Genomic DNA, 72,089 nt, shown 5'->3' with positions numbered 1-72,089 from the left:
CCATGTCCTTCTTTTTCGGAGGCATTTATGCATTTTGTAAAAATTGCTCAGGATAATTTATAGACCGTAAAGTTTGTGAACGAAAATACCATACCGCTCGACCAGATGATCTATAATCCCATTGTCCGTGCAATTATCCTATCACACCGATTTGCACTGACGCACACATCCGAGCTACGAGATAACTGTTCACAAAATCCCACGTTTTCACCTGCTGATGAATATCCACGAAAATATGTGAAACGCCTGAAAAGACGCACAAAAGTGATAAAAACGCTAATTTCTAATTTTTTGAATACCTTAAGAATCACATAACTCCACTGGAATGATTTAGTCCTATCACTGAACGGTTTATTCTATTGAAACTCCTTTTCTAAATGTCCCAAAATTATAAAACTTTTAGAGCTTAAATTTACACGTCTGCACTGTGCCAAAAGTATCAATACAATCACCAACTGAATGTTTATCACAAATCGTTGCAAATGCCATCGAATCAGTTGACACGCACTCCTTTTTATTTTTCATAAAAAAAAATAAGACTATTGTCACTTGGTCCATGACATAATAGTATGGCCCAAAAGTCATATGGGAAGTTTCCGTTGAATGTCAAGATTTAAAAAGGTCTTGCCTCGAAAAAAGCTTTATAGAGAGCTTAAATTTTGTTGTCTAAAACATCGATTCGGGTTAAACTCGGATTGACATTAAAATTAACACACTAAATAACATGCAACTCGCATTGCGCCTCCTAACTTACTAAATATGGTCATAATCTGTGTGAAAATGAAGCCAAGTATGGTGGGGAGGGGAGAGGGGTGCTAAAACTACACCGATCCTTGTACTTAAGCTTTGTAAGTGGCTGTATTGATATTAAAGCTTTGGTACTTGGATCGGTTTTCTTTTTTAATTAATTGTATTTTGTGTGGAATGTTCCAAACTGCGTTTCGATCATAAGTGTACAACTTAAATCTTCCAAAAACCCTCTTTAACTAAACAATTGGTTTTAAAATAGTAACACATTTACTTGGAAAATAATTACATGATGGTATTGTTAAGTTGAGTATGTGCTTCAAAATCATTTACATGCACTAGACTTAAGATTATGAATAGGAAAACCGCCTAAAATCTTCCTTTTTAACGAGAACACTAGCAGCTCTCCTCGATTGCTGAGACATTTCCCTGAATTGACACATTTGATCTACAAATCGCCCTTCACAAATATAAGGAGGGTTTTCCAAATGTTATTTGTTTAAAGTGATATTTAAAAAAAGACCTACATAATATATGCAGCTAAATGTATTGTTTATTTTACAATGTTTAGCTTTATGATTGTATTTAACTACATTTTCTTCTTACTGAAAGTTTTGAAACCTGCAAACACATGGTACCGTATTTGAATATTAATGTTTTATGAAGTGAATGAAAGCTGACAAAATACTCAATGGTACAATGGCCGTCAGTCGGCCATTTAGAATTTGTCAAAAACACATGTATTTAAAATACAAGTATCACTTATAAGTGTTTTAAAGTCCATGTAAGTCTTGACTCAACACATTTAACAATTCTAACATAACCACTAGGACAGTCACACAATTTGATATGGAAACATGATTTTATTAGAAATCGTTATCTTCAAAACGGTTTAAGAAGCTAAATAATTGAGTGCATTGTGTAATCTGCGAGACGACCCGGCTAACGAACGGTAGAACATCACCGCCAAAAGTCAGGCGCACAAAATATTGATGACTAAATTTAAAATCAGATAAAGCGATGATGGATGGAGCATTGCATTTGAACGTTTTTATCAAAATTTCTTCTCAACCATTGGAAACAATTTTTTAAGTGGCCCAGACACAGTAGCTGTACAATTTTTAAGCAGTGATCCATTCAATTGATCTAAACATTCTTTGAATTATGTGCTTCTCAAAACTTTGGAGGGAGAATGTTAACGTTTTAATTGTAAGCATTTACATGAGGAAATGGCGCAGTTTCGCTTGATAGCTTTACGGACCTTACCAACCTGGCAATATATGCCAATGACTCCATAGTTTTGAGGCAGCATGCAAATACCATTTAAAATAACACATATAATGCTACAACACACTGTACAAGTCTTAATAGATAATAATCGATCGCTCCTTTATAATTTATTGACAAATGCGTATATGTTAACAAAGAAATATGTAGATCATAGATTGTTTAGCATACAAAAACATGCAAATGGTATGTTGATGATGACGAGGATGATACGGATGCTAATGCGGAATTTGCTACTTATGATGACGGTTTATAAATACCCGTTTGATTACTACCCGCACACGAGTTTCTTTTGATTAAAATGTAATCGACAAGGACACAGATAGAAACCAAAAATAAATACACAATATAAATGCAAATATATGTTTATATTTTCTATTTTACAAGCTCTTTCTTGTTTAAATAAACAAGTTACAATCGAGTATGCGTTTGAAGCAATTACTTTCGTAAGAAACAATCAATAGATACGGACCAACTGCAAGTTGAGTTTATTGATGGGTAACTTTAAAAGCCCTTTTCTGAACAAAGTTATTCCCCAGTAACGCCCTCATGCAAATTGACCAACCATCGCCTGCGTGTGGAGGTAACATAGTTTCGGGCTAAGATTAAAATAAGTTCGGGGATTCAAGGATTGAACATATATTTCGAGTGAATTTGTATGTATTTTAATGGTAAATTTGAAAAAAAGCCATTCTTTCCAGGGTAGATACCCAATTCATGCTAACCACCCGACGCCTGTTTTTGGACTGAAAAAAGTTTCGAACAAAGGTTTTAATAAAAGTGTTGAGTAAGATTGGGTTAACTTCCAACCTGGTGCATTATTTCCGATGAATGGAAGGGGCATTATCAAATGCAAATATCAATATAAACTTCAATAATACTTGTTTTCGATTATAAATTTAATTTCTTATACGTAATTAACCGAAATAAATAAACGTAGACAGTTATAATCTGTGTATGTATTGATAAGTTGAATGAATTCAAACATACTCGACCCATTAAAATAATATATTTTAATCTTTAAATTACCAGATTCGGAAAATTTATACGTAGGAAAGGCAAGAAAAATGCTTTAAAAGTAGACTGTGTTATAATGGGACCCGATAGGAATTGGAAGTATCGCGATCGTGTGGGATAATTAATGTACAACGCGTTGTGTGATCAGGTTCTTCCTTTTATTTCAGATTCAAATATAAACAATGACGTATATTTACAACAACAAATATAACGTGACGTCAAGGACGTAACTCACAAAAGCACGGCGCTGTAAATAACGTTACGTTACATTCACAACAATAAGAATCTGTTCTCACGGAGGTCTATCAGAACCTTAGCGAGCCGACTATATCCTTAAAGGGGCCTTTTCACTGATTTTGGCATGTATTGAAGTTTGTCATTAAATGCTTTATATTTATAACTGTAACACATTTTATTTAAAAGCACCATTAAAAAAACAAGAATAAAATTAATGAAAGAAAAATAATTAACCCTCAACTGGGCTCAAACTACTGACCCTGTTGTAAAAGTCTATCGTTTTGACCACTCGGCCATCCGTGCTCACACAATAAGGCATGCATTTTATACTTTATATACGCAATCCTCGTAGTATCACGAAAGAAAACGACATAAACAGAACTCTCCAAATTATCGTTTCGCGTTGCAACGCTTTATAATTTTCAGGTTTTTAAATCTGAAAAAGATGCATATACTGGATACTTTAAAGCATGGTAAATGTTAAGTATTACTGTTTCCTCACAAATGTCATAAATACAGCGAAAATTTGAGAATCTGAAACAAGCTGTTTAAATTTTGTCAATTAACTGTAATGTGAAAAGGCTCCTTTAAACCATGCGATGATAATCGAAGGCGAAACAATGCGTGGCGGTAAGTGTTATTAAGTAGTTTATCGAGATAAAGTTCTGGTTTAAACGAATCAGTTAAATGTATGTATAGATGGTTTAGTAAAGCAATTTAGTTGGTGTCGGCTCTAAGTTGCTGTAAGAGCTCAGATGCTCGACTTGGGCACTACGTTTTAACCGACTGTCAACCCGACATATTTCGTAGTCACAATTTATATACAGTTATAATCCGCATCAACACGAAAGTATAAATAAAAAATATATTAAATTATATAATAACATATTGTTCTGAAGTAACTTTTAAAACATGGAATTTTCAAGAACTGTACACATTTACCTTTAGAAGGAACGTGAAGGATAATATATTAATCTTTAATATGTTTAGCAAAGAATTAAAACATTAAATACATATGTACATAATCACGCTCTTTTGAAGAATGGTATTACGAATGACTGCCTTTGAATGATGTTTAGTGCGTATCCAACTAATTTGATAAACTAACAAACGTTAACTTTTAACTAAAAAATTCTAAAATGTATATGCTTGCATACGTATTCTGAAGTAGAAACTACATGACAACGTAAACATACGAATGTTAATGCAAATTCTAGTACATGTATACAATCAGTATATATCAGAGTTTCTATTGTTTGAGTTAATTCAATGTAAACGTTATCACTGTAAAACATATCTTTAAAAACACGTAAGAATGTATGCTTGTTCAGTAACAAATTCATTCTTCAGCGGACTATATCACAGTGTATGCAGATTGAGAAGTGTGCATTCGCATCCGTAATTCGTGGAACGACTTAACTACTCTATTGAACAATATAAGTTATTCGTGGTAATGACATAGTACATCCAGTACAATTCATGCTGTTCAACGCATTTTTCAAAATTGCAGCTACAAGAAAGGCTAGGATAATTTTGGATGAAATACATCGAACAGATTGGCGCTTTAAAAAGATTTTAAATTGTGTGCATTCTGATTGCTTGATTATGCCATTACAAAGAGCTAGTAATATCGTTCCGACTTAAATATTAGTTTCAATCAATTAGCTTTGTCATTTCTACGAGTAACTAGTCGTTCTCAAGTGTGACCTATGTCTTTACAACGACGTTCTAAGTCGTTCCCACGACTTACTAACACGTTCCAATGACTTACTTATTCGTTTGCACGTAGGTTAGGGTTGCGCGGGGAATCAAAACCACGATCCCTGAGTGCTGGTTCGAGAGCGTTGCCAGTAGACCAACGACCAGCTCACTACCAGGCTGTAGTAATTTTAAAAAGCCAACTACTGAGGTCATCGGTCACCAGGTATGGGGATAAGCTTCTGGTGCCCTAAACGACAAGACGTTGTGCAATGGTATTATTTAAAAAGGAAACTTCAGCGCATCAAAACCGAGGTTGTTTTTATTAGCTCTACTGGCCGAAGGCCTGAAGAACTTTTGTCATAGGGTGGTTTCCGTCCGTCCGTGCGTTAGACTTTTTCTTGTTTACGCGATTAAGTCCACAGTTTTCATCCGATTCTTTTCAAACTTATTCAGTGTCTTTATATTAATGAGGACTCGAACCCTATTGAAAATGGGTTACATCGGAGCAAACAGTCCAGAATTATCTCCCCTTGAATTTGAGAAAATTGTGAAATAAGGCTTGTTTACGCAATAAAGTCCACAATTTTCATCCAATTATTTTCCAACTTGCAGTGTCTTTATCTGAATGATGAGTCAACCCCTATAGAAAATGAGCAATATCGGTGTTATAAGTCCAGAATGATCTCCCCTTGAATTTTATAATAAAATGAAAATTCAGTTTTTGTATGTGATAAAGTGCATAATTTTCATCTAATTCTTGGCAAACTTGCACAGTGTCTTTGTACCAATGAGGACTCCTTTTTTATGCCCCCCTTCGAAGAAAAGGGGGTATATTGTTTTGCATTTGTCGGTCCGTCCGTCTGTCCACCAGATGGTTTCCGGATGATAACTCAAGAACGCTAAGGCATAGGATCATGAAACTTCATAGGTATATTGATCATGACTGGCAGATGACCCCTATTTATTTTCAGGTCACTAGGTCAAAGGTCAAGGTCACAGTGACTCGAAATATTAAAATAGTTTCCGGATGATAACTAAAGAATGCTTACGCCTAGGATCACGAAACTTCGTAGGAACATTGATCATGAATGGCAGATGACCCCTATTGATTTTCAAGTCAAAGGTCAAGGTCAAAGTGATTCATTAATTGTTTGTCCCAAAACTTTAACCTTGGTTAAAGTATTGCAATATTGTTTGCATTATTGAAGATAGCAACTTGATATTTGGCATGCATGTGTATCTCATCGAGCTGCTTTTTATGCCCCCATTCGAAGAAGAGGGGGTATATTGTTTGCACATGTCGGTCCGTACGTCCGTCGGTCCGTCCTCCAGATGGTTTCTTGATGATAACTAAAGAACGCTTAGGCCTAGGATCATGAAACTTCATAGGTACATTTATCATGACTGGCAAATGACGCCTATTGATTTTCAGGTCACTAGGTCAAGGTAGCAGTGACTGGAAATCGTAAAATGATTTCCGGATGATAACTCATGAATGCTTACTTCTAGGATCATTTATCTCCACAGGATCATTGATCATGACTGGCAGATGACCCCTATTGATTTTCAGGTCTCTAGGTCCAAGGTCAAGGTCACAGTGACTCGAAACAGTAAAATTGTTTCCGGATGATAACTCAAGCATGCTTACGCCTAGGATCATGAAACTTCATAGGTACATTGATCATGACTGGCAGATGACCCCTATTGATTTTCAGGTCAATAGATCAAAGGTCAATGTCACAGAGACTCGAAGCAGTAAAATGGTTTCCGGATGTTAACTCATGAATGTTTACGCCTAGGATCATGGAACTTCATAGGACCATTTATCATGACTGGCAGATGACCCCTATTAATTTTCAGGTCACTAGGTCAAATGTCACAGTGACTTGAAACAGTAAAATGGTTTCAGGATGATAACTAAAGAATGATTGCCCCTAGGATCATAAAACTTCATAGGTACATTGATAATGACTGGCAGATGACCCCTATTGATTTTCAGATCACTAGGTCAAAGGTCAAATTCACAGTGACTTGAAATAGTAAAATGGTTTCCGGATGATAACTCAAGAATGCTTAGGCCTAAGATCATGAAACTTCATAGGTACATTGAACATGACTGGAAGATGAACCCTATCGATTTTCAAGTCACTAGGTCAAAGATCAAGGTCACAGTGACTCGAAAAAGTAAATGGTTTTCGGATGATAACTCAAGTATGCTTATGCCTGGGATCATGAAACTACATAGGTACATTGATCATGATTGAAAGATGACCCCTATTGATTTTCAGGTCACTAGGTCAAAGGTCAAGGTCAAAGTGACACGAAACAGTAAAATGGTTTCCGGATGATAACTCAAGTATGCTTACGCCTAGGATCATGAAACTTCATAGGTACATTGATCATGACTGGCAGATTACACCTATTTATTTTCAGGTCACTAGGTCAAAGGTCAAGGTCACAGTGACTCGAAACAGTAAAATCGTTTCCGAATGATAACTCAAGAATAATAAGGCCTAGGATCATGAAACTTCATAGGTACATTGATCATTACTGGCAGATGACCCCTATTGATTTTCAGGTCACTAGGTCAAAGGTCAAGGTCACAGTGACAAAAAACCTATTCGCACAATGGCTGCCACTACAACTGACAGCCCATATGGGGGGAATGCATGTTTTACAAACAGCCCATGTTTAAAAAAAGCAATATCGAAGCAATAAGTCCAGACTGACTTCCCCTTGAATATGAGAAAATTTAGAAATCCCGCTTGTTTACGCAATTTATTCTACAGTTTTCATCCAATTATTTCCAATTTTGCACAGCATCTTTATATCAATGAGGACATAAACTCTATTGAATATGAGCAGTATCGGAGAAATAAGTACACAATAATCTCCCTTTGAATTTGAGAATATTCTCCTTGTTTGCGCGATTAAGTACACAGTTTCCATCTTATTCTTTCCAAACTTGCACAGTGTTTATACATGTAGCAGTAGAGCGATTCAGGCCATCCTGGGCCTCTTGTTATAAAGTCTTTTCACATAAGGTATCTTTATAATCCGTACAGTAGTGTTTGCGTATTGATATAAATGGATTTCTTACATACTGTCGTTGCTTACACTGCAGTTCAAACAACGGACTGGTTTCCTAAAGTAGTGTGCAGATTACGATTTCCATAAATTCATGCGTATTACCGAAGTAAGTATATCGTGTATGGAAAAAAGAGTCTGTAGTTTTGGTGAAAATCTATTCCTGAGATCTGGTAACTTAGAAAATAGATATATTGAGCAAAAACAACAACCTGCTAATATCGTAAGCAATGTCCATTTGTCGTATTTGATTTGCATTTAAGCATTTAGAGTCAACAGATAAACGATTCGCAAGTAGAAAGCGGTTTCCTTATAAAATAAACGGGTATGTGGTTAACTGAAGCAACTAAAATAACAGTTTAAATTTTAAGTATTTGTTATTGTTGGCGTCAAAGAAATCACTTTCAATGGCCTAAAATAGCTTTCTATTACATATTTTACAGATCAGGAAAACACTCATACTTCCTTTGTAATGTGTTTACAAAAGAAAATCCACTTAAGCCCAAGTCACATTTGCCGATAGAGCTCCGGTCCATCCCGGTTTGCTTACGCCGGTCGAGAGGCGAGGACCGAGATGATTCGTACAATTTTTTTAACGCAGTCACACTATTTTCCGTTGCCGCCCCCGGTTGAAGCAGGTAAACAACCCGGCAGAGTCCCGGTCAACCCGGACTGGCTACAGTTAAGCCCCGGCAGAGCCCGGTTGTCGCCGGTAGTGCCCCGGTGAAAGTCGACAGCGTCCCGGAATAGCCCCGGTTGTCGCCGGTAGTGCCCCGGTTGAGTCCCGGTGAAAGCCGACAGCGTCCCGGCAGAGCCCCGGTATACCGAAACTCCGCCGGCACACACCGTGTCTATAAACGGCATCAGACCCCGGCAGAGCTACGGCAACGCCCCGGTTTCACTCCGGTCGTCGCCGGCAATTCCCCGGCGGATCCCCGATGAATGCCGTTGGCGTTCCGGCAGAGCGCCGATTTTCTTATATACCGTAGCTATACGGGTACTCTAACGGCATTCACCGGGGCGTTGACGTAGCTCTGCCGGGGTATGTATGGCCTGGTGGAGCTTCGGTGACGTAACGGTTGTTCCCGGTGTCGTCCCGGTTGTTCCCGGTGCCGCGCCGGTCGTTGCCGGTCCTTCCCGGTGACTCCCGGAGCCTCGGTTTTCCCCTATGCATCCCGGTCGTCCCCGATGGAGCCCATGTTAATCCCGGTAAAGTCCCGGTTCATTCCGGTAGATCCCGGATCACCAAAACCTACAACAGGCCAATAGACGATTAACATCGGTACTATTTGATGGTAAATATGAACAAGTACCTAGTGATTTCAGAGGATTAAATTATTCTGCTGATAAAAGTATATATTAATAATCATCATGTTTTAAAAACTATAAGCTTAACAAGAGGCAGATTTTGTTTCTATTTTTAAAATAAGAATGATACGCATCACACGTGCCAATCTGAATACATAAAGGAACAACACATCAAGTTTGGAAGTTGTAGTTTAAAAGGTGTAGGAGAAATTTATTGAATCTTTGAGTCTACAGTCAAACTACCAAAGATGTCCAAAGTGAATACAGTTTTACTCCCATCTACTTTTATGCCGGGGTATAACTATAAGAAGCACTCATTGGCAGTGATTTTCATTCAATATAAAATCCATGGAGGAATAACTATACCATAAGAAGCATTCACCAGCAGTGATTTTTTTCCATATGGACTCAATGGCGATATAACTATACCATAAGAAGCACTCACCAGCAGTGATTTTCTCGATATGAACTCCATGGAGGTATAACTCTACCACAAGAAGCACTAACTAGCAGTGATTTTCTCCGATATGGACTCCATGGAGGTATAACTATACCACAAGAAGCACTAACCAGCAGTGATTTTCTCCCATATGGACTCCATGGCGATGTAACTATACCACAAGAAGCACTCACCAGCAGTGATTTTCTCTGATATGAACTCCATGGAGGTATAACTCTACCACAAGAAGCACTAACCAGAAGTGATTTTCATCAATAAGAACTCCATGGGGGTATAATTAGAGCTGCACCGATTCGATCCGATTCATCGAAAATCAATTCGAAATGCTTCGATTCGATTACGATACCAAACCTACCAAATTCGATTCGATTCTTTAACATAAATACATATACATAGATACGTAAAGCGCGCTGTATTCTGACTATTGATACATGAAGGTGTAGGTTTTATCTTTACTTGTAATTACGACGCGCGCGATTGGTTGCTTATTACTTTAGTCATCCAATCAATAAGCCCGTTACGGTCTACTTTCGGAAAAATGGCTGAACAAGTTGTTGCCGACAAATTGAAATTATCAGATGCGCCTAAGAAGCTAAAATCAAAAGTGTGGCAGTATTTCGGGTTTCGGGATGGTAGCCCTACCGATAAAGCAAAGTGTAAACTGTGCTTCACGGATGTGGCGTACGCTAAGTCCGGCTCAACCACTAATCTAATGCAATATGTCAAACGCAAACATAACGTTGATATAGCAAGACTAAGAGGTCGCACAAGTGCAACTACTCAAGTCGCCAGCAAGAAAAGTAGTTCTATTTCTGTTGGAGTTTTGTTAAGTTTATTAGAGAATGTGATTTGTCCTACTGGTAACAGGTGATGCTGTCATTGCACAATGGTAGACATGCTTATGCGGTTTTTGGGTAAAAGTTTAATAGTGATAATACTACCATTCAACTAATTCCAGATACGTTCTTATGATTATTTATTTATTTTTTATAGTGTTGTGTAATCAACACAATCTTCTAGTCAGAAGTTTTTATATTAAAATTGAGTCCTAATTTGCTATTCTTTTTTATGTGTTATATTGAAATCACATTTGAACAGAAATGTTAATTTTGAGGCATAAGAGTGAATATGATAAAACTAGGTTTGAAGATGAATCGAATCGAAAAAATCGGTATCGGAGTGTCTGAAATCGAAATCGAATCGAGCTGTTGGTGAATCGTTGCAGCTCTACGTATAATTATACCAATTATTCACAAGAATCACTCACCAGCAGTGATTTTCTCTGATATAGACTCCATGGTCAGCTTCTTATCTGTCATTCTCTTCCTGTCCAGCTCTATACGGAGCAACCAGGCGGAGATCTTGGTCACATCAAAGTCTGGCATCGCGTAAAACACGTTCACCCACTCCTGGTCCTCTGCAATCACTGTGTTGGTGGGGTCTGGGTCGTAGTAGATGGCCGTGTTAGCCGTCACCTTGCGAAGGGTCGTGTGCTCCAGGCAGCATAGCACGTCCTGGGAAATTGGAAGGGAAATGTAAAAGCAAATTAACACTGAATTCTTAGCAAAACAAAAATCGTTGAAAACGATGGATGCTCCCCTTATGTTCGCTATGAGAAACTGTAACCAAAGTGTGACCTTGAGAAAGTCTATTATTAGCCTCCCAAACCTTGAACTTGACCCCAGTGACCTCAAACCTCATCAAAAGGTAGAGGTTCATGTAAGGGACCTACATGCCAAATATGTAAGAAATCGGTAAAATATTAAAGGCGCAATGAGAAACTGTAACAAAAGTGTAATTGAAAAGCGTGGAAGGAAGGACAAACTGGCAACTAAATGCTCCATCAAATTTTTTTCGAGAGCATAAAAAGTACATCATTGTTTTGCTGAGTGGTCTTATAAATAAATTGATTTACCAAACAACCACACATCACATACCTTGGCCTTTTTAGCATCCCTGGATGCCTGACCAGTGAGGAACACTGTCAGTGAGGGGGTCTTGGGCTTCTTGGAGATGTAAATCATCTCCTTGCGCCTGGGCACACCCATGGTGACGTTCTTGGCAGACACACCAGCTTAGTGGAACGTGTTCAAGGTCATCTGGATGGCAGGCTCTCCCAGGGACTGGGCAGCAAGGGCTCCCACAATCTCACCCGGGTGGACCTGCAAATAGGTCACTCGATATAGGGGCAATGTGTGTAAAGGGTGAACATGGATACATGGACCTGCAAATAGGTCACTGGATATTGCAGCAATGTGTGTATAGGGTGCACATGGCTACATGTACAGAATCATTGTAGGTGAGCGTATGTAGTCAGAAAAGGGAACGCATTATTTCTTACATCAGATGTAAAACATACCCTGTTTCTAAAGAAGCAACTTACTAAGTCTGTAATAATCTAGATCAATTCTAGAAGAAAAAGTTGCAATTAAAAAATACTGGTAACTACCCGCTTGTTACACTCCTTTTTAAGCAATAATTCTCGATAAAATGTTTCACTTGATCCAGATCTGAGATGAGGGAAGCAGTTAATTTATATGGGAATGTGAATCAAACAAGCAAATTCATTGAAATAATATCCCCCGCCAATATGCTTCTGGACACAAAAGTGTTATATTTGACACTCAAAAAAGCATTTTTTCAAGATACAAAGGGCAATAACTCCGTTATTAACAGATGGTGTACAATGCAATTTGGCGTGCATCATCCTCTTCTCCATATATACACGTATACTCATTCCAAGTTTCAATGAAATCCGCCAAAGCACTTCCAAGATATTGCTCTTGACACAAAAGTGCCGGACAGACGGCAAGACGGACGAAAAGACGGACGGATGGACGGACAACGCCAAAACAATATCCCTCCGCCTATGGCGGGGGATAACAAACATTCTGAGCCAACAGCCAATTAACTCCTTTTTACCTGGGCATGTTGGAACTTAGTCTCGATCTCTCCAATCAGCCAATCAAAAGCCTCGTTGGACAGCCTGAACTCCTCAATGACGCGCTTGGAGCAGAACATAGACCGGATTAGCACCTTCATCAGGATGGTGGCGTTCTCGTTGGCCTGGATAGAAAGGTGATCGTTTCCAGGCACGACAGTCAGTCTCATGCACAGCTGCCTCACGTCTGTGGATGGTAAAAAAGACCTATTGGGTGAGGAAAACACTCTTTGGTTTAGGTAAACATACCTATAGGGTCACGTAAACATGCCTTTTGGGTCAGGTAAACAAACATATTGGGTCAAGTTAACAGGCCTTTTCGGTCAGGTAAACAAACCAATTGGGTCAGCTAAACCTTTTAGGTAAGTTAAACAGGCCTTTTCGGTCAAGTAAACAGACCTATTGAGTAAGGTAAACAGAACAATTTGGTCAGGTGAACAGACGTTTTTGGTCACATAAACAGAACTAATTGGTCAGGTGAACAGACCTTTTAGGTGAGGTAAACAGACCTATTGGGTAATGAAAACAGACCTTATTGGTCAGGTGACAGACCTTTTTTGGTTAGGTAAAAATAAACATTTGGTCAGGTTAACAAACAAATTCGGTCAGGTAAACCAATTTCCAATGCCAAACAAGATATGTGTTGTCGGAAACACTATGTCCCCTTCTGCTCCGCTTTGAAGCTATATATAAGACCTTTGATCTTAAAGGATGACATTGACCTTGACCTTTCACCACTCAAAATGTGCAGCTGCATGAGATACACATGCATGCCTAATATGAAGTGATATCTTCAATATTGCCAAAGTTATAGCAAAATGTTAAAGTTGGGGTAAACAAACACACCAACAGACAGGGCAAAATCAATATGTCCCCCACTATAGTGGGTGGGGGACATAACAATGATTAATTTTCCAATATATATGTAATGGGAAAATACACCATACCCAATTCTGACTTACACAATTTCTTACTTAAAAATAAGTTGGAAAATTGCTAACAAAGTGTACAAAATGAATAAAGGTATGTATCTGTAAATATGCAGATGTTTAAATCTAAATTATCATACCAAATCTAACCAATAATACACTAGTTTACGCTGCTCATTTATCTAATCTGGGCTATAAAAACATTGTAATTATAGGAATTCATAACAATATCAACATCAAATTAGTTAACATGAAAACAAAAGTTATCAGAATCAACATACAGAAATATTGCTTTAAATTTACAGCAATTTTTCTTCCCCATTTGAGAAAAGTACCCGTACCATACCAATTGGGAAAAATTAGCGTAAAAAATCCTAAAATTGGGAAAATTCGTGTTGTGAAATCTTCCCATTGGAAATTATGTTTGTTTTTTAATTGCTTGGTATCAATAGCACAAATCAAATCAAATATTGATTTACATTCATTTCGGTTTGAAATATTCAGTGTCAGTGCTCATTTTATTTGTTAACTTGCAGATAATGCACTTTGGGAAAAAAATGGACGAAATTTTCTTCCCTTTGGGAATTTTTCTGACCGCAATTGGGAATTTTGTAGTTTTTCTTCAATTGGGAAAGTACCTTTTACAGGTACTTTATAAAGAAGGGAAAAAATCGCTGATTAAGAGCAAACAATGAGGCTTTCATACAGAATTATGACATAAAATTATAAAATCAATTATAAAAGCAAAATAATAAGACTTTTGTTGCAATTTAGTATCAAAATATGCAAAGACTACTGTCGAATAGTCAATATACTGTCAAATTGTCAACATTAATATAATAATTATAAAATAATCTTGAAGATTTTGTGAGTGTTCCAGATCATCCGCTGCAGGTTACACTACAACACAACCTTGCTAAGTTCCTGTCTCGGATGGGAAGATCTGACGGACCGCGTTACGATCCTCCACAAGCTGCTCCCATTCTTGCTCAATCTCAGACAGACAGTTGACATCCGAGAGGAGGTCACGATCCACATCCTCTGTCAAACTCTTCTTCAACTGTCTGTTACAAGTTCACGAAAAAATGTGATGTAACACCAGGAAGTAAATTAGGTATTGGTTCCCATAAACTCGTTCACAATTGCTTACAAATCATTCTTCCAAGGAGTTTACCAAAGCTAAAACCTGGATGCATGTCTTTAACCATCAAATGGTGGCTACCACAGTCTTTTTGCATGTGTTCATTGTTGTTTGTCTTCATGATATGTGATTATTGGTAAAAAGTCACAAAATGTATAAATGCCTTTGGGCAGCCGATTTCTTGTAGCAGACAGAGTATCACTTTAATTATATTCACAGAGGTATGTAAATTGAAACTCCATCTCACTACTAGGAACTTTTAACTTTTTAGACCAAAGACATTACATACAGAAGTTGACCTTCATCTTGAATAATAAGAACCCATGACAAGAAAATACCTTTTGTTGGTACCATCAAACTTGTAATTCTTCTCGAAGGCCCTATCAGAAGAATTGAGTGTGGGCAGTGCCTTGAACTCGACCCTCGTGGCATCCAGCCCGTCTTCTCCATACCGCAGCTGGATCAGCTGCTCAACTTGAATGATTCATGGTAACTGCAGTAAAATAAGAGTCATTGATTCCTTGAGCCTACAGTGAAATATGTCATTGTTTCATTGAACCTTCGCTGAAATAAAAGTAATTGATTCATTGAAACTGCAGTGAAATAATAGTCATTGATTGATGGAACTGTTAGTGGATTAACAGTCGAAACCTGTGTAAGAAAGTGGCATGGTGGCACAGGAATAAAGTCATGCGCTCAGAGCGGTATATGACATGGTGTTAAACAAATTAAGTCATGCGGTAGATAGTCATGTTAGAGAGTGGCATGGTGTGACACGAATTAAGTTATGCAGTAGAGTGACAAGGTGTTATACATATTAAGTCATGCGGTAGATAGTTGAATAGTGTTACACAAACTAAGTCATGCGGTACAGAGTGGCATGGTGTTACACAAATTTAGTGATGTGGTAGAAAGTGGCATGATGTTACACGAATGAAGTCATGAGGTAAAGAGTGGCATGATGTTACACAAATAAAGTCATGTGTTAGCAAGTGGCATGATGTTACACAAATTAAGTCATGTGTTAGAGAGTGGCATGATGTTACACGAATTAAGTCATGTGGCAGAGAGTAGAATGGTGTTACACGAATTAAGTCATGAGGTAGAGAGTGGCATGGTGTTACACAAATAAAGTCATGTGGTAGAGAGTGACATGATGTTACACGAATTAAGTCATGTGGCAGAGAGTAGCATGGCGTTACACGAAATAAGTCATGTTGTAGAGAGTGGCATGGTGTTACACAAATAAAGTCATGTGGTAGAGTGGCATGGTGTTACACAAAAAAGTTATGCCGTAGAGTGGCATGGTGTTACACAAATTAAGTCATGCCGTAGAGTGGCATGGTGTTCCACAAATTAAGTCATTTTGTACATTGGCATGGTGTTACACGAATAGTCATGCCGTAGATTGGCATGGTGTAACACACAAAAAAGTCATGCCATAGAGCGGCATGGTGTTACACGAATAAAGTCATTTTGTAGACTGGCATTGTGTTACACTAATAAAGTCATGAGGTAGAGTGACAAGGTGTTATACAAATTAAGTCATGCGGTAGATAGTGGCATAGTGTTACACGAACTTAGTCATGTGGTAGAGAGTGGCATGGTGTTATACAAATTAAGTCATGAGGTAGAGAGTGGCATGGTGTTACACGAATAAAGTCATGTAGCAAAGAGTGGCATGGTGTTACACAAATTGAGTCATGTGGTAGAGAGTGCATGGCATGATGTTACACGAATAAAGTCATATAGTTGAGAGTTGCATGGTGTTACACAAATTAAGTCATTTTGTAGAGTGGCATGGTGTTACACGAATAAAGTCATGCGATAGAGTGGCATGGTGTTACAAGAATTAAGTAATTCCGTAGAGTGGCATGGTGTTACACAAATAAATTCATGCCATAGAGTGGCATTGTGTTACACGAATAAAGTCATGCCGTAGAGTGGCATGGTGTTACACAAATAATAATGCCTTAGGGTGTCATGGTTTTACTTGAATATTCATGCCGTAGAGTGGCATGGTGTTACACAAATAGTCATACCGTAGAGTGGCATGGTGTTACACGAATAGTCATGATGTAGAGTGGCATGGTGTTACACGAATAAAATCATGCCATAATGTGGCTTGGTGTTACACGAATAGTCATGCCGTAGAGTGGCATTGTGTTACAAGAATAAAGTCATGCCGTATAGTGGCAAGGTGTAACACTAATAAAGTCATGTGATAGAGAGTGGCATGGTGTAACACAAATAAAGTCATACCGTAGAGTGGCATGGTGTTACACGAATAGTCATGTGGTAGATGGTGTTACACAAATAAAGTCAAGCCGTAGAGCGGCATGATGTTACAGTACGTATAATGGTCACCATCCACACCATGAGATAGGTATGTTGTTTATGTATGAAATCTAAAATCTATTATTATAACAAGGGCTGTTTGTAAAACATGCATGCCCCCCACATGGGCTGTCAGTTGTAGTGGCACCAATTGTGTGAATACGTTTTTTGGCACTGTGACCTTGACCTTTGACCTGAAAATCAATAGGGGTCATCTGCGAGTCATGGTCAATGTACCTATGAAGTTTCATGATCCTAGGCGTAAGCTTTCTTGAGTTATCATCCGGAAACCATTTTACTGCGTCAAGTCACCGTGACCTTTGACCTAGCGACCTGAAAGTCAATAGGGGTCATCTGCGAGTCATGATCAATGTACCTATGAAGTTTCATGATCCTAGGCGTAAGCTTTCTTGAGTTATCATCCGGAAACCATTTTACTGCGTCAAGTCACCGTGACCTTTGACCTAGCGACCTGAAAGTCAATAGGGGTCATCTGCGAGTCATGATCAATGCACCTATGAAGTTTCATTATCCTAGGTGTAAGCGTACTTGAGTTATCATCCGGAAACCATTTTTCTAAGTTGAGTCACCGTGACCTTGACCTTTGACCTAGTGACCTGAAAATCAATAGGGGTCATCTGCGAGTCATGATCAATGTACCTACGAAAATTCATGATCCTAAGCATAAGTGTTCTTGAGTTATCATCCAGAAACCATTATACTATTTCGGGTCACTGTGACCTTGACCTTTGACCTAGTGACCTGAAAATCAATAGGGGTCATCTGCGAGTCATGATCAATGTACCTATGAAGTTTCATGATCCTAGGCATAAGCGTTCTTGAGTTATCATCCGGAAACCATTTTACTATTTCGGGTCACCGTGACCTTTGACCTAGAGACCTCAAAATCAATAGGGGTCATCTACGAGTCATAATCAATGTACCTATGAAGTTTTATGATCCTAGGCATAAGTGTTCTTGAGTTATCATCCGGAAACCATTTTACTATTTCCGGTCACTGTGACCTTGACTTTTGACCTAAAAATCAATAGGGGTCATCTGCAAGTCATGATCAATGTACCTATGAAGTTTCATGATCCTAGGCCTATGCGTTCTTGAGTTATCATCCGGAAACCATCTGGTGGACGGACGGACGGACATACAGACGGACATACGGACGGACCGACATGTGCAAAACAATATACCCCCTCTTCTTCGAAGTGGGGCATAAAAATTAGGGATGCAAGAGGTTACAAAAATCATTAACCGGTTTACCTTTATCCATAACCGGATATTAACCGGTTAACCGTAACGCCTTATGTGTAGTTAAAATGATTAAAGAGTACGTCAAAAATGTCATACCGCTCGCACCGCTCGGTAGAAACAAAAGTAATTTTTAATCGCTTGCGTTGATAACATGCCAGTTTTGTAATAAAATGTATTATACAGTTTATTTTAACAATTTTGTAAATGTATGCTATATATTTGATTTAATTTTCCTGCGTAAATGCAAAGGAGTAACAAATTAAATAACTACACAATGTTCATTTTCTCGTGTTATTAACTTTTTTGGTTGGGCCGCTTATATTACGTTCGCGTCTTATCGCTCACAAAAATGGTGTGTTCCTTAGTTCATTCTGTTTCAATTTTTGAAACTCAAATTTTCTCAATATAGAAATGTGCTTTGTCCTTTCAATTAATCAGTACATTTATTTAAAAGCGAAGTAGCTAAGTATTATGATCTCAAATACTGATTGTTATGTATGTTTGTTAACGTACCATAGCGTGCAAATTTTAATCAATTACACAAATACTAAATTTTCAGGCTTTATTTTGTTTAAATATTTTTAATTGATGTTTTATTATTTAATTACTTAATAATTTGCTTTGATAAATAAGACTTGCATCGGACGGTAATGGTAGAATCGTTGGACGTAAATTATAATAATAATCATAATTTCTGATAAACAAAAACGACATTGACTTGACAAAAAAATTAACTGCGTATGCAATTCTTGATAAAATTATTACTTATTAACACGAAATTTTCGCGAGCAATCAGTGTTGGATATTGGTTAACAAAACACCGTCCGATGTTTCAACTGTTTTTTTTTATCGCGAGTTCAATAAACTTGCCAATTACGTCTTCGCTACTTGCTCCGACTCCCCGCAATTCGCTAGTTAAATTTTCGCGAGTTAAACAAAACAATAGTGTCAGTTATCAAAACGTACCCCCTATTTGTTATCACAAAGATATTGATTTATTGTTTTTATTACTTTGATTGTTGACACGTTATTTATAACCGTCGATGGTGCGGCATGTTGTTTTAACTAGTAGCCAGCGCAAGTTGGCAGTATGTCTCACGCAAAAGTAAAATCGTACGATTTATTCCATGAAAAAAACATAATCAAATATTTTTTTCAGGTTAACCTTATCCCGAACATATAACCGGTTAACTGGTCGTTTCGGTAGGTTAACCGGTTAACCCTAATAAAAATACACAATATAGTGCGCTTCCTTTTTGCTTTAATTACGAAATTATTTAGTTTTAGTTTATTTTTATTGATGCGGGTTTCGCCTTGTTGACTGAGTATAATCCGGAAACCAAACTCTGAAAACTACTATACAGATAAATGCCACCAAATTCCTGGTTCCCAAAGAATGCACACTCGATAACAAGTCCAATAATTCACTTTCTGTTGGTTTAGATAATGATAATTTCCTAACCTTTTGTCTGTACATGTAATAGTATTCTATACGAAGTTTTCATGGGTTGAACAATCAAGCGCCTATGAATTGAAATCTAAATCTTAAATTACATTTGAGTGTACAGGAAGCAGTAAGCAGCTGTCGCTACTCCTTCTTCGGGTCCGATGACCACCGGCAGCAGGCAAAGAGGGGCCCATGCAGGCAGGGCTGGAGCCTTCAGGGTGCAGTTGAAGTACATGATGAAGAAATGCCTTGTTAAACTTGTCAAAGTTGTCAATGATTCAAAAAATAGATAGCACATAAATGGTAACAGCATGTGAGTGTGAAACATGGATAAACACATGGTATTTTTTCACACCTTTATTTGCGTCCAACAATTGATTATCACACTTAAACTGTCAAATGCACCAGCAATAGTTAGTCTCTTATCAATTATAATAGAACAATCATGCAATCACTTCAATGGACTCTGCCATTGTTAAATTAAAAGAAAACGCTCAAGACAGAAATTGAAGGTCGGAGAAAAAATGGGAGTCAATAGATTGTTATATTGGATTTGCAATGTATTTTGATTATGTTACATCAGTATATGCTATAATCAACAGCTTTAACCAGCTTTATTTGAAAAGAGACATTTCATGAAAGAAACTGTTTCCTGGGTAGGACCAGTACTTGGTGTCTTTAGGGTGATCTAAAGAACGCTTCCACTTTAGGGATCGATACCGAGACCTCCAAGCTGCTAAGTGGACACCATATCCTTTTCTCATCAGCCACCAAACAGCTTTGAATTCCTGATGCTAAAAAATACCACAAAAGCACAATTTTTTATTAGATCTTAAAGCTTGGAAGATATTAAACGATTTTTGTTATCAAGCAATAAATATGCTTTATTTGTTTTGGCTGCATTAATTTTTTTTATTAACAAAATTATACTTTTTGTACAAAATTATGTCCATATATTTATTACAATACATGGTTATCAAATAAGCATTTGCCCGTAAATTAGGTAGCATCTATTATCACATTATATTTCATTGTGATTGGGGATAAGATGGATATTCTTTAAACTTAGCTTGCTATGATTGTGCGTAAAACGTTCAATACAAATTATTATTTATTTAATCCATGCGACATTTATAAGTAATACCAGTACACTGTCACATCTATATGGCTTACCTCTTTCTTAATGACTACAAGTTGAGGTTGTTGTGGGCATAACATCCTTTCACCTCTCTGCAGGCAGATATCTTGGTGTTGTTCATACACACTGTCCGCTCCTCCGTTGTAAGGCATGGCCTGGTGGGTCTGGTTTAACTGACATTCTGAAAAGGTTCACGTGAATAACAGATAAATGTTAAAATGATTATTTGTAATAACTTGATTAACAATGCCATGCTTTATGGTATTTAAAAACTGTTCAATATATTTTAATAGCATTTCCAAAAAAATAATGCATGGTGACAAAGGAATATATGACTGAAAATTACATAATCTTACAGTCCTAGATATAAAGACTTGTACAAAACAATAATATCCAAAATGTGGCCACTGTTTGAATTGGTCATTGATTGTAAACTATCATACAACCAAGCCAGGCATCTATCGGAGGCAATTTTCTTGTTGATTTCATCATTTTGTGGCAGAATTTTCCATAAAGAGTGTGTAGTTTCTTAAAAAATACTTTTGACAATATGCGGTTGTCTGTTTAGTGGGACAGTCATGTTATATCTGCTATAAAAACTAACAAGAGCTGTCACCATAGGATGACTTATGCCCTCTATAAACGCTTGATAGAAGTTATGAGCTTTTTTTGAAACCTAAACACAGATTTTGAAACCTAAACACGGACCCTAAGTTCAAGGTCAAGGTCAGAGGGGTCAAAATTTGTGTGCGTATAGAAAGGCCTTGTCCGTATACACATGCATACCAAATATGAAGATTATATCTCAAGGGACATAGAAGTTAGGGGCATTTTTCAAAATCTAAATGCAGATTTCGAAACCTAAATGCGGACCCTAAGTTCAAGGTCAAGGTAAAAGGGGTAAAAAAATGTTTGCGTATGGAAAGGCCTTGTCCATATACACATGCATACCAAATATGAAGGTAATATCTCAAGGGACATAGAACTTATGAGCATTTTTCGAAACCTACATGTAGATTTCGAAACCTTAACGCAGACCCTAAGTTCAAGGTCAAGGTCACAGGGGTAAAATTTTGTGTGCGTATGCAAAGGCCTTGTCCATATACACATGCATACCAAATATGAAGGTTATATCTCAAGGGACATAGAAGTTATGAGCATTTTTCGAAACCTAAACGCAGATTTCGAAACCTAAACGACGACCCTAAGTTCAAAGTCAAGGTCACAGGGGTAAAAATTTGTGTGCGTATGCAAAGGCCTTGTCCATATACACATGCATACCAAATATGAAGGTTATATCTCAAGGGACATAGAAGTTATGAGCATTTTTCGAAACCTAAACGCAGATTTCGAAACCAAATGCGGACCCTAAGTTCAAGGTCAAGGTCACAGGGGTAAAAATGTGTATGCTTTTGGAAAGGCCTTGTCCATATACACATGCATACCAAATATGAAGGTTATATATCAAGGGACATAGAAGTTATGAGCTTTTTTCGAAACCTAAACGCAAAGTGTGACGTAAAGATAGACAGACGGACAGACACTCCGATCACTATATGCCACCTTGTCTTTGAAAAGGGGGCATAAAAACTACGTAAGCGCATAGTGGTCAAATATTTTAATTGTATATGTAAATTTTAGCAAAGAACTTTACATGCAAATTTTAGCATTGATTTTTGGATTGCCATATTAAAGAGTTCAAACTAATAATTTCATTATATTTTTCAGCAACCAAAAAGCACTCTGCAGTATGATAGAGAAAACATCCAGAGGGCTTTTCAGGCAATGTTGAAGTTTTATCTGCATACAGAGCATCAATGATGTACACTGTACCAGAATACCACTTAATACTTAAGATAAAACAAAGGACTCACCAAACGGACATTAGCTGAGTTCATCTGGAGTCGGCAAACAACATGTGCCCATTTTAAGACTCTTTGATGCAAAAAGTGATGAGGACATCTATACTGCCTCTGAAACATGTTGAGTGGGCAAAAGGTTTGTACCAGAAGACATTGAAAAGTTCCCATTTATTACATTGGTGACATGGGCAAAGTGTGACAAATGCCCACATAATAAAAGCTACATTTGACACATTTGAAACTGTGCTCAAATGTCAGTTACACTTAATTTCTGTGTCCACATTGCAAATAAATATGTTCTCAAGTTCACTATGTTACAATCATTGGAAAAGTTTCTCTGTGTTAAAATACACAGTGAATAATATTCATTTTTTGAATAAAATTTTATTTTATTTATTGTACATATTGATAAAATAGAATGTTAACTTATATACACTATTTAAATTTTTATGGCAATTGTTGCCAACCTTTCCTATTTTTGTTCCTTTTGTAACAACAGCACGATACAACGGAGTGACCTAGAATTAAGGAACGTTTGGACAATATATAACCAGTCTGCTTTTACGTTCATAATTCTCACACCCAATGGAAAAAATGTGACTGCAGGGCTTTTTTCCTGATTTGGGAAAAGGGGAAAACAATTCCCAAAGAAAGCTTGAAATATGGCAAAAATTGCATAATTTTAAAGAAATTTTTTTGGGGAAGGGGCCTATATAAGGCCGCTAAGGAAGGAAAACAATTCCTGGACTTTATCGTGGAATAATGATTTTTTAACGGATTTAATCTAAACTAATAGGTAATAAATCTGGGTTTTTTGCAAATTAGTTATTGATTATCAACAAGTATGGTTGGTTCTTGTGGAGTCATGGGTTTTTTTAGTCGCAGGTATGGAGAGCACGTAAAACCCTGTGATAGAACGTTAGCATAAGATGCAGCCCCTTACAGAAAATGTTTTGACACAGTCACCATTATTTTGCTGATCCAAAATGTGACAAAACAGGTCAATATATTATAATTCATCAACAATTTCCTCTTTTATGTTTTGTTCATATAATGTTCCTATGGAACACACAATAGTTTATTTATGAGAACTTTTGAATTTCATACTACACTTGTCTGTTGAATTTTTTTCACAAGAAATTAACCTCCCCTACAATGTCAGTTTTAAGGCTATTTATTGTATGCAAATCTTGAAATTGGAATTGCCAGAATGCAGGGTTCAACATAAACCTATTTTCAAGATAGCGGTTTGACACCACCAATACAATAGGTTATTTGTTATTAATAAGACGATTAACATTTGAAAACAAAAGAACAAATGTTTGAGTACAAAGGTTAATAATTATGTTTTTAATGATTCATAGTCATATATTCATCAAATATTTGTGGTGTAACAGCTTTATGAAAATTACCCACAACTCAACAAGCATATAGCATGTGTATCTGTAGAATCGGCCCTCTTAATGAAAACATCTAAATATTATAAGTGAAAAGATTGAAAAACATACATTTTAATAAGTCAATCTATAGCTTAATGTGTATTCTAGGACATAGCAACACAAACTGCATAAGAATCAGTAATGTTTCGCCAAAATACTGGTGAAACTAAGCACTATGTAGTAATCAGTATCATGTTACTGTACACTGACTGTTTATGATCATATTGGCCTGTCTGATTGGCTGCTAAGGTATGTTGCTATGCGCAAGTTCTTTTTCTTATGGAAAAACAAAACTCTTGTTTCTCTTCAACAATTTTTTTTCCATAAATAAGCGCCTTATACAACATTTGATAAACCTACTAATAAACTAAAAACAAACTAACACAATTCAATTATGTGTAATCATAATATCGGCCTGGAATAAACATGACCTAGGCTACTTTCAAATGAAAACTGGAAATCATGAGATAGTCATTAAAAAAACAGCTGTGGTGTAAACTGTATATTTCTACCTTAATTTGTTGGTCAGTTATAGTCATGCAAAGTTGACCGTTGTGTGTTTTACTGCGTTTCAATGCAAATCTACCTCTTTGGAAATGAAACCCTCATTGCCTTTAAACCTGATTTTCTCATAAAAGTTGAAATATTATTGAAAAACACTCAATATGAAAGTTTTAGCTAATAAAATTTCCTTTCCTGTGGTGTAAACTTATGTTTCTACATTATTTTATTCATCAGTTATAGTCATGTAAAGTTGACCGTTGTGTGTTATACTGGGTTTAAATGCAAATCTCTTTCCAGCTCATATAAAAACTTTGCAAAGTTGATGTGTTGAATCAAATACAAATAATTATATTTTGGAATATTTTTTTTTTACTTTCCAAACTATAATTCTTCTTTCTTGAAGATTTTTTTATTTTATAAATTCATTCTGCAAGCCTCAAAATTCATGTATTTTCTTATAAATTACTTTAGAAAAACACAGAGTCTCTCAAACAACTTCATTCATTTTCAAAATCAATTTTATTATTTCTTATAAAATTCTTACAATACTTGGTATTTCTATTACATTAATTCACCAAATGATTTATAAACATTTATATATACCGGTAACAATTTAATTGGATGTTGCATAATGTGCCATGAATATTCATATAATCAATTTGCATTTTGCATTTTATTACCGATCGAAATCCGGCATTGTCGGCGTCTTCAATAAGTCTTCAGTTCGTGTAATTATTTGCAAAATTCCAATTTTAGGCGGCTACTTTATTATCAAATACTCCATTTTATAATCTAATCGCCGACATATAACTTTATAACCCAGAAGTCGCCGACAAACCCGTGTATTCGTGTACCAAATTACAAAACGCCGAGGTAACATGGCACGTGCGCCAACGTCATCTGAAGACTACTGCTGCGTCCGGTAAACATGTTTATTCAAAGTGTCTAGAACCCGTGTTTCTTATCCCTAAATGTTAAATTAGTACGTGCGCTATTTATTATTATGTTGGTCAGTTCAAAGGCATATTGAAGACCGCCGACTGCGTCTTTGTTTTATTGCCCAATCAAGCACCGATAATCCAATATCCTGTGTATTACGAAACACAAACTTTAGATAAGCACGTGTGGGTTTTTAAAAACATTTGAGTGTACATGCCATTAAAGATATCGATGTAATTCTCGTATATGATCTCGGAAACAAACATTTATGATATAATGGAATCAAACAACAATAAGAATGAAATTGATTTACACCCAAATCATATTATATCCCTATGGAACGTGTTTATTTTTGCGGCATTTTTAATGAGTTATTAATACGTTTTCGGAAAATGTCAAAATTAAATAAGATTCGAGAATAGCAGTTATTTTAGGACATTACTAAATGCCCGAAGCGCGCACATCCCGGAACATGATTTACGCATGTCAAATGGTAAACCCTCGTCTTGATTGGTCGCCAATTGCATCATAACTTTAAATAGCAACATTACCGGATGTTTACTCGACAGTTTAGAAAAATGATGAACGCTGGTGTATATGCATTTCTGTTACACTTAAAACGTCATTTTAGGCATTTAAATAGCAAATTAAATCGTGCCTCGTAAAAAAGGCGTATATATCAGGTAATAGATAGGGTAGTAGAAATGCGTATATAACAGGGAATCGATACAGGCGTAGATACGCGTATTTGACAGAGAATCGATAGGGTCGTAGAAACGCGTACCTGTCAAGGGAAGGGTTAATAATTTTCTGAAGGGTGAGCGTTAATTGGATATTTTTGACAAAAAAACTGCATCACAGCATATGCCGTCTGGCCGAACTTGTTATCATACAAAATAAATTTAACACTTTATTTTTTCAACTTCTCACATTGACACTAAATCCAGAAACAAATTATTGTGGTCAAAAGAATTAATGTTTTTTGCCGGGTTATTCTAAACTGGTTGACTGACTGTACAGCTAGGTCCCATGATATATATCCTCGAAGGACCAAATTCCGTGGGGGTAAAAATCGATTTTTGAAAAGAAGTGAAAGTAAACAAACACAACACAAAATTGTGTACATACCTTGATGGAAAAATCCTCTATTTACATTTACCATACCGAATTTGGCAAATATGTGCTTAAATAAATAAGATTCGGCTTCGTAAAGTAGCCCTGGTCGAAGCTGTCTGCCATTTTTGTGAGAGGACCTAATTCCGGTGACGTCATTCAAAGGGAAATTACTCAAACCTTATGGTGCATTTAGGCCAAGCAACTGCTATTTGTTAGTTTTTCTGTATTTTTTTTTAACTTGGAAATATTCTTTAAATTTTTTATAACAGTCAAAATATATAAACTTATTTACAATTAGTTTATGCAATTGTATTTTCACTTGTTGTTTCTTCCTTATCACAACACAAACAGAGTAAAGTGTCACCCCTCCTTAGAGCTCCAACTTATAAATATTCTTTTAAAATAACTTTTTTAACAGTCAAACACATACATAGGTTAACTTATTTACAATTCATATGTGCCAGCAGTTTATTCTTCATGATCTTCATATTCAGCAATTAATTGCATATAATTGAAAAGATATGAAAAAGTAGTCTAAGGGATACGACCAGCAACCTAATAGAAAACATAGGTTGGCCTAACTGAAAAAACGAAAACGTCTGGTCTACTTCTACGAGTCAACTCCAGCCGACAATGCAAACGGACTGTCACATGTTTAAAAGCGAGTTTGGGACCAAATAAAGTGGTTTAAAGGGGGCCATGAATTAGGAATAGCAGAAAACATTCAAATTAAAGGGGCCTTTTTACAGATTTTGGCATTTTTTTAACTTATTCATTAAATGCTTTATATTGATAAATGTAAACATTGGATCGTAAAAGCTCCAGTAAAAAATCAAGAATAAAATTAAAAAAAGGAAAAGAACATTGCCCGGAGCAGGTTTCGAACCAGTGACCCCTGGAGTCCTGCCAGAGTCCTGAAGTAAAAACGCTTTAACCTACTGAGCTATTCCGCCGAGAACACATTTTAAACGTATTTTATACGTTATATAAGCAATCTTCGTAGTTTCACAAAATTTAACGACAAAAACAGAAATCTCCAAATTATTCAATCGTTTCGCGTTGCAACGCTTTATAATTTTTAGGTTTTAAAATCATCAAAAGATGCATATAATGGCTATATTAGAGCATGGTAAATGTTCAGTATTACTGTTTCCTCACAAATGTCATAACCAAAACGAAAATTTGCGAATCTGAAACAACTTTTTTCAATTTTGTCAATTTACCAAAGCGTGAAAAGATCCCTTTAAGGTGTGAGAAACATTATACACGAGTGTTACCTGTTTTGGTCTCATTTCGAGCGTCTTTTCGTAGGTGACAGTTGCGTTGGCATCTGTCAATATTAACCGAACTGCGCGTGCGTGACGTCATCTTAACTCTCGCGATACGAGACAAAAACAAGTGTCACCGGAATTCGGACCCCCACGGAATTCGGGCCTTCGAGGATATATACCTCAGTGACTGCAGAGTTGGCCTTATCGTCAATGCAGTATCTGTGAACGAGCTGCATTGCAAAGGAGATAGCCTCTTTGTTGTAGCGGTTGTTTTTCTCACATTTGATCGTACCTGTGGATAAGAGTACTGGGCTTTCGTTAATATTGAAACTGAAAGTAGTCTCATTTATAAGACGCGCAACGAATTTAGAGATAGTTTTTATATGGGCTATATCGTCTTATCGGGGAAAAGTCTCAAATGTGTTGGAAACCAGAAACGGAAAATTTAAAAATTGTTAAGCGATATACGTTGATACAACGCTATTCTTACTGCTTTTCGAAAAATTCATTGTTTTTGGCGCCATCATTGTTGTTGTTGTAGAAAACTACGCCGTAATATCTTGCATGTTGAAAGGGCTGTAGTCGACATATCGGTAGATGTGAGCTTGCATTTATCATCAGGCTAAGGGATACGACCAGCAACCTAATAGAAAAAATAGGTTGGCCTAACTGAAAAAACGAAAACTTCTGGTCTACTTCTACGAGTCAATTCCAGCCGACAATGCAAACGGACTGTCACATATTTAAAAGCGAGTTTGGGACTTAATAAAGGGGTTTAAAGGGGGCCATGAATTAGGAATAGCAGAAAACATTCAAATTAAGGTGTGAGAAACATTATACACGAGTGTTACCTGTTTTGGTCTCATTTCGAGCGTCTTTTCGTAGGTGACAGTTGCGTTGGCATCTGTCAATATTTACCGAACTGCGCGTGCGTGACAACATCTTAACTCTCGCGATACGAGACAAAAACAAATGTCACCGGAATTCGGACCCCCACGGAATTCGGGCCTTCGAGGATATATACCTCAGTGACTGCAGAGTTGGCCTTATCGTCAATGCAGTATCTGTGAACGAGCTGCATTGCGAAGGAGATAGCCTCTTTGTTGTAGCGGTTGTTTTTCTCACATTTGATCGTACCTGCGGATAAGAGTACTGGGCTGTAGTCGACATATCGGTAGGTGTGAGCTTGCATTTATCATCATGATTCCGTTGACCAGTCATAAGGAGACATGAGGGACGACGATGCAAAAATTCCTCATCAGTTCATGTCTGTTGTGTGTGGCTGAGAGTGATTCATCCATCGGAGGGGATGTTCACTCGTTTACATTGTCAATGCAGTTTTTTTTCTAACGACCTCGACGTCGACTTCACTCTAGCGTGTCCTGGAGGACAGTTTTGCATAAAGAGTCGTGCCTGGTGACGTGTCCAAACCAGCCAGCTGTCGTCGTTTGACGGTCGCCAGTAGAGCTCTTGTCGTCCTTTAAGTGTTGCAGTCTTGTTCCGGACGTACTCGTTGGTCTTGTGCTCCGTGTTGGAGATGCGGAGCAGTCTTCCGAGACATGTCAAGTTCAAGTGCTTGTACCCTGCGTTCTGTGTCCGCGTGAAGCGTCAAGGTCTCGCAGCCGGACAGTAGGATGGAGACTACGAGGGACTCGTAGAGCCTGTACATGTTGGGGAAGCTGATCGATGGAGCTTCATGTCCACAACCTGCTCAGTCTGGCCATCGCTGCGGTCGCCATAGCAATTCTTATTCGGACCTTGAGCAGCGGTACTGCAACCATCCTTTGACAGGGTATCGCCTAAGTGCTTGAAGCTGGTCACTTCTTCTAGCTTCTCTCTCCCATGGTGTTGTCTGCACTGGTGTTGGTCTTGCTGTTTATCATGATCGTTGACTTTTCTGTGCTCACCTCCATCCCGTAAGTAAGTAAGAACGTGCTATTTCAAATACATTCATTTGATGGCCTTATCAAAACAGTTTTAAGTGATTGTTTTAAACGTTCGGTCACGGACGGATGCACGAATGGACTGACGCACGAACGGACGGACAGATAGATAGATGCAAACATACATTAATGCACGCAAATTTACCAACAAACGGATGGATAAATAATTACATACAGATATGCACGCATACTTACATACAAACCTTTAAATTATTTATGGTAAATAATAACATGCTATTCTATATAAATCCTTATTCATGTGTTATTAACATTGCATTAAAATTTAATTTAGTTTTCATAATTGAAATAGATGACCTCTCTGGGATTTTGACTAGAAACAAATATTGCGCGAACGTGATATCGTTAATATCGGCGCGCTAACCAACTGCAAAAACCGCGGCTGACGAGAAGAATCGACAGTAAGTTGTTAATCGTCAAAGCGAGATGTCTCTATTTCAAATACCTTCAAGTGGGGAAATTGTGGTCTAGCGGTAGGATGCTGGTCTCGAATCCCGCTCGGGGCACTGGATTTTTCTGAGCAAAAAATGAATCCCACGCCTGCTCCTCTCCACTCACGTGTATACCTAAATGGGTACCTGTGAGCTTGCATCATCATCATCATTCCCTGAGAGTGAAATAACTCAATGTGCCGTGGCTGCCTTCGGCGCCATATGTAAACGGACGACTTAAATCCCAGTGATCGGGAGGTTAATGTGGAAGTCGGCTGAAGATGCATACGTTATCGAAGTAGACTATTAACCGCACCTTTATTTAATGGTCTAAACAATTTTGAGTGATTGTGCAAACGTTCGATCACTGAGGGATGAACGAATGGATGGACGGATAGATAGAGAGTTTAAAAGATGCACGCATGTATGCATGCATGTACGCATATTTACAAACAGATGGATAGATACATAATAAAATATACATGCATACAAGCATACTTACAAACAGACTGACAAATAAATTATTAATGTTACTTTAAAGTAATGTCATCTTAATAGAATTTACTTTTTCATAGTTTAAAAAGATGACATGGGATTTGAACTGTCAACAAAAATTGCGCGAACGTGATATCTTAAATATCGGCTTTTTTACAAACTGCTCTACCGCGGTTTACGGGAAGAATTGACATGTGTCATGAGCAACCATGAGCGCTGTGATGTTCAATGTTGTCATCAGCGCTATGATCTTTTCATCTGCGTTTTTATATTGCCATTTGGATAGTGATATTGTCATCAGCGTTGTGTTATTTTCATCAGCGCTGTGATTGTGTTATAAGCGCCGTGATATTGGCATTAGAGCTGTGAAATTGTAAACAGGAAAGTGGTACTGTCTTTAACGATATGATTGTGTCATAAGCGTTGTGTTCTTATCACCAGCGCTTTATTATTGACATGAGCGCTGTGATATTGTCATAAGCGCTATGATATTGTCATTTGATGACAATAGCACAGCAACAATGACAATAACACAACGCTGTTGACAATATCACAACACAAATGACAATATCGTAGCGCTTATAGCAATATGATTGCACTTATGACCATATCGCAGCGATAATGACCATAACACAGCGCTGATAACAATATCAAAGCTAATTACAATATCAAAGTGCTTATGACAATATCACAGCGCTTATGACAATAACACAGCGCTAATTACAATATCACAACGCTCATGACAATAACACAGCGCTAATGACAATGAAACAGCGCTAAAAACATTTTTAGCGCTAAATACAATCACACAGCGGTAATGATAATATGACAGCGCTTATGACAATATCATATCGCTAATGACAATATCAAATCGCTGCCAATATCATAGCGCTTGTGAAAATATTGAAGCGCTGATGACAATAAAACCGTGCTTATGACAATATCACCGAGCTAATGACAATATCACTTCGCTAATGACTGTATCACAGCGCTTATGACAATATCAAAGGTGCAATCCATAATCTCAGCGCTAATGATATTATCACAATGATGACAATAACTGTGCGCAAATAACCATATCCTAGCGCTAATGACAACATCACATCGCTAATAACAATATCGCAGCGCTAATAACACTATCACAGCGATAATAACAATACCACAGCGCTAACGACAATAACACAGTGCTAAAGAAAATATCACAGCGCTAATGACGCTAATGTTAGACCGTGCGAGAGCAATGGATGTACATATTACACAATAAACACCATCTACATTTCTGCTGTAATACACAAGCGGCAACTTTGCTGACATGATACTCTCTGATTTTTTAAATCGACAAATAAAGTTTTCTTACATCCCTCCTTTGCCTATATAGCAAACAAACAAAAACTCAGTTTTTTTGTACTAGCCGTTGGGACTCGCATACCGGCTGGTACTAGCCGTTGGGACTCGCATACCGGCTGGGGTACTAGCCGTTGGGACTCGCATACCGGGTGGTACTAGCCGTTGGGTCTCGCATACCGGCTGAATGCTGAATGATCCAGCTGTCCATTTATTATTATACTTAACATAATTATCTTCATCAAACCTTCAAACATACATCACATACTACAATCTTTACAGTCATCATACAGTGACATTCTATGTAAATGTAGCCCAATACATATACACCAATATCAATAATTCAATTCAATATATAATTTCCATAATATGATATATTAACACATTACTATAAAAAAATAACATGTATACCGTGCGATTTCCCAAAGCTTAATGACAAACCTTCCAGAGTGCCTTTAGCGGCAAATTCACACTGAAGGGAAAGTAATTTTTGACTCATTCAATACATTTCAAACATCGAAAATTATATAAATAAGCGTTGTAAAATCTCGCAAACAATGCGCACGGATATTCCTGACCGGAAATCAGCATAATGATATTAATTTTTCATTTAATATCCGCACTTATTTATTAAATCATGTAAGAATCGTCATAATTTTTGCATTATCGTTTTGTATCGATCAATGAACAACTCTGGTCTTCTGATAAACAACGCTTATCTGAACACTACTTCTTAAATCAACCAAATCAGCGCAAATAACTAGAATCCGACACGAAGAGCTCAGTAAATATGGTAGCAACAGGTATACCCATCATGGGCCACAGGAGAGCAATATAGGATAACAATGTCAATTAATGATGGAAACATGAACGGCAGAATGCCTAACAAATGTATATACATGTACACGTATATGGACACCAGAGCATTGTGACCATTGCTATAATATTGTATCAGAACTATACGTACTCAACAGACTTTGTTCATTGTAGAAGTATATTCTATACACGTATATGCGCATTGTGACCATTGCTATACTGTTGTATCAGAACTATACGTACTCAACAGACTTAGTTCATTGTAGAAGTGTATTCTATACACGTATATGCGCATTGTGACCATTGCTATACTGTTGTATCAGCACTATACGTACTCAACAGACATAGTTCATTGTAGAAGTGTATTCTATACACGTATATGCGCATTGTGACCATTGCTATACTGTTGTATCAGCACTATACGGACTAAACAGACTTAGTTCATTGTAGAAGTGTATTCTATACACGTATATGCGCATTGTGGCCATTGCTTTACTGTTTTATCAGCACTATACGGACTCAACAGTCATAGTTCATTGTAGAAGTGTATTCTATACACGTATATGCGCGTTGTGACCATTGCTATACTGCTGCATCAGTACTATACGGACTCAACAGATTTAGTTCATTGTTGAAGTGTATTCTATACACGTATATACACATTGTGACCATTGCTATTCTGTTGTATCAGCACTATACGGACTCAACAGTCAAAGTTCACTGTAGACGTTTATTCTATACACGTATATGCGCATTGTGACCATTGCTATACTGTTGAATCAGCACTATACGGACTCAACAGTCATAGTTCATTGTAGAAGTGTATTCTATACACGTATATGCACATTGTGACCATTGCTATACTGTTGTATCAGCACTATACGGACTCAACAGTCATAGTTAAATGTAGAAGTGTATTCTATACACGTATATGCACATTGTGACCATTGCTATACTGTTGTATCAGCACTACTGTAAACGTATAGAAATTCGTCGGCATGAAATTTCGTGGTTTAATAAAAAACAACTTATTCGTTGACACGTAATTTCGTGGATTTCAATTTTTTTGGGAGGACTGACCGTCATAATATTTTAACTTTAATTAAAACAACAAGAGTTATAACGAAGCATAATCTGCTAATCTGTGTTGACAGCAAGACTTGAGGAAAATGTTCACTTTAGCATGAAAGTGTTGCCGATAATTGTCAATAAGAGCGATAAAGTGGCGCACTTGTTTGTCCCCGCTCGCTAATTGCCATCAATGTTGTTTTGACAATATTTGCAATTCTCAGCAAAATCGGTCACCTAGTAGTAACAATTGAGTAATAAGGTCCCCAAAATAACGTGTGAAAACCGTTGTCTCTTTTAACTTTAATTGGCACTAATTGACATATGTGATACATCTGCAAACTGTTAATTTGACAACGTCACGTAAAAGAGAACAATCGTTGATGTACAGTTTAAATACCGTGCTTGATTTAAAAAGTATTATTACCCAAACACAAGAAAACAACATATTAACTAGCATAGCTCAATCAAACAATGTCTCTTTCGAAATGGTTGAAAACGGGAACAGTTCAGACACGTACTCCTACTATAGCACGATTTCCCGACATGACATTCCGAAATGTCCGATTTCGGATTAAAAATGTATAAATAATCGTTGGTACTTGAATTCGTGGTTCAGCGGACCAACGAAATCCACGAAAATTCGTACCACACGAAATTTAATGGTTTTACAGTATACGTACTCAACTGTCGTAGTTCATTGTAGAAGTGTATTCTATACACGTATATGCACATTGTGACCATTGCTGTACTGTTGTATCAGCATTATACGTACATAACAGACATAGTTCATTGTAGAAGTGTATTCTATACACGTATATGCACATTGTAACCATTGCTATACAGTTGTATCGGCACTATACGTACTCAACAGTCATAGTTCATTGTAGAAGTGTATTATATGCACGTATATGCACATTGTGACCATTTCTATACTGTTGAATCAGCACTATACGGACAAAACAGTCATAGTTCATTGTAGAAGTGTATTCTATACACGTATATGCACATTGTGACCATTGCTATACTGTTGTATCAGAACAATACGTACTCAACATACTTAGTTCATTGTAGAAGTGTATTCTATACACGTATATGCACATTGTGACCATTGCTATACTGTTGTATCAGAACTATACGTTCTCAACAGACTAAGTTCATTGTAGAAGTGAATGCTATACATTACTGTGGACGAGTTCAATAAGGATAATACGGTGGCTAAGTGAGCACAGATATGAGCTGAATGAACCGAAATACATGTTTACCAGTACATGAACATTGTGACCATTGCTATACTGTTGTACTCAACAGACTTAGTTCATTGTAGAAGTGAATGCTACAAATTACCGTGACCGAGTTCAATAAACGATTATACAAATTGGTGGCGAAGTGAGAAAAAATCTGAGCTGAATGAACCGAAATACATTATTACCGGTATAATGCACATAGGGACGGATCCAGATGTACATGTCCTGGACGAAAGGGGGGGGGCACATGTCGGCAAGTTTACAAGTAGTAAATCTTTCAGTTATTCATTCATTCAGTCATTTAGTCAGTCTTCGTTTAGTAATTCGCCACACCGATCAACGTCAAAACAAACATATGAATGCTTTGTTATTTTATTATGTAGTGAGACTCACTGGCTATTGTATGAGCAGTCATAGTTGAATACCACGAACACAGCTATCGTTGTTTCTTGATTGTTTTCAATTAATATTGTTTGATAATATACATTCATGCTTGGTAATAATACGGTCTTATACAAACACGTGTATCTGCTGTATGCTTGTAACAACGTCTGCATTTAGGGAATCGTAGACGGAACTGTCAGAAGAAAGACGCAATTAGTTAACGCGGGGAAGGGATATCAGCTTATGTTTTAGAAATATATGCACGAATGCCGCTCGGAAATAACATATATTTTACAAACAATGAACAGTATATACAATTTATCCAGGTGAGACGGACATATTCTCTCTCGATAGCATATCATAGACGGAGTTGTGCCATTATAACGTATTGCTGTCAGATCATGTATAGTACATCATTAAATCATAATCTAATTATGAACATGTACACATGACCACTTTGACTTTGTGGTCAGATTATGTAAAGCTTTGTCCTGGTCTGAAGATACGTCATCAACAAATGCGTGCAGTAATCCAGGGGTCTCTATCTCGTTAATTATGAGAGTGTCTTCATAACATGTGTTTACTGGTTAAGACCATTAAACTTTAGTTAAAGGTGAATAACACTTTGCTTAAACAGACAATAAATATATAGTTTTGCCCTTGATGCGAAACAACGTAATAAATAGTAAGGATCTATGCAATAGTTTAATACTAATAGTCATACATCTCAAGGGAAAAGGAAGAGAAAATGAAGAGAGGGCGCCGTGACCTGGATGCAGTGGGGTGCACGATGGAGTCCTTCATCTCACTACATACCAGCACCGTGTCACCCGGCCCTACACAGGCATCACGAGGCTGTAGTATATTCCTATCAGTGACAGCTTTAGACGTGCCATTCACGTTGTCGTACATGTGCACTGTGTTAGCGAACCTGTCAGTAAGTACTAACGTGTTCTTAGACTGGACATACGTGCACATACTCTCATTTATTTTGTACTTCTTGTCAGGAAACGTTACGTGCTCAAAGTCAGATTCCACACCTTGATAGTATTGCTGCATGGTGGGGATCATCGAACGTACGCACGACCATGTGAGACGGAGACATGCAGCACATAGAGTAGAACCTGGATGATGTGCTGATCTCCCTCGTCAGTCTGATGGTATTGTCTGTACTCACAGACATGAGTAGTACTACTTTATCACCACCACCAGTTACACACAGTGTATCATGAGACATACATACTACGCCAAGTGGGTTAGACTTGAACCTGTACAGTGTTCCGAGTCTCTGTAGTAGCTCATTCAGTAGTATGCATTTCTTGTTGGTGTTATCCACGGCTACCAGTCTCCCGTCCGGCAGGAAGTCCAGTCCGGTGAGAAGAGAATCCTCCTCAGTATCTCCATTCTTGTGTATCCCCACGGATACATGCAGTTCCAGGGTGAGTGGCCTTGGTTGCGGGGATAAGCTGAGGAGACTGGTGTCCACTATAATAAAAGTAACAAACAATAAATATATTAATAAGTTATATCACTAATACTAATAGTACTTATACTTATAATACTTTTAATAATAAAAATATATAAAAAGTTAAAATAATAATGATGATGATGATATAATAATAATAATAATAATAAAAATAATAACAATAATAATACAAATAGTAATAATAATAATAATAATAATAATAATAATAATAAATATAATAATAATAACAATAATAATAATAATAAAAATTATATATGAGCATATAAGTGGGTATTTTAAATAATCTTTTTAAAAATATGCCAAATTATTGGATGGTCAGTGTTGTAAACGCATGATAAATTTGTCATTGATTCTATGATTAATGTGTATCAATTACCGAAACGGCACTTTGCTTGTTGGAATATAATCTTTTTATTTTTTTGAAGTTTTTTTTTAATTGAATCTAAGACCGGATTGCAGCAAGGTAAGGTTCTATTTGAAAATGTATATTGTTTTTTAAATTGTAAAAATCTCCTCCTCCTCCTCCTCCTCCTCGTGCTCCTCCTAACCTACTCCTCGTCCTTCTCCTCGTCCTTCTCCTCGTTCTCCTCCTCCACGTCCTGCTCCTCGTCCTTGTTCTCCTCATCCTCCCCTTCCTCGTCCTCCTCCTTTTTAACCTCCACGTCCTCCTAATCGCCTTCCTAATCGACCTCCTTCTCGTCCTCCTTATCGACCTCCTCCTCTTCCTTCTTCTCCTTGTCTTTCTCCTTCTCGTCTTCCTACTCCTTCTCGTCCTACTCCTCCTCGTCCTCCATGTCCTCGTCATCCTCCTTCTTCTCAACGCCCTCGACCTCTTTCTCGTCCTTCTTCTCGTCTTCCTTCTCCTCGTCCTCCTCCTCATCATCATCATTCTCATCATCGTCACATCATCATTTAATTGTCGCAACGACCCCCGTAAATAAATCAATCTTAAAAAAGTGCTGAATTGATAATTCATTTGCATTTTTTGCGAATGCTAATTTTTTTCAATAAACAGAACTAAAAATATAAGTTTACTGAAACTGAAGTATGAATTCACGCACAATCCACATGCAAATTGAACTATATCATTTATATATGGCAACCGGTCTGCGAAAGTTGTGTTAGATTTTTGATGATAATGTGTCTTGGTAACAAGGGAAACTGTGCTTAAGTTATATTCGATAAGGTAAAACAAATATGTTCTTTGTTTAAACAAACATCGCCGACACTAGGGTAGGTGGATCGGCGTGACATTTGTTCGTATGTTAAAGTATTATTAACCTTTCTTTATGAAACAAAAATTAGCCAACTTTATTAGAAGGTTCAATGACATAAATCTTTCACGCCTCTATTCAATATGTGTTCTTTGTATGTAACACTATCTGTTAAAACTACGATAGCAAGTCAATTTCACAAGAGCATGACGCCAAAAATTATGTTGATTTGTCGACTTCGATCATGTCGACCAAATATTTTTTCGGGAAAAGCCGGAAACATTTACGTCAAGACTTTAACTTAATGTCGTTATGGCGATTAAAATAAAGAGTGAAAAACCTACAAAACTATGACGACATACCATGTTATTTCACAGAAAGACGATATAAACTAATCCGGCATGACCATATTATTGGGGAGTACCATATTCTATGATGGCATGATATGAAAAAGGTGTCATGACTCATGACGTAAAATATAACTCATCGTGTCGACTAAAACTATGATGGCAAGTCATTTTAACAAGAGCATGACGCCAAAATATTATGTTGATTTATCAACTTAGATCATGTCGACCAAATATTTTTTCGGGAAAAGCCGGAAACATTTACGTCGAGACTTTAACTTAATGTCGTTATGGCGAGTAAATTAAGTGGGAAAAAGCTACAAAGCTATGTCGACATACCATGTTATTTCAAAGTAAGTCGATATAAATTAATCCGAAATGACCATATTATTGGGGTGTACCATAAATACTTCCGTAGATAATGAACACACTGGCGCATGGTCGCACGACCAACGGACACTAGGCTTAATAAGAGCTCAGATGCTCGACTTGAGCACCACGTTTTAAGCCGAGGTTCAAAACGCTATGCTGTGCAGATAGACATCAATATTCTGCATCGTTACTTAAGTATACACATTTAAATCCACATAATGCAAAGTTGGATATTTTATAATAAAGTAGTTCGAGAGTTCAAATGTTGCTGATGAACACACTGGCACATGGATGCACGAGCAACGGACACTGGGCTTAATAAGAGCTCAGATGCTCGACTTGAGCACCACGTTTTTAGCCGAAGTTTAACCCGCTAAACTTCGTAGTAACGATTTATATTCATCAATATTCCGCATCATTACATAAGTTTATACATGCATATCCAAATAATGCAAACTGTTCGGGTGACATTTGGCTTAAGTTACGTAAAATGCATACGCTTGCAAACAATGTAAATATTTAACTTTAGAATGATGGTGAAAGATAACGTATTAATATCCTCGTATGTCTGAAAACATCTTATATTGTAAACGGTTATGTATTAGATCACGCTATTTTGATGAATGATCCATCGAACTACTGACTCGAGCTTAACCGTCACACGTATACCGTGTCCCCCCTATTGAACGACCCATCACGAACGCACTGACAGTTCACTCGTAGATAATCGGGAACTGTGTATGACGTTCAGACTTGTATTATTCGATTTCACGTGAGTCTCTTAGTCGCGATACGAAGTTTTTCGTTCGGTGGCAATATAGTAACACGCATTGTAATAGATAAATACTAACATGATTATCACCAATCAGTACCCCCCCTCCCTCGGAACGACTTAAGTATACTCGATGGCGAATACGAATTTAAGCTGCACCAGGACATAATTACTGTACCATCATCACGACTGACTATTTGGTAATTATTTCTTTAGATATAGTTCCATATTGGTTTGTCATATTCTCACTGTTATTCGAGTAGAAACGAACGTCTTGAGTTATCGCTTGCAACTGTTGATGTTTTATATCTCTGTTTTATACATTGTGATGCGTACTGCAACGTCGTGACGTACTTAACTGTTTCATTCTGATGATCTGAATCGATTCCACGATTGAGTGTCGATGTGTACTTATTCGTGTTTCATGATATGTTATACTGTTGTACTATTTTGATTTTGCGCCAACACGTGCATAACACACTTCCATTAAACATTTGCAAAAAATCAGCATACAGTTTATTGGTTGGTCGGAACTTTGTACATAAGCTTCTAAGTGGATCGTTTAAATCATTTTTAAAGAAATTATCATCTGGATTTGACAATTAACACAAGTTAACTTTTATAAGAAATGTTTGTGATTGCAAATTATTTCAGAAATGAAAGTAGACACTACATGATAACGCAAGAACACAATTTTGGTTGCAATAACATACAAACAAAGAAGGTTATTAAGATTTGAGTAATAACAATGTTGAAGTCATCCCTTTCAAACAATTCTTAAAAAATGAAAGAACTTATGCTTGTTACAAATAATCGTTCTCTTCCGCAGACTATATTTTAGTGTATGAAGATGGAGAAGTGTGCTTACGCATCCGTATAAAGATGACATAAACGTAGTCACGTCACGGTATGTATAATGTGTGTACGAAACCGTGCAGTAATTTAGAAGGCCTTCGGTCTGACCACAAAGTTGAACAACAGTATTATAACACTTAATACAGCGATATAAGTTTGCTATTTAATCAAACAATTCGTAACACTGGCTGACAATCTCATTAAAACTAAATCCTCACGTTCGCTCCATAAGTTGTCGCTGTAAGTGGATTTAACATCAGACTGGTGATGATTTTAATTTGATAGCAAGTAGCCAGCCATATAAAAACAACGCATACATTTTCAAACGTTGGGATCATACGCAACAGTGGCGCACGTGCGATTACAAAGATGTGACATTTGTAATTGTTATTCATGTCGTTACCACGAATAAGTCACTCGTTCACATAAATTAGTCACTCGTTCACATGACTTAGTAACTCGTTCCCATGACTTAGTAAATCATGGAAACAAATAAGTAAGTCGTGGAAACCAGTAAGTCTTGGCCATGAGCACGTAAGACGTCGTAACGACTAGGTACTCGTGGAAACGTCAAAAATAGTAGAACCCCGTGGGAACGACTTAGATACTCGTTGGAACGAGATAAGTAACTCGTGGTGACGACGAAACAACAAATCAAAATATACGTTGTTTAACGCATGTTTCTAAAGGTTGCTAAAATAGAGGCCAGCATAATTTTGGACGATATAACTCGGACAGATTCGCGCTTTAAATGCTTTTCAAACTTTGTGCATTCTGAAGTGTTGATTATGTCGTTACCACGACTTAGTTATCTCGTTACTTAGTCATTCTAATTAGTTATTTATATCCTTACCACGACTTTCGATGTCGTTACCACGACTTACTAACTCTTTCGCACGAGCCGTCACGTTGTTGTGAAGTTCCTAGTATACTACACCTCATTTGAATGTGTCAATGACAAGCGACAGACGAGTAACTTAGGGTTGAACGTGAGATCGAAACTGTTACCCATGCGTGCTGACGTCAGAGCGTCACCATTAGTCCATGGACAAGCTCACGAACAGATTCTAGTGCAACCAGATATTGGGAGCTCTGGTGGCAGTAACAAAGAAAGTTACCGGTACTGGCGTTCTAGACGAAAAACCTGTTGCAATGGTGTTATTTAAAAAGACAACTTCAGTGCATCGACTCAGAGATTTTCAAAATAAGTGTTTTATTTCGAAATGTATAACGTTATTGCGAACACTATTGTTTCCTTATAGATAAACTGTTAATTGGATTAAATAATATGTATTATTGCTTTCACACCAGGTCATAAGGCGGCAAAGCTTTTTGTACGACCTACGATTTTTAATAAAATTGTAGCGTATGACCGCAGTTACTATATCGTAAATGGTAAAAGAAACCGTATACTCCAATAAAGTCAAATCCTGATATCTGGCGACATAAACCATTGGTTAATTAAACAAAACAAACAGCCTCCTTATCACTGACCTACTTTCAATTACATGTAATATTTCAACGTTAGTTTCGTAAGTTATTTCAAGTTGTCGTATTGCATTTGCATTTATGAGTTTCCAGATAAGCGATAGACATTTAGCATTTAGCGGTTTCCTCATAAAATAGACGAGGTGTTTTTAACGTAAATGGGACTAACGTAACCTTCAGGGCTCGAAATTAACACTCGCACACTCGCAAAATGCGAGTGAAAAATACCGATTGCGAGTTAAGTTTTAAGCCACTAGTAATTTTTTGCGAGTAAAGAAATAGTGAAAAAAAAGTTATATTGCTAAATGCGTTCGACTTCCTGAACGCTAAACCATAGGTCATAGAACGTCCTCATACCCATATGCAGAAGTGCGCAGCTTGAATATAGACTAGTATACTTATAGTACAGATACGAGGATCGTATTGGTACAAAGAAACGTTAAACAGTCGACTAATTCACACGTACTGTTCATAGAAACAACTAGTTTCTTTTTGCCCACAGATGGATTTAACAATACGAAAGATAAAGCAAAGTTAACTCACAATAACTGTTGAATAAAAAAAAACGAAATTAAATTATGTTTCCAGCAAAATTTGCGAGAAAGTTTTTGATTTTGCGAGTTGGTATTAAAGCTGCTCGCAATGTTTTGCAAGGAGAAAAAAAAGTTAAATTCGAGGTCCTTAATAAGATGTATTTCTGAACACGAATAAGCAATATGTTAATAGTTTAAAATAAGAAATCAACAATACATAAATTGAAATAACATTATCCAATTGGTTAAATCTTAACAACAATTTGCATCGCATACGGCTCCATATTCTCTGGTCAACATTGACCACAATCATCGATTTATATTAGACCGAATATAAATAATTTCTTCAATTAATTGCCTGTCGTGTTGCAATCATGATTCAGTTGTATAAAATTGCTTCCCACCTCAAGGAATGAAGTGAGCTCTTTTGAAAAAGACACTTTAACTGTTGATGCATCTTTTATCTTTCTTTTGTCATATATGTTTGATTCCATTGTTTTACGTTTCTCCTTTATAAGTTCCGAATAAATATATTGTTGACTGGGCGTTCCGCGTTCTTATACTATAGAACATATCGACAAGACTTAACTTATTTCGTCCCTAACTTTGGAGGAGGCGTCACGTTTATCCCCACTTCGTTTAGTTTCTGCTATTTTTAATTCGCTTGCTTCAGTTATAAATTTCTGCTTTGCGTCTTCAAATAGTTGTATGATACGATCTTTCATTTTATCCACTTCTTAAGATATCTTTGCAATTGACTCATTTTAACCAGTTTTCGACTGCTCACACTCCGCTTTAATAGCGTCAGCCTCAGATTGCAATTTAATCAATGATTGTTGTAATGCTTGAAGCTCAGGTCGTGCGTGCATGGATACTTTGGCTTTTTCATCCAATTGGTCACATTTTCTGTGAATGAGAACGCATGAACTGCAACACAGCTTTAAATGATCCTGGCAGAAAAACTCTATCTCTTGCTCATGCTCATGACACTTGTCCAGTCCTTTCATGTCGATAATTACGGGCGAAGATATATTGTCATGTAAATTGACAATGTTATGCTGACCTGGCTTATATACGGTATGCGGATTCTTGCAAGTTTCACACAAGAACTCATCACAATCCTTGCAGAAAACCGTAGCAGTTTTTGATATGTTGGTTTTCATACAAGGCTCACATGATTGTGTCTCAGAACTTTCGCCAATAAAGTCGCCTGTATTGTCTTTGTTTTAATCCGGAAATATTCTAGAAGCCATTTTGAAATTGTGTTTATACCAGGTTCTACTTTCGATATAAAAATCACTGTTTTCACGTTTAATAAATTCTTCCAATATTTATCACTTTTAAAGATGAAATTATCGACATTAAATGTATGAACACCAACTTTTTATTAAATCAAACATAAGCACTGTCCTACTTCCTCTTACCCCCGATCGCTCATTTCGTTCGTTATCTCGAAGTCGATAGATCAACGACAATATCCGGCAATTTTCTTAAGATTCGATTACAACCGACTATATCACTTGTTTTCGATTGTCAAAAGCTTCAGTGGAGGTTTTCTTGTTCGTGTTATATCGGCTTTCTATAAATAATTTGAGTAAAATAATCATCGTGTTATGTCGACAAGGGACTGGTCTGTCGTTCGTGAAAGATCGTTTATATCCGGACCTTTGGGGAGATAAACCTGGTTTTGTGTTTGATACTCGGTTATTTTATTATTGAGTATCTTACTTTCAAGATAATGGTCATTAGCTATTCCATGTGTATATTTGAATATGTTTTTAATGATTTGACATATATTTTTGGATTGAAAAATTCTCCACAGTAAATGTGTTATTGTACATGAAAGGCAATTAGAGCATGTTTTATTTAAGAATATTTAAGGTAGAATGCAATGTTTCGCTTTTACTGACATTTCCAAATTTTACATCCGTCCATGCTCATATCTTGTATGTAAGAGTCTTTTCAGAAGTGTTTTAATTTGAGAAAACCTTGTACTTTTGTAATCAGATCTCACAGACTTAACGGGTGCATTAGACTATGTTAGTTTGTTATTTTTATTTATTTAAAACAGCGTTGATAATTAGCGTGTAAATATACTCTATATATCACAAAACGATGTCTGTTCATATGCTATCGTGATGCTCTCTCTCCCCATCCCCTTCCCCTCTCCATCACCTTCTCCCCCTCAACCTCCCCGTCTCCCTCCGTGCTTCCGTCCCCCGTCTCATCGTCCGTCCCTCCGTCACTACGTGCTTCCGTCCACTGTCTCACCGTCCGTCCCTCTGTCCCTCCGTCCGTCCGTCCCTCCGTCCGTCCGTCCCTCCGTCCCTCCGTCCGTTCGTCCCTCCCTCCCTCCCTCCCTCCCTCGCTCCATCCCTCCCTCCCTCTCTCTCTCTCTTTCTCTCTCCCTCTCTTTTTTCTTTGGATTATCTGTGATTTTTTTCTCTGAACAGACACCTGCAATTTGGGCGTTATTCTTATTATGGTTTTACGGAAAATAATATCCGAAAGCACTTGCTGAAATTAAACTAAATATCACGGACCCTTGTTTTTACAATGGCCATATCGTAGTATTTTATAACATCATATAAAACACGTGTCATATGATAGTTCTGTCATCATTTAGAACATACATTTAGTTACCACGTACCATCACTTCTTCACACGAACCATCTTGTTCATTCACCTTTTAACATTTTGATTATAATGATGACGGATATCGCGCACTTAACAAATGACAGAGGTCATATTGTTGACGTGAAATATTTATCTCACTAAGATAGTCATGATATAAGATTAAATTAATCAGTCAGGTCGCGTACTTATAAATCAGACCTTGGGCTTTGATTCAACGTAATCTTCATGAATTAAGGTGCGCATGCTATCAGTTGCAATATCGCTTAAGGACCAGAAGAAGTGGTATTAGTAAATAAGATAATTTATCTTGTGAAATTTATAACTATATACCAGACAAAGGCTCAGCAACTAAGCGGGCAATTCATCGTCATTTCAACTCTGCGCGATTAAAACAACTCATTGAAAAAATACATAGAAAAATACAAAGTTTTCCAAAACTCATCTTAATAGGTAAGAAAATGAATGTTTTAATTGTGATGTTTTTGGTTACATGGAAATAAACTATTATCAACATAAGTCATTTCCAGAGTTATTTATATAACAAATGTGACATTACTTAAAAAATTGACTCCTTTAAGGACTGCAGTCTTTTTCAATCAGTATACTACTGTCTTGATATTTTTTTATTAAATCACGCGGAGAACGGTTGTCATTATTTGGCGTTGGAGACAGGCACAGTTCGAGTTGTTGTTCTTAATTGTATGTCCATTCGCATAGCTTTACTTGTGCGTAACTTATGAAGGTCTACATCCTAAAACTTGGTAGAAATGGTCTGACCGTTCCAAATGGGTGATCTCATTTTCATTGTTATTCGATGTTCGTTATGAAGTATTATAATGTTTTGTGTTGGCGATTAGTCGCGTGCCTTACATAAAGAAAAATGGAGGTTAACAATAATTGTTCAACTGACACATTCTTTTCTTTTCCGTCATCGAATTTGGCTTGGTTTATTTTTATTGCATTTATGGGGCAATACGTATTTAGGTGTGTCGATCACCTCTATTTGTGATAAATACTTTACAGCTTCCATTTATATTTTACATAGCGTTTATTATCGACATTACATCTTGACTAGATTGGAAAATTAATTTACAAAACGACACGGTAATTGTTGCGTTAGTACTTAAAGGGACCGTCAACCACAAAGGACGAAAAAAGAAAAGCTCTAAAATACCATATTTTTTTACAATTATTAGTTTTTATTGATTAAAATATCACGAATGGAATATTACATTACTTAATAAAAGTTCTATTTTTAGTATATTCGGTAATAAAATATATATATATATATATATATATATATATAATATACACAATTCACTACGCATGCACAATTTGCATTCCTGGGTTTACCACGTGACGATGATGATCAATCTACTTGCGTTTTTTTATAGTTAACCGGCAGTTACCTGGTACCTGTACCCAGTAAAATTTTCTTACCGAATATACTGAAAACATGAAAACTTTACAACTTTTTCAAGTAATGTTATATACCAGTGAACTATCTTTAATTCGATCTTCTTATTACTCTGTATGAATAACATTTAGATCAACAGACGGTAGGTCAGCAATCTTACAATACGCAAATGTGATTTGTCTGTGAACACGTTTTATTAGGAAGACAGATTGCGTTTAAATTTTACACAACTGCGAACCTGCTTAAAGAATCAAGTATGGCCAATAGCACCATAGTTTTAAGAATACAAGAAACGTCATCTTTACAACTAAGCAGACGTTCACATGATTTCAGACAAATAGTCTTAAAAGATATCTGTACTGACGTTGGATCCGCTCCTTTGGAAAAAAAAACCATACACCACCCATCTACTTACATGACTATATTAACAAAACTGAAAGATTACGCAACACACGAGTTAACTGAGCCGCTTCTCTCATCTTTGAGTTTTTTACGTTTGGTTCCATTCTGTTTAAAATCATAGTGGCTTGAGTTTAGTTCAAGGAATCCATTTGGAGAACAATCTTTTACGTACATAGATCATAGTAAGTGATGTAATGTATCGATTACAACAAAGAAGACTGCTGTTAATCCAAAAAAACGTTCACTTTCATGTTTTGTTTACATATATTATTAAATGTCATATGGCTTCCAGCTTTACAAAACAGATGGAAAACCTGTTTAAACAGTCGATGCATAAAGTTTAATTTGGTATATGAATATAAACCGTCGTATTGAGTATGTTGTTTGCTTGTTATTTTTTAATGTAAATAAATGATAAATATCATATGCTTAATCGCGTAACGAGCTAATTCTCTCGAACTTTTTTCAAAACGCAAGGCTCAAAAAAATTAATTCATTATAATCCAAACTTAATTGCCTTTGTTGACAAAATAACACAAATTGAGTGGTATTTGGTTTCAAAATAATAATGCTCTCCTATTAAGTGTTTTTGTTTACTTGAGGTTTTGTCTCAATATGTATGTTTTGATTTGAAAAAATATCAATACATGGCAAATTTAAAGCTAAGTCAGTCATTTTCTAGCTGTTTAATGGTCACATTTTAGAAACATTATCAGTTTATCACCCGATATCTAGCTAACAATTCAAGTTATCTAACTTGTTAACTTTGCGCCAATTCAACATGAGTACCCGGGGTAGCAACAATGTAGAGCATAATTTCCATGATGCTCGGGCTGTAAACATACTGCATAAATCTTTGTCCGGACTGTAAAAATAACGTAGAAACCAATTTTCGCTTGTTTCAAAATTAGCAATGGAGCCATTTTCTGTACGAACCAACGTCCAGGAATTAAATTCGTCGACGCGTGATTTTTTCATCAATTTTATATGTAGACAAAATTCATCGATCGAATAGACACTCTCTATTGGTAGAATTAAAACTTAATGATAATCTGCATTGAGCGTCGGTCCGTTTTGTTGTTTTATTTGTTTATATTCGAAATTAATTTGAACATTAAAGATTTTTTGTAAAATAATGTGAACGAATTCGACATGATAATTATGTTGCAGCATTAAGTTAATCGTTTGTTTATCCATACTTCTGGAAGTGAATTTGATTGATTTGTGTTATTGTGTTACTGTCTGCTATTTTACATACAATTAAGTGAAAAATAGAAGAAAACGATATCACACAAAAAGTGTTAACTTAATTTGACATTTGCCATGCAATATTTATAATGAACCTGTCAAAAAGTGTTACACTGTACAAACCAGTATAAAATACTACGCTCGCCATCCGTTAAAAAAAGCCTTTTATTGATCCACTTCTCCATCACAGTGACGGATAAAAGTTATGATTTTGTTTATTTTATTGCCTCGGGTTTCCTCGATTTCATTACGGACAATGTCGAATGATGAGCGAACTTTAATTAGGGCCGTCACGTCATTGATTCCCATCATCGGCGTTGCGTGTTGTTTGAAGCAAGAGGTAGTTTTACTATGTAGTATGTCGAGCGCTTGAAATGAAATTTGAATGAGTTATTTTGTACAAAAATACATTAAAAGATATTTATTTAAAATATAGCGTAAACGAGGTTAATATATTGCATCCCTTCTAAACATTGTTAAGAAAAGAAGATGTGTTTGAATTACACTTTAGTACCACACGGCTTATTCCTTAACGTGCTGTAGTGGTTTGAGTTCTTCTTTGGCCCTGAGAGCTATGTCGGCGGGGAAGTAAACACATGACATGGCTTCTTAAGCTGGACAGATTGAAGTATAGAGGGCAGATTAATATCAGCCCCGATGCTCAAAGGTATGAGAGGGATCACTTAAAAAGAAACCCCAACGGCGAAAGATGCTCCAAAGCCTTGACCGAAAAGAAAAAGTAAGAACATAAACTTCTGCTATAGACGGATTCACCGGGAAAAAGTGGGCATGAAGATGTTGCAACGCTTTCATGTCCAATGATGGACACCAATGAATCTTTATGTGACGTTGCTCTGCCTGTAGTATCTCCTGGATGTTAGAGTGTCAGATCCCATGCCTTGAAAAGGTATAACCGAAGCTATCGGAGGTTAACCCGTCCCGCCGAGAGGAGCCAGGCTACGGAGGCGGAGGGTAAATACGACTGACAAATGCAAAAACATGCACAAACCACTCAAGAGACCTGTCGTCCGTTGAATATTCCTCAATAATGTTGAGGGCATAAGTAACAAAAAGCTTTATTTCACTGAACGAAATGCATGCACAGACAATTAATGAACCATTGGAACAAGCCATTATAACACAATGACTTAACAGATGCCATGAAAGCCCTACATGAAAGAAAATCAGGGCTGGACAAAACTACGAAGAAGCTGCGCACAAAAGAAAAGACGCAGCCCTTGAGTACGGAGTGATGCAAGGAGAACAGCAGCAAATTCCAACTTTGACGGAGTCAGCAAGGTACATAACCAGGCGACAAGAATCATCACTGGCGCCATATGTTCCACACATATTCAAAAGCTGGAAACCATGCAGGACCTTGAGCCCATGGGACACAAAAGGGAAAACAATAAACTCACCAAGGAAGTCCAAAGGCATGCCAATTCATCCCGTGAAAGAAGACTGAGCCAACCAACAAATTATAGACTGAAGAGTGGAAGCTTTATCCATCAGACGAATGTTTTGGAAAGTAAATGCAAATATATCCCGGATCATGTCCCCAAATATATCTCCCCGAGTTAATTAAAAAACAAGGCTGTAACAACGCTGAAAGACCCCAGATATAAAGGAGTATCCCTTGTTTTGAAAAAAAGAATCTCTGAGCATCGCTGAAAAAAAGCAAATTTCATTGGAATACATCAACAACTTCTCCCCATAACACAAAGGGACTGATGTCTTCAATGACGGGTCTTCTGACCAGGTTGTCAGAAGTGTAGAGCCGGACTATGCATCAGGTACACAGAAGATGAGGAAGGACAAATCTACTCTACCACATTAAAGGCCAAACAAGCAGCGCTCAAGACAAGTGCAGTTAACATTGTACACAGCAAACTCTCCTCCAACAACATCTTTTTCAGCGACTCACAGTCAGTCCTGCAGGCGCAAAGAAATGAACGGCCTTGTCCTCTGCAGAGACCGAATAGTCGTGTGGCAATTGATCCTTGCTCTCAACATACTTGGTAATGAAGCAGCAGACAGTCTGGTAACAGAAGGCGCTACAAAAGAGCACTATGACGAGACAAATCAGCTTAGACCATCATAAATATAAAGCAACAGGTCGAGTGGCTGCAGCAGTATCTACGATACAACAAAACAAGCTCTACCAACTGCACTCAAGACTCGAGCAAATCCTCATATTCAGGCTGTAGAGAGGACACAACCATATTATACACCACCCGATTAAAAGTTAAGAATTGGCAAGTCATGTCAGTGCCCCTGTCAGACAAAATCAATTAGCGCAGTCCTACTCTGCGGCCTCGGGAGCCTGATCTAGGCGGAGGAAACAACGAAGCAATGGAAACACTACGGCAGTCAAATTCAATCAACAAAAGTTGCTGACATGAAACGTTATCTTTGAGAGACCAAATACCAATCTTAATTGTTAATTAAGCCAATCCTTACACAATGGGAAAGAATTATGGACGATATTTTTTTAACAGCTTCAGAAGATAACTCCAAATCAGTCATATACACAAATACACATGGTTTTACGCCGAGGAGATGACTGATGGCCGATACTTTTTTTATCTTAATTTGTTTTAACAACCTAAGTAGGCAACTAGACCTGTGCCATAGACACTGATGGCCCTACAACACATGGTTTTATATCGAACATATTCTCTATATTCTGCAGAAGACGAACATACCAAGGACCATATTTCAGAATAAACTGATCGCAGAAAAAAAGTCTGACCATCCACAAATTAAAGTTATATTGCTGTGGAAGTTTAAGCAAGATTCAAACAGAAGTTAAAAAGGCAGAAAAAACAATACCATTTTGGACTGTACATGCTATAGTTGAAAACGAGACTAACGGTAAAAATAACTCGTCGCTGGAAAATTGATTTCTTTACAATCATCAAACCATTTAGGTTTAATATCGACCCAGTATTCGTAGAGCCGATTAAAATAAAAAAGACTGTGGCGAGATCCATACACAAGTTAAAGAAGTTTTGAGAATGCGAGCTTCATGCGACTGTATATTCTATACATACATAAAATCGTTTCAGCCCAATCTTTTGTTTCCCGATCATTAACGCAATAAGGTCATTCAACCGTAAACGCTTGAGCAAGATCCATCCGAAGTTAAAGGAGTTAAAAGCAAAACCTTTGTGATTTTTGTCCATATGATCGGCTAACAAACGGACGAGCGCAATGCTTTTCGCTTCCAACTCATTTCAGGCATTGAGACGACAGGAGAAGAAAGAAATTTTCTCTTCGGTCTCTCAAGACTCATATTTACCGACCACAATCGACAGCTGGTATCCCGACAATCGCTTCCACGGACAATCGTTCAAACGCTAATTTTGACAACCTTGACAGTCGCTCCTTCATTATTTTGACAACCCGGACAGTCGCTCCTACATTCTTTTGACAACCCGGACAGTCGCTCCTACACAATTTTGGCAACCTGGACAGTCGCTCCTACACAAGTTTACAACACGGACATTGGTTTCTACAATTAGCTGCAAAACCTTACAACACAGTATACGCCGATCAAAGGTTAACACTTATAATTAGCCGACATCTAAATTATTAATTATATTAAAAAGTATAAAGATATACAAATGGCTATAATTCAAAATTTATCACACATTTGGTGAGTCAAGAATGTAAATTAGGCGTGAGTGCTAGCACGTACTCCGGGTACACACAAAATGCATTCTCGGGAAGACCTTACATACACATCAATTTCAAATATTGAATATGGCTTTTGATAAAACATATTTCCAAAGGTGTTGTTTATATCATCCATTGTTTGCTGCTTTCACAGAGTGTCAATACAGTGTGTAATTTATAAACTCCCAACTGCTACCAAATATAATTACAGGTGACAACATGTGACTTGAGTAAACAAAAGAGTCCAGGGACTTTCCAAACAGTTTAAACAGGTTAAAAGCAGTAAATACATGCCACATTTAGTTGAACAAAGAAAACACATACAATGGAATATTAAAATGACACCAACAACCGGTATGCAATACCATGAACTTGCAGTTTTTGGGAAGTTCTTAAGTGAGAATGTTAAAATACCATACATTTCTCAATTGGGAAGTCGTCGAAACATTTTATCATCCGTTAAGGAAGGGAAAAGCTGTTAATGGGTAACTGCCATTAATTTTATAGTTTCCCCATGAACAAATGAATATCATTGGAGACGAATAACAGTAGAGCAAGTAGGCGCGAAATAATTGGGAATAAACTGCTACTGGCCATTTTCTCAATCTCTAGTCCATTATGGGCTAACATTGGGCGAAAATCAAGCTTGTCATAGTAGTGACAAAATAGCCACCGCATAATGACGTCATAAAAATATACATAATACCATCATAATATAGTGTGCGTTTATTGTTTTAATGAGGTGGCGATACATCTTACTATTTACCATGGGATGTGCATTCATCAATGCAAGTGTAATTATGGGATACAATTACGAAGTGTGTTACCCCGAAGTACTGTTGACGTTTTTGAACACAACACACAACTGAGATCCCTAAAACGCTCACCACGTTAGCGAAACATGAGATTAAATAAAAATAGACATACGTCCGATGATATACCGATCTAGCGAATACAACTGAAATCGCACTGATACTGGTCTCTTAACGAATACATTGTGTACACTTTAAACCACGTTGACAAAAAACTCGATCATTTTTTTAAACCATAAAATTATCATCTAAAATGATATTTTTATATGAACGAAATGATGCCCTCCATCACAGTGACGTTATCAAAAGAAGTTATGATGGGGTAGCTAAATATTTTGTACTTAAAACGAAGAATTCGAAACTTATTAAACAAACTGATGTACTTTTAACTCTGACAGCCTTACTATAAAATATATAAAAACACATGTTATTTTATTTAACATTTTATCCACGGAACATATTAATGCCTCTATAGAGGACCCTGCTCTAATTGAGAAACCAAAGCTTCCACATCGTCAAGTTAGTTCTCGATTCGTTTTATCATTGGATGCAACCTCTACATATTTCTTTATTGGGGATGTGAAAAACTTTCGAAAAAATCATATCCTTTCATCAATGTGTTGTTTGCGTCCTTTTATTGATGTGGACATTGGTCCATTTACAGTTTGTTTTCGGCGAAGCTGTTTAACCCAGCTTTTTGCTAAAAATGACCTTTACATAACGCTAAGAGACTCAAATGAATACATTATAATATTTTCATTGGCTGGTTTGAGCATAATCCCTCGAAACATTGGCCACATCACCGCGTCTTTGTAGTATTGGATGAAACACTGCTCAGTGAAGGGAAATGCGGAATGCTCTATGCGTATTCATACGAAACATAGACACACATGTTTGTCATAGTAACACTTACCCGTCAACAGTAAAATCCCCTAGACTCAACGTGTATTTGTCTTCTATTGTGATACAAAACAACCAAAATAGAAAAGTGTCCATGATAGAATGGAAATCGTTTAATTATCTAGCCACACACGCGTTCAGTGTGTCTAAAAATCTTTCCTGATGTCAGAAAAGGCTACACACATTTGTCAGTTTTCTATAAATAACACAGTGTGACTTAAATTTACCATCGGAAAGTATCGTAGTTTGATGTTCCATTTTTAAGACGTAATGAGATGTTTAAAGACCGTCGTCATGTGAAAATGGGTCTTATGCACAGTATTGTCAGAATACGCATACTGGGGAGGATGCTCAGGAGATAATACTAAACTTTCCATGACTTTTATAGCGGAAAGCGTAGCCCCCGACCAGACTTCGTAAGTGCGTAGGGTCGGCTTAAGCTACGATGACCGCATATGTCATAAGACCAGTATTTGCATAACGCGATTCATCAATGTTATGTAAATGTGCGGAAAGAAAACTGCATCTTAATTAATTATCAACATACCATATGTTTCGCTGACGAAGAAATGAACTTATAAAAAGGCATGTGAGGACACATGATTTGATCTCATTTAGTAAAAATTGTATCTATGAACACTATAATGTAATTTGATATACGTCCGCTTCAGAACAAACATTTCATGCGGTGGATAAACGACTAAAAAGTGACCATAGAATACAACAATATGTAAACCTTTGTTTTTAATGTATTAACTAAGAAACTTAAATTTTCTATCTTTTGTTCAGGATATACGCCGAATATCTTGTTTTAAAGATATTTCTTGTTTGTATATCGAAGTTAATTAGGTCCGACGCGCATGAATCTGCATTTTTTACGGTGACATAATATCTACCAGCACATTGTCTCCTCGGTACAACCGCTGATATAATCCACCTTACACAACCCTGCTGGTTCAGAATGGAAGACAATCCACAACGGTGAAAAAGTCCCACCTTGACTGGTTAAGTCCTCGATAATAAGGATTTGATTATTAGGTGTAAAAGTTTGTCCGAGTTTATGGAAACGCACGCGTTTTAATTTTGCGTTCAAATAGTTGTCCTAGTTAACAAAATATTGCGGAGTTTAAAACTATAAGTAAAAAGCAAAATTATAAATGTGATTGGACGCATTTTCGCTCCTGCTGACTTAAATGTTGCAGTTTATAGAGTATTAACAAAAAGACATGATTATACCATATTTTACTGCAATATTCGTATTATAACAATTATAATTGGCCTTATTTAAGATGACCATAACTCCAGTTTACAATACAATACGTACCGGTGTATGGCGATACCTTAAAGATGTGCTACAACGGGAACCAACCCAAAAATTACGAAGGGGATTATTGGAAATTGGGAATTCGTTTTAAGTATGGGACTATTGATCACGTAACAAACGTTTAAAGTAACTTTAAATAACAAAACTGCTTATAAAATGTTTTTAATAGTTTATTTAACATGGATTATAATACAAAATGATATAATAAAATCGATTAAAGACCACATAAAGTCGTACGTGTGATTGTTAAAAATGCTATGCAATTTATTTAAAGGAAGCTAACAAGCAAGTCCATATGGTACTGTATTAAACTGATATATTACAAATGTTTCCACACCAGATAAGTAATTGTATGTATGATATTTTGGGGAAAAAATCACAAATAACAGAATAGAACAGACAGTTTATTAAAGGTATCTTTTCACAGTTTTTGGTTTGTATTGAAGTTTGCCATTACATGGTTAAAATTGGTAAATTAAAACATTGGAACTAAATAGCTCAAGTAAAAAATGAATAAAATTAAAGAAAGAAAAAAGGTAATCTTCAAATTCACTCGAACCAATGACTCTTGGAGTAGAAGTCTAACACTTAAACCATCCTCTATCCGTTCTCACATAGTTTGTGGTGTATTTTGTATTTTATATCAGGAGTCCTCGTAATGTCACGGAAATCGATAACAACAGTACTTTCATAATTATTAAATCATTTCGCGTTTGTAACGCTTTATAATTTTTAGGTTTTTAAATCGTCAGAAGATGCATATTATGGATATTTTAGAGCATGGAATATGTTCAGTATCAGTGTTTTTTCGCAAATATCATAACTACTACGAAAATTTGCAAATCTACAACCATTTGTTAATAGTGTTAATTAATCAAAACGTAAAAAGGCACCTTTAAGACTTATACATATGTTAACTGTCTTTAATGCGTATAATTTTAAACAAAGTAACATTCCCTGTCAATATATTTTTTTTACCAAATTGTAATATAATATATGGACATGTACAGTGTTGTAAATTCAATAAAATTTCGAAGCAAAATAAGAAAACAACCACGATTTGGATGAGGAGAAACATAATCTCTTTAAAGGCAGTCAGGATATATCATACACTTTTGATAAACAAACATTCTAAATCCAATATTTCGCAAAATATCAAAGACTAAAGGTACATACACAGACTTATTTAAAGAAAAATACAAAAAACTTTTAATTTTCATTTAGTGGTATTTCTAATAAAGTTTCATATAGTTAAGCAATCATTTATATATTTACACACATTAATAATTACAAAGAACTATTTATTTTCATTAAGTGGTATTTCTTATAAAGTTTCGAATAGTTAAAGCATCCTTTACATATTTACATACATGTACATAAATTTTTTTTAATTAACATGTTGATGCCTATAAACTATGGAACATAACAACAGAGAGGATTCATTAAATAAATACGTTCATGAATTTTCTCGTAGTAAACGGCAGCATGAATAAACATAAATGAACAAGACTTCATCGTGTACGTCCAGTATTACAGCATAGGCAATAACGTTCTTCACGAGGGATTTTGTTTCGTGAGTATCTTCCAGTCTGAATTCTCAATGGATGGGCAGAGGCCCCTAATTTTACAAAGTACAAACGTAGATTCTAAGGCAATAAATCTAAGTAGAATTCATATTCAAGAGAAGTTTTATGAATTCTTTTGAATAATAGAATATAATACCAAACCATTCCTGCTAAAAGGTGTCAATATTTTGATTTCTCACGTGCACAAGCATCACTTTTAGTTATATTGGAAGTTTTAAACAAAGAGGAAAATCGGTATTCGTTTAACCATTTTTTAACATTTGTCCTTTACATTGTAAAAATAATTTTTAAATCCAAGATAAAAGCATGGTTTGTTCCAATATGAGTTGCTTATGATTAATTCATTATCATTCGCAATTAATGTAGTTAAAAAAGGCATTCCCTGATCATGATCAGATAAATGTTTAAAAAATATGGAGTCCAGATTTTTATTGTGTTAAATTCGATGGTGAAACTGATACAATTTTAATAGTTTCTGTTAAAAAAGTTGTGCAAATTTTTTTCGCTACAGCAACATATGTATCTGACATGTTTTGAAGCTTTTATTGGTGCATATTTGCCATATTTTCTTCAAACATATTTTTCTAAAGTAAAAAAAAGAATATATTTTTTATGAAACCCCCGCTTCATGAATGATATGGTTGCTGGTATAAGCTGTTTGATTTCGATTTCATTTTAAAGCTTATACATCAAGAAAAAGTACGGTTTTATTTCAGAACAATAAATAATTGTACAATATTTAAAATATATATACCATATTTTTTTATGTACGTCTTACAAAATAAGAGCATTAACATTTCATTCAAAATTTAACATAACTTGAAATATTCGTAGATATATAACTCATACATAAATTTATTGAACCCACATTTATTATAATATTAATAAAACATGTCTAATTTACCATGCAAAAATATGTATTCTCACTCAGTTCATCAAATATGAAATACTTGACTGATAAAATGTATATATCTTTAGATTTTTTGTTGGTACTAAAGGTGTTATGGTAATTAACATGTTAAATTGGAAAACAAAACAGTACAATCTCCTTATATTATGCGAATCCAAACATGTATTCCCTTAAACAAATACTATGATTGCAATGTTCTATCAATGAGTATGATGGGTTGAAAGCCTTATTTTAATTTTCTATTGAATCATACTCCGCACGTTTATTGGTTGGTTTGGGTCTAATAAAACAGTATACGTTCGGATGTTTAAAATTGAGAATTTTATTTATTCAGCCCCAGCAATTCACGAAAAAAAAATAATTATATTACAATCTGCAAGTAATGCTTTTGTTTTTAATAACAAGGCTGAGATTAATCAAAGTTGCTATTATTAATTAAAGATCATCACTTAGCTTAATAATTTGGAGAAAAAAACAGCTGAAATTAATATTTTTCATAGTGTAATTTACAGTCGGACGAAAAAAAGTACATAAGGCTATTGGAAGGCAGAAGAGACACACTGGAAATTGTATTCTTTTCTGGCTTTTTTGACACGTACAGTTATATTTTGGCCCAAAATTACAGCCTCTTATCGGCTGTTTCCCAATTGCAAAAAGTACAAAGGTCTGATTCCCAATGGCAAAAAGTAACATTTTTCCCAAAAATTCTGAGCAAAATTTGCCCCAAAATATGCCAATTTTTCCAATAAACCAATTATTGAGTTTATTATACATCAATTTAATTCCCTATCACGTAATAATATATATTTAGAAAGCAGTCAAACATGTACTTATAAACAATTGGTAAACTGTAATTTATAATCATATTAATAATGTTTATATTTCTTTCGAATTTCATTGTCTATCTCGCCTTTTTCCAAATTGAAAAGACACGGACTGTAAAATATAAAGCAAAAAACAAATCACTGATATATAGAACTTGTGAAGTCTAAAAAACATTATTTTAAATGACTTACATTTGATTGTGACGGTTAGAAAACATATGCATAGCAGGGGGGTTTTCTTCTATATAAAAAAGTCGGATACCCAAGCAAACCGACCCTATCCTAAACCAAAATTGTTTTTTATCCCAATTTCCAAAAAAAGTGTTGTTGTTTTAGAAAGAAGAGTCTAATGATTATTGAATTTCAATTCAATGTTATTTCATAAACATCTTATAAAGTATATAACTATATGATTTAGTCCTGATGTGAAAATATGTGTTGATAAAATGATAAAAAAAATCCCAAAATGGTCCATTTTGAAGATAAAAATCCCCAAATTTGCAATTAAATTGATTAAAAAAAAATCCAAATTGACCAGACTCTTTTTCCCAAAATGGCTAGAAAAACCCTTGCAAAGTTTTGTTCAGTACTATAGGTTTTGTTTATACGTTTGTTGTAATTTATTTTATCCGCTAATGTAGACAATTACAATATACAGTATAATGCCCAAAATGCAACGGTTATTGTTATTCCGACATTAAATAGTATGTTTTTTTCCCGCTACATAATTAAAGTATGCAAACTATGTATAAATGATAGGCCGAAAATGTATAAACAGTGAAGAACATCAACCGCGCCTATTTAAAGAGCATGGTGACACAACAAAACTATATGTAACATTTCAACGTGATCATGAGTATACCGTATAATGTATATCTTAATACACATCCGGTACATTTAATGGGAATTAAAATAGTATAACATCCGCGGCATATTTAAAGTTATTAACATATTTTGTAAAAAATGACGTTATTTTTTAGTGTTTCAAAACTTATGTTAAATAATGGTAAATTCACAATACACAGACTGTTTTAAATTCTGGTTCAATAATAAAAAAAAACACCATTTAAGTTTAATCAATCCAAACGTATACCGTATTGATTAAACATCACCATACACACACCTTTATTTTTATTTATATATGTGAGTAGTTAATATCATGATCACATGAATGACGTCTTACAAGTCACCTAACACATTGCGGTGATATCTTATACAAATGAAGTTTCAGGGCGCCTACAGTGCCGCCGGACAATGCCAGCATTGTGTCATTCTTAGACACACAAATGCTTCTCGGGTACTTCATATCCACCCGGTAGGTACCGAGTAGGTCCCCATCAACACGCAGGTGCACGATGGAGTGCTTATTCTGACTGCACACTAGCACCGTGTCACCAGGTCCTACACAGGCACCACGAGGTTCCTGTATGTTCTCATTAGTAACTGCTCTAGACGTACCCTTCACGGTGTCGTACATGTACACTGTGTGAGCGAGTTTGTCAGTCAGTACTAACGTGTTCTTAGACTGGACATACGTGCACAAACTCTCATCTAGTTTGTACGACTTCATAGGAAACGTCAGGAAGTGATCAAAGTCTGACTCCTCCCCGTCCACTGATATCATTCTAGCAGGACGGGGATCATCGAACGTACTCACGACCATGTGAGATGGAGACATGCAGCATATAGAGTGGAACCTGGATGATGTTTTGATCTCCCTGGTCAGTGTGATGGTATTGTCTGTACTCACAGACAGGAGACGCACTTCTTTACCTCCACCAAACGTTACACACAGTGTATGATGACACATGCATACTACGCAATTTGGGTGATACTTTAACTTGTACGGTGTTCCAAGTCTCTGCAGTCGCTCATTCAGTATGATACATTTCTTATTATTGTTATCCACGGCTACCAGTCTCCCGTCCGGCAGGAAGTCCAGTCCAGTGAGGAAAGGCTCCTTCACATCATCTCCAGTCTTGTGTAGATCCATGGACACGAGCAGCTTCAGGGCGACTGGCCTTGGTTGGGATGATAAGGTAATGGGACTGGTCCTCACTGAAATAATAATACAAATTAATAATATTTAATAATAATAATTCAAATCGGCGCCCATTGAGAGCAGAATTATTGCAACTGAGAGGGTATTTTTACGCTCTATTAAAAATACCCGTATTTTCCAAATCATCATCAATAATCATCATCATTATTATCATCATCATTATTTCATCATCATCATCATCATCATCATCATCATCATCATCATCATCATCATCATCATCATCATCATCATCATCATCATCATCATCATCATCATCATCATCATCATCATCATCATCATCATCATCATCATCATCATCATCATCATCATCATCATCATCATCATCATCATCATCATCATCATCATCATCATCATCATCATCATCATCATCATCATCATCATCATCATCATCATTTTCATCAAAATTTCGCAAAGACCACGTCACTTAATAAATCTTAATAACAGCGCTGAATTTAAATTTCATTAGTATTTTTGTCACTGCTGAATTGTTTTCTGATAAACAGAAATACAAATATTAGTTTACTGAAAATGATGTACAATTATGAATACATGACCAATCAACATGCATATGAATGATATCATGCATGAAGAACTATCTACGTAAATTTTATTATAATGTTACTAATAGTGTTTCTTGGTAACAAAGAGAACTCCGTTATTATAATATTGGATAAGGTAAAACAAATGTGTTCTTTGTTTCCACAAACATCGCCAACTGTAGGGTAGGTAGATCGATCTGACGTTTTTCTTATGATAGAGCATTATTAACCTTTCTTCATAAAACATCATGCCAATCTTTATTCAGGAAGTTCAATGACATAAATCTTTCTCGCGCCTATTCAATATTTTTTCTTTGTATATAATCGTTACTTAGGCGAATGGGATGGAATTGTGCACTTTGATCGAAATTTCGAAAACACAACATGAAAAGTTGAGGGTCGACAAAGCAAATAAAATAGGTTCGGTCGGGTTAACATCTTTTGTTGTGCCTTAATATTGATGAATGTATGTTGTAAATTTTAGACCTCCGGGATTTGATAACGAATTGTATAGCCCTCAATCTTAAGTACATTTCTGGTCACACATATACAGCAGACCATAAAGATACGAATTACATAAACAGAGGATTTCTCACTGCTCATTCATGTAAATGTTTCATAATAAAGTAGTTCATACTATGTTGCCGATGAACACACGGGCGCTTGGACGCACGGACAACAGACACTTGGCTTAATATGAGTTCAGAGGCTCGACTAGAGGGCAACAGACACTGGGCTTAATAAGAGCTCAGAGGTTCGACCAGAGGGCAACGGACAATGGGCTTAATAAGGGCTCAGAGGCTCGACTTGAGGGTAACTAACACTGGGCTTAATAAGAGCTCAGAGGCTCGACTTGAGGGCAACGGACACTGGGCTTAATAAGGGCTCAGAGGCTCGACTTGAGGGCAACAGACACTGTGCTTAAAAAGAACTCAGAGGCTCGACTTGAGGGCAATGGACACTGGGCTTAATATGAGCTCAGAGGCTCGACTTGAGGGCAACGGACACTGGGGGCAATATGAGCTCAGAGGCTCGACTTGAGGGCAACGGAAACTGGGCTTAATAAGGGCTCAGAGGCTCGACTTGAGGGCAACGGACACTGGGCTTAATAAGAACTCAGAGGCTCGACTTGAGGGCAACGGACACTGGGCTTAATAAGAGCTCAGAGGCTCGAATTGAGGGCAACAAACACTGGGCTTAATAAGAGCTCAGAGGCTCGACTTGAGGGCAACAGACACTGGGCTTAATAAGAGCTCAGAGGCTCGACTTGAGGGCAACGAACACTGGGCTTAATAAGGGCTCAGAGGCTCGACTTGAGGGCAACAGACACTGGGCTTAAAAAGAGCTCAGAGGCTCGACATGAGGGCAATGGACACTGGGCTTAATAGGTGCTCAGAGGCTCGACTTGAGGGCAACGGACACTGGACTTAATATGAGCTCAGAGGCTCGACTTGAGGGCAACGGACACTGGGCTTAATAAGGGCTCAGAGGCTCGACTTGAGGGCAACGGACACTGGGCGTAATAAGAGCTCAGAGGCTCGACTTAAGGGCAACGGACACTGGGCTTAATAAGAGCTCAAAGGCTCGAATTGAGGGCAACGGACACTGGGCTTAATAAGAGCTCAGAGGCTCGACTTGAGGGCAACGGACACTGGGCTTAATAAGGGCTCAGAGGCTCGACTTAAGGGCAACGGACACTGGGACTAATAAGGGCTCAGAGGCTCGACTTGAGGGCAATGGACACTGGGCTTAATAAGGGCTCAGAGGCTCGACTTGAGGGCAACGGACACTGGGCTTAATAAGAGCTCAGAGGCTCGACTTGAGGGCAACAGACACTGGGCTTAATAAGAACTCAGAGGCTCGACTTGAGGGCAACGGACACTGGGCTTAATAAGGCTCAGAGGCTCGACTTGAGGGCAACGGACACTGGGACTAATAAGGGCTCAGAGGCTCGACTTGAGGGCAACGGACACTTCGCTTAATATGAGCTCAGAGGCTCGACTTGAGGGCAACGGACACTGGGCTTAATAAGGGCTCAGAGGCTCTACTTGAGGGCATCGGACACTGGGCTTAAAAAGGGTTCAGAGGCTCGAATTGAGGGCAAAAGACACTGGGCTTAATAAGAGTTCAGAGGCTCGACTTAAGGGCAACGGACACTGGGCTTAATAAGAGCTCAGAGGCTCGACTTGAGGGCAACGGACACTGGGCTTAATAAGAGTTCAGAGGCTCGACTTGAGGGCAAAGGAGACTGTGCTTAATAAGGGCTCAGAGGCTCGACTTGAGGGCAACGGACACTGGGCTTAATAAGGGCTTAGGGCTCAGGCTCGACTATAGGGCAACATACACTGGGCTTAATAAGCGCTCAGAGGCTCGACTTGAGGGCAACGGACACTGGGCTTAATAAGAGCTCAGAGGCTTGACTTGAGAGCAACGGACACTGGGCTTAATATGAGCTCAGAGGCTCGACTCGAGGGCAACGGACACTGGGCTTAATAAGGGCTCAGAGGCTCGACTTGAGGGCAACGGACACTGGGCTTAATAAGAGTTCAGAGGCTCGACTTAAGGGCAACGGACACTGGGCTTAATAAGAGCTCAGAGGCTCGAATTGAGGGCAAAAGACACTGGGCTTAATAAGAGCTCAGAGGCTCGACTTGAGGGCAACGGACACTGGGCTTAATAAGGGCTCAGAGGCTCGACTTAAGGGTAGTGGACACTGGGCCTAATAAGGGCTCAGAGGCTCGACTTGAGGGCAACGGACATTGGGCTTAATAAGGGCTCAGAGGCTTGACTTGAGGGCAACGGACACTGGGCTTAATAAAAGCTCAGAGGCTCGACTTGAGGGCAATGGACACTGGGCTTAATATGAGCTCAGAGGCTCGACTAGAGGGTAACAGACACTGGGCTTAATATGAGCTCAGAGGCTCGACTTGAGGGCAACGGACACTGGGCTTAATAAGGGCTCAGAGGCTCGACTTGAGGGCAATGTACACTGGGCTTAATAAGGGCTCAGAGGCTCCACTTTAGTGCAACGGGCACTGGGCTTAATAAGAGCTCAGAGGCTCGACTTGAGGGCAACGGACACTGGGCTTAATAAGAGCTCAGGGGCTCGACTTGAGGGCAACGGACACTGGGCTTAATATGAGCTCAGAAGCTCGACTAGAGGGCAACAGACACTGGGCTTAATAAGAGCTCAGAGGCTCGACTTGAGCACTACGTTTTAAGCCTAGGTTCGAAACGCTATGCACCATATTAACGAATTATATACAGCAATATTCCGCATCACTATTTAAGTATACACATGTAAATCCAAATAATATAAAGTGATCTGATCATCGTGATGGCATTTGGCATAAGTAACAATTATTACATGGAGTTTTAAAGAACTGTAAATACTTAGCTTTAAAACGAACGTGAAAGATAATGTATTAATATTCTCCAATGTCTGATTTAGACATATATAGTGAAGGGTTTAATGATCCATCGAACTGCTGACTCGAGCTTGACCGTCACGATTGTACCGTTTCCCCACTATCGAACGACCCATCACGAACGCACCAAAAGTTCACTCGTAGATAATCGGGAACTGTGTATGACGTTCATATTCGGTTTATGCAAGTCTATACGTCGCGATACGAAGTTTATCGTCCGGTGGCAATATGGTTACACATCATTGTTCTGCCGTGATTTTTTTTACGGTTGGGGACAGGGACCCTTTAGGATTACAAAAGTTGGGACAAAAAGGAAAAATATTGGGACACAGAAATATATTTGGAGCAGAATTAAATTTGTGGAAACTAATAACCTTTAACTTGAACTCTTAAACTTGCTTAAACTTCTTACAGCCAGTCCACAGGTTGTAACATTGTCATTGTTATTAAAACTGGAACATTCAAAAAACTTTTTAACACTGTCAAACAGTTGTCAACATATTTAAAAACTTTGAACAGATTTAATGTTATTGGACTCAGCATGGCATGTCAAAGTACTTTTCGATAATATGAATTACCGATAGTAAAGGCGTTTTCTTTTCTTTCTTTTGTTTTGCTTTATGCACAATCTGCATGTCATTTTGTTGTTGTCAAACAGTGACCAAGGACATTTTCGAAGCCAATTTTCTTGGAATGTACGTTTAGGGGCAGACTTTTTTTCGTAATTGCTAAAGGATGTTGGGACTTGGGAGGACTCTGTTGGATTGTTAATATTATTGTCATATTTTCTAATTTTACTTGCCGGAGGAAAAAAATTAATTGGATTTTGTTTTCTTCGGCCGGTCACTTTACGCCATTTTGATAGGTTCGGAAATTTCCTTGATATCTGATTGGTTGTTATAATCTCAACTTACCAATGAAATATAGTGTTAATATTTAATAAATCAACCATTGGCTGTCAAATGAAATAGTTTGTTCCAGTTACACATTCACGAAATTACTTTACCGACTTACAAATTGAATCGATTAGTTTTTATTCCTAATTCATGTGCGCCAGCGGACCCATATACAGAAAACAGGTGGGGACAAATATTTCCTTTTTGCGCCAATAACGCAAGGGCGCATCCACGGCAGAACACTGCACATTGTAATAGATAAATACTAGCGTTTTTATCACGAATCAGTAACCCTCCTCACCCCCGGAACGACTTAACTATAAGCGATGGTGACTACGAATTGAAGCTACACCCGGACACAATTACAGTAACATTATCACGACTGACTATTTAGTAATTATTTCTTAAGATATAGCTCCATATTTGGTTGTCATATTCTCACTGTCATACGAGTCGAAACGAACGCTATGCATTTTCGCGTGTAACTGTTGATGTTTTTTTTATCTCTGGCTTACATTGCAACGTCGCTACGTACTTAACGCTAGGTAACGATTTTGTCAGTTACAGCTTTCAGGCTCTGTAACGGTTGATATTAAGTGAAGTTTTAATTACAGGATTTGTCATGCTGATGATCTGGAACGATTCCACGATTTAGTGTCGATCCTACACGATAATCGCTATTGGATTCCCCCCAAAATGGCGTTATTGTACGAGCATAACAATTGCTATCCGTTTAGAAACTACCTGATCGTTTTGTAATACGTATATCAGGTGAGGCTTAGAATCAAAATGACAACAAGGCTTGTAATAGACACGTGCCTTTTGTAAAATGCCATTCTATACATAAGCGGTCGATGTGTGACGTCGAGGACTTCCTGTTAGCATGTGTCTTTTCCATTTACAAAGACATTGCGTTCCTAAATGTTGCTTCTCAACTTATCAGTGTACTTGTTCTTGTTTCATGTTATGTTATACAGTTGTACTATTTTCATTTTGCGCCAACACGTGCATGAGACGCATCCGCTAAACATTCGCAAAAATCACTATACAGTATATTGGTTGATCGAAACTTTGTTCATAATCTTACTAAGGGTATCTTTTAAATCAGGTTTAAAAAAATTATCCACCGAATTTAACGAATAAACAAAAGTTAACTTTTATCTGATATGTATGTGATTGCAAACTAGTTCGGAAGTGGAAGTAGAAACTACATTACAACGGTTATAAGTGTTTGAGTAATAACAATGTTAATGCCAGCACTATAATACATTTACTTTTTGGAAATGCAAGGAATTATACTTGTTTCAAATAATCGATCTCTTACTTCGACTAAATTTAGTGTATGAAGTTGGAGAAGTGTGCTCACGCATCAGTATAAAGATGACAAAAATATATTGACGTCACGGTATGTATACTGTGTGTACGAAACCGCCCTAGACTCGTCATTGCAATAATTTAGAAGGTATTCGCTCTGACCACCAAGTTGAACAACAGTATTATAACACTTTAGTACAGTTTTCCATATGCCCGCTAAAAGAATTGCAAACTTAATATGTCTATAGTTTTCTATGCCTGATCATCAATAGCGATATAAATTAGCTATTTAAATAACACAATTATTAACACTGACTGGCAATCACATAAAAATAAAATCCGAACTTTAGCTCCATATGTTGACGCTGAAAGTGTATAGTGAAGCGTATCAAACTAGAGATGATTTTTAATAAGATTGCAAATTAATTTTCAACGTCGGGTCCACAAAGCAACATTGGCAAACGTGCGATGACAAAGATGTGACATTTGAATTTGTTATTCATGTCGCTACCAGAAATAAGGCATTCGTTCCCATGACTTTTAACTCGTTCCCATGACTAAGCAAATCGTTGAAAATAATTAGTCAGTCGTGGAAACGAGTTAGTTTTTGGCAATGTGCAAGTAAGACGTGGGAATGACTAACTCGTCGTGGAAAAGTCTTAAATAGTGGCACCTCGTTGGAATGACTCGTGGTGACGACGGAAACAACCAATCAAAATACACGTTGTTTAACGCATGATTCGAAAGGCTGCTTCAAAAGAAGCTAGCATTATTTTTGACGAAATAACTCGGACAGATTTGCGCTTTTAAATGCATTTCAAACTTTGTGCATTTTGATTTATTGATTATGTCGATACCACAACTTAGTTGTTTCGTTACTTAGTTGTTCTCAGTTAGTGATATCCTTACCACGACTTTCGATGTCGTTACCACGACTTACTTACACGAACCCACGTCTCACTCACTTGTTCGCACGAGTAATTTATCTCGTTTCAAAAGTATAATTGAGAATGAATAACTGAGTCTTGGAAACAAGATAAATATAAACATGAACATGTGGCTTGTGCCACAATACTGATGTGCACCAGTAGAAGATTTTTTTCTAGCTCCAGGAGACTTTTTATTTGGGTTAAGGGGGGAAGTGCCAGACTTAACGTTTTTGTGAAGCTCCTAGTATACTAAACCACGTTTGAATGTCTTAATGGCAAGGGACAGACGAATAACTTAGGGTTGAACGTAAAATCGTAACTGCTACTTATGAGTGCTGATGCCAGAGTGTTACCATTAGACTTTGGACTCTATTTCTTATAAATAGCCAACTACGGTGGTCATAGGCAACCAGATATGGGGACTTTAAGTGGCAGTAAAATGGTGTGTTTGGGCGCTAAAGACGACAAACGTTTTCCAATGGGGTTATTTAAATAGAAAACCTCCCCTTCTTTGGTCATATATGTTTGATTCCATTGTTTTACGTTTCTCCTTGATGCGTTCCGAATAAATATATTGTTGACTGGGCGTTCCGTGTTCTAAAACGACAGAACACATCGACAAGACTTTACTTATTTCGTCCTTAACTTTGGACGAGGCGTCACGTTTATTCCCTATTCGTTTAGTTTCTGCAGGTTTAAATTCGCTTGCTTCAGTAATAAATTTCTGCTTTGCGTCTTCAAATAGTTGTATGATACGATCTCTCATTTTATCAACTTCTGAAGATATTTTTGCAATAGACTCATTTAAACCAGTTTCCGACTGCTCACAATCCACTATAATAGCGTCAGCCTCGGATTATTATTTTATCAACGATTGTTTAATGCTTGCAGATCGGGTCGTGATTGACGGTGTACGGTCTTTTCTCCCCCTGGTCTTTTCGGTTGATGTTATGTGCAGACGTGCATAACAGATCGTATAGAGCAGACTGTCATTGAGTGAATATCCCAGTGTGTATGCGTCATCAGAAATTGAGTATTTTCAGTATGTATGCAGGTGTATTCTCCGAAACAGATCTATACAGATGCCGACTACAACTATTAATTGTATGAATTTTATTTAATTAACATTTAATAAACATTATTTGTCTGCTTATGGTATGATGTTTATTTAATAAACTATAGTTATATACATCCGTACAATCTTCAAATGTTTCGATATGTTTTTAAATTGCAATTGATAACAAATGAAGCCCTATAATCTGCACCCAGTTGACATTCCCGTATTCTTATACGGTCTCTATGCTTAAATAAAAGATACTATTAAATTAATGCTTATACGGGCTTTATTCCATTAAATGCGATATGAACACCTTATTTACGTCTAAACAATCGAAGAAGATTCTTTGACTTATATGTGGTTGATTTCGACGGAAAACTATTGCAGCCCTATCAATCTGCATGTGTTCCGACAGCATTGAAGATTTATAAGTGTTTTATCCCGTGTGCTATAATCTCTTAATTGCATTTAACGTAGTGAGTCCTTAATCATCTGCGTCCAGGTCCAACGTCTGAGCAGGTTTCGATTTTGGTTTCATGCGACGGATAACTACTGAAGCCCGAACAATCTGCATGCGTCCGATAAACTTTACAAGGCATTTCTCAGGTTTTTATATGTGATTAATTTGCGAAAGAAAAATAATAAAGCTCTATAAATCTGCTGGCGTTTCGACAACATTCACATGGCATTTCTAAGATTCTTATAAAGTTTACTTGCGACGGACAACCAATGAAACCCTATAAATCTGCATGCGTTTCAACGCATCCTATCAGATTCTTATATGGATATAATTTCAACGGGGAACTTGTGATACCCTATTAAACCTTATGCATGCCAACAACCTTCACAGTGTATTTCACAGGGTTTTATATGGATTTTAAATTCGACGGAAAACTAATAAGTCCTATTAATCTGCATGCGTTACGACAGCACTCACAGGGCGCGTTTACGGTTACACTCGGGGATTGTATGGGATTTTTCCATATACATTTGCGCTCAGTCGACACGAACATCTTAATTTATGGCATTAAATAAGTAATGCAATCCTTATCCATGTGCGTTCTTATACTGCTTTAATTGCGACTAAAATATTTTTATTTTAATTAAAATCGATATCCATGCAATGGAAATTAAACATGCACGAGTAAGTGTAAAATGTATTCAGTTGTGACGTTAAACGGTCCGTGAACAACCTTAGTTTTATGGTATACGCACGATGTAATCGTTGTCTATACGCAGATTCATAAACGTTCATAAGTTCCACAACGCTTTTTAATACGTCTCAAGCCATGCGAAAATTGTAAGGACGCAGATAAATATAATGTCATTAGTTATGTAATACAATTACTAGCGAATAACCCACCTTAATATATCGACTCGATGCACATTGATATGGTTCCTTTAGCTCTGTAATGCAAGTAAGACCGTATATATGCGCATGTGAATGTTAACTGGGTGCAGATCAACAGATACTCATCATTATTAAACCTGAATGTGGCAGAGTCCCAGTCAACCCCGAACAAGCTACGGTTTATCCCGGTGAAGCCCCGGCAGAGCCCAGGTTGTCGCCGGTAATGCCCACGTGGAGCCCCGGTAAAAGCCGGCAGCGTTCCGGCAAAGCCCCGGTCTACCCTAACTCCGCCGAGACTCACCGGGGCTATCCTGGCAACAGAATCCGGCAGAGCTACGGCAACGCCCCAGTTTAATCGCGGTCGTCGCCGGTAATGACCAGGCGGAGCCCCGGTTAATGCCGGTGGCGTCCCGGCAGAGCGCCGGTTTACCAATGAACCTGGCTATACCGGGACTCTGCGGGCATTCACCAGGGCTCCACCTGGGCACCACCGGCGACAACCGGGGCGTTGCTATAGCTCTGCCGGGGTCTATATGGGCCCCGGTGGAGCAACGGTGCCGTCCGTGTTGTTCCCGGTGCCGTCCCGGTTGTTCCCGGTGCCACGCCGGTCGATGCCGGTCCTTCACGGTAACTACCGGTTCATCACGCAGGTATTAAACATTTTAATACTTACCCGGTGGAGCGTGGAGCCCCAGTTGTCCCCGGTCGTCCCCGGTTCATCCCTGTCGTCCCCGGTTCATTCCGGTAGAGCCCCGGTTCATCCCGGTAGATCCCGGATCACGCACCGGGGCTCCACCGGCATCATAGAGAGAGTGGGCCTTAACACCGTATACGCGCATTTCAATGTACACAGATCAATAGGCAACAATCTCGTATAATCCAGAATTAAATCGTATAAGCACGATGTGAAAGTTATCTGGATACAGATTTATAGGTGCTCATTTGGTCCCCAACGCTATACCACGCGTATAAAACGTGCGAAGATCGTATAGAAGCATGTAAATAGAAGTTACACAATGCACTATAAATCTGTATTCAGAACTAAATCTGTTGTGCACGTCTACATCTAACGCTTACATGCAAATAGAAGTTACACAATCTGCACTATAAATCTGTATTCAGAACTCAATCTTTTTTTCTAACGCTATTATAAACCACAAATTATTGACGCAGACGAATAGGGTTTCATCATAATCTGCACCAAAAATCTGCATTACAAATTCTAATAGTGCCGCAAAATATACACCTCCCAATGTTCATCACGTGATACACAATCTGCACAAAAAATCTGTTTTCTGAATTCAAACTGTTATGCGCGTCTGCATATAACACTTACCGGTCTTTTCTCCCCCTTGGACATTTCTCCCCCTAGTTTTTTCACCTCCTAATACCCTAGTCTTTTCTCCTCCCAGCATATTTCATACTGGGGGATTAATCTGCTACTTTTAACACCTCGATTGATATACTTGATTAGTCACTGATTGAATTATCAATTTTATTGCAATCAGTGATCAATCAAGCTCATCAGACGCCACTTTGTTTGACTCGCATGTGTTATCATCTAAACGCTTGCTAAATACTTTGCCAAATAAGCAAGCGCTTTTCGATTAAGACTCGAGTCAAAACGGCCTAAACAAAACAGGATTTTTCATTACGCATAGAAGACGGCTCGAATTGGGTATCGGCGATTTGTTTTGCGTCCCGTTGCGCACAGCTTTAAAAAAAATGCGTATCGACCTATTTTTATTGCGTATTTACGCAAATACGCAGCTTATCTGTAGCTCTGAA

General features: G+C 37.2%; 1 long non-coding RNA gene and 1 pseudogene across 1 annotated transcript; both read right to left on the bottom strand.

Annotated features, from left to right (window-relative positions):
* Nucleotides 1-9,242: 9,242 nt before the first annotated feature.
* Nucleotides 9,243-16,270, bottom strand: LOC127834146 (DNA-directed RNA polymerase II subunit RPB1-like; annotated as a pseudogene).
* Nucleotides 16,271-21,123: 4,853 nt separating this feature from the next.
* Nucleotides 21,124-29,311, bottom strand: LOC127833791 (uncharacterized). The gene is made up of 3 exons (XR_008027604.1): nucleotides 29,199-29,311; nucleotides 22,918-23,016; nucleotides 21,124-21,224 (listed from the first exon to the last, which is right to left on the bottom strand). It is a non-coding gene; the product is annotated as an uncharacterized LOC127833791 (long non-coding RNA).
* Between the last annotated feature and the right edge of the window lie 42,778 nt (nucleotides 29,312-72,089).

Source organism: Dreissena polymorpha, chromosome 6, assembly GCF_020536995.1.
Source record: "Dreissena polymorpha isolate Duluth1 chromosome 6, UMN_Dpol_1.0, whole genome shotgun sequence".
Classification (NCBI taxonomy): Eukaryota; Metazoa; Mollusca; class Bivalvia; order Myida; family Dreissenidae; genus Dreissena; species Dreissena polymorpha.
The sequence above is the reverse complement of the archived record's forward strand: the minus strand, read 5'-3'. Positions and strand labels throughout refer to the sequence as shown.